Source organism: Poecilia reticulata, linkage group LG2 (assembly GCF_000633615.1).
Source record: "Poecilia reticulata strain Guanapo linkage group LG2, Guppy_female_1.0+MT, whole genome shotgun sequence".
Lineage (NCBI taxonomy): Eukaryota > Metazoa > Chordata > Actinopteri > Cyprinodontiformes > Poeciliidae > Poecilia > Poecilia reticulata.
The window spans coordinates 32,019,763-32,090,105 of record NC_024332.1 but is presented as its reverse complement, the minus strand read 5'-3'; the positions used below and the strand labels follow the sequence as shown (position 1 = coordinate 32,090,105).

Genomic DNA, 70,343 nt, shown 5'->3' with positions numbered 1-70,343 from the left:
TTTTTTCAAATCAGTATTGAATTGCTTTGAATACCTGGGGACATAACAAGGTCACATCATAATAATCTAAGAGTATATGATGCTGGGATCTCTGAAGAGCWAATTGTGATGTTTTTCTTCTTACTACAACAAATAAAAACAGCCCACTTTGTAATCACAAGTGGCTCAGTAGGTCCAATGTCTACCTTTGGCAAGGTGTTGTGTATATTTTTGTTGCACTGATTTGTACTAGAATGTCCCAGGTATATAATGAGGATCAGTCTTGCAATCTTTKATAATGAGACACCGTGGCTCTAATCAACCTTATAAAAGTCTACTGGGGAGGAAAAAAGGGACTGTCACCCCAATAATAGTTTTCAATTAATAAAAGCATCATTTTGCCCAGTCTCTCAGGATTGGGATAACTTAAGGGCCTACCTTCCCTTTTGGCTCCAAAACCATGCGAGACAAATACGTAGCTGATCGCAATTTTCCCCACACACGCGCACGTGCTAACACGCACGCGCGCAGACACACAAGACAAGAATTTATACTTGTCCGTATGGTTTGTTAGCACTCAGGAGATAAAACTTTACATGTTGCTCCCAATTAGCACAGCAGTGACCGTGCACTGTCTCCCGTGCTCAGCGTCCCTTCTGAAGAGGCTCTATTTATGTAAAGACTCACAAGGATGTGAGAATTGAGGCGAGAGAGAGGAGATATGGACTGTGTGAGATAGAGGGTGTGTGAGGGTGTGCGTAAAAAGGGTGAGAAAGAGAGTAGTGAAAGAAAGCGATAGAGAGAGAAAAAAGGGAGAATTGAAATGGCTTAAGCGTTCATTTTGAGTGGAGAGACAGGTCCTATTAACGTTTAACAGCGTTTGTGCAACTTGGTGCCGAGGTTATGATGCAAATGAGGAGGAATTAAAACTGGCCAGAGGTTTGTCATTGATGGATTGCAGTCTGGCAGTGCTCACACTTCCTAGTGTCCATCAGAAGCGATTACTGTGTAATTAAACCTTATTTCTGGACTCTCTAGTGCATAATTACTTTGTGAATGTAACCATCATCTAAAAGCTACAAAAAAATGCTTCACCATTAGTCTAGCAGTCAGTTTTGTGGGGCTTGTGTCAGATATAGCCATCAGACGGCGCAAAAGAACTGTCACTTTTAATAAGAGGCAAAAAATTAAATGAAACAGTATGCTTATTGCAGAAAAATTAGGCTTTCAAGAGTCCTTTCAGTTATTTGCATAATTTATCCCCCTACCCAGCAACCACCCCTGCCTAACCACACATCCACACACTGCAAGCTTTAAGCAATTTCCTTCACATTTAAATAGATTGCACATTTAAGGCTACTTAAGGAAAATTATCACTTTGCATATTTTAATTGTTATGAAGGAAGTGATTTGAGAGAGGTCTGTGGCTCATCCTCTTGAGCCAAGCGTTTGTGGAGCTGTCTGATTCGGCTGCTCAGCGCTGCGGCTCCACAGATAACCTCCGAGTTCACACACATCCACTCCAGTTTCATCAGAATGCAAATGAAGCCCAGAACACTGGGACAAGTGGATCTTTGATATTTACAAAATAGGCCACTAATAACTCAAGTGTAATTTGTTTGACTCAACTTTATTTTTCTCTTATCAGTCCTGATTTTATCTTCAGGTTGCTTTTCCCCCCTGTGTGTGTAGCTGAATGTCTGTTTTCCTGGTTCGCTCGAAAAAGCGAAAGCGTTTTCTCTGCAATATTTTTTAGTCCTGAACGGAGCTAGAATGCTCTGCTGTGGCAAACGATGAAATGTTGTTTTATCTGTTTCGTTTTAATGTGTTTTGATCTTTATATCAGTCATTAGCACGCATCAGCTATTGCTACAGACAAGTTTGCTAAATGAACAGATTTGGTTTTAGTTATATCTCGTTGTCCCTTTCTGTATTTAAGCTTTTATTTAATCTCAAAATGATTAACTGAGATCAAAGATTTGTTTTACAGGAGACTCCTGGCCAAGACAAGCAGCAGAAAAAACTAAACAAAAAAAAAAAACACAGTTTCACTAGTTAAAGATTTTACATCTAACAATCAAAACTCTGCAGACATTAAAAAAAAACATGAAAGATAATGAACAAAGACAAAACAACAACCTGGAATGTGTAATGAATTACATAATGTAGATAATGTAGCAAAAGTGCTTAAAATTAGCTTTAGATGCCAAAGCTTTGAAGAAAACAATATTCACTTCACATTATTATTTCCTTAATTGGTTCTCATTTATTTTACATGTTCATTTTTTAAAGGAAATGAAAAAATGGTCACAATGCATCATATACATTTTATTTATTTATTTATTTTTTACTTTGGGTTGCTTTTACCTTGGCATTTTTCTTGAGAATCAATTTTAAAATTGTTTGAATACAGAAAAAAAAAACTTTTTTGTAAAACTATTTGCAGTAAAATGCTATATTTTTATGAAATTTACCTAAGAAGCTTCACTGGAGTATTGACTTAAAAGCTTTATTACACACATATTATTTAATTTGATCATTAAAACACATTTAGTTGTACACCAGTTTAGGAAAAATTTGAATATTACACAATGCCACTTTTAAAAAAATAATCACAAAACTTTACCACTTACAGCATTGAAAATGTCTCTAGATAGACATTTTCTATCTAGATGGCGTAGCAAAGCTTGTCAATAGAAAGTTGAGAGGAAGTAAAAAGTGTTTGTGAACCAAAGCCATTTTGAATGTTTAGGCCAGAATCACAAGGTGTTAATCTGGATTCTTTCTCGGATTTTTGCCCTTTTTTGTACATGAAGTCACTTGTGCTTTACATATGAGTGGTTCTTTACATATCGACTTACTTCCATTCTACATAACGTGTAGATATGTGCTGTCTTACTTCCATCCATCCATCTTTTTATCCCTATTGTGGGTGCTGGTGCCTATCAAGGGGTGAGAAGCGGGGTACACAACGGACAGGTCGCCAGTCCAGCTGTCTTTATTTCTTTAATTTCATTTTCCAGCAAATAGATTTGTTAAAAATAAATTGTTTTTTTTTAAGTGATGCTGCTCTTAAAGTGGAAAATGATCAGTCCATTTCAGGAATGGGAGTCAAATTTCTTTTTAAAGTACCCAGTTTTTAACTTACCGATTTGCACAATATCTTACATGGACACATAAGTTTTATTTTTTCATATTTGAAAATATATATATTTACCAGCTTTTATAATGACAAACTCTGCCCTTATATAAGGTTGCTCAGAAAGGAAACGAAGTAAGATAGCAGAAAAAAACTCTTTTCTGCTTCATGTTATTTTTAAAAGTATTTCACACACCTACTAACTTGAACCAATTGTGCTTCCCAAAGTATAACTCTTTAGTTTGAACTTAAATCAACTTGCTATAAAAAAACCCAAACTGTGATGAAAACACTTAATTGCTGCCAACTTAATTAGTTTTACTATGTTCATATAAAATTCTAGTGTGAGATCCTGGAGGAAAGTGGATACATTTTCATTCCATTTTAGCTTGTGTACATTGATAAAGATAAGATATAACATCAGAAATTAAATGATGAAGTAAGTCACAAAACAAACCAGAGACCAGGCACAGAAAAAGAGAGAGAAAACAACTTTATTCAGTTTTTCAGTAACCTTTATGTATCGTGAAATTAAAATACAATTAAGTTGACTGTACTGTAAATATGGCAATACATACACACATATAAACAGTTACGTGGTGCTTTTTTGTATGTATGCTGTATATCAGTAGCAAATGTACAATATATATACAGCTATGTGCAAGTTCATTTTCTGTACACATGTATGAAAAGTAAAAATTCAGAATGTTCACATGTTGACCTCGACTCCTCTCACTTGCATGTAGAATTGCCAGTGCACGTACATACACATCAACATGGCACTACACGGTCCACAGAGAACTGAAGCAACTCAATTTTATTTTATTACTTTTTTTTTTTTAGGAACAGAATTTGCGTTGAAAAAACTTGCAGAAAATACTGACAACACCTCAATGAGAAAGTGTTACCATAGATAAACTGTATATGTCAGAATGTGCAGGTAAGGTTCATCTTTGTATTAAAGGTGCAGTTTTTTTTCTTCGTTTTTTTCCTCTGTGACTTGTACTCGACAGTGTAAAGACAGCCTTTTTGAGGTAGACTGCTCAGATTCAAGGGCAATCTTTTGTTTTTTTGTTTTGTTTTTTTTTACAGTTTTTAATTCACAAATGCATGACATTCAAAATGAAACAACATAAGTACTACAAGTACAATATGCAGCAATGAGGTAGAAATGGTTTTAAAGGATGCACAACTATAAAACTAGGATGGGAAATACATTAGAAGCAATTCTCAACATTAAACTAATTACAGGAATACTGAAAGAAAGTGATTCAAGTCACCGAGTCAGTATCGCTTGGAAACTTGATGTGCTTATCAAAGGCTCTGCTCAAGTGCCATCTGTGATCACAGGTCCTTTCATTTTACCACACTCCATAATGTAATGTATCTGGTTTTCTAAATCTTTAAAGATAAAAAAAATAAATAAAATAAAACGTGAAATATATACCACACATTTTGAAATGTTTTTTTTTTTTTTTTTTGCAAAAACACAGTCCTATTGTCAGGATGCCATTATATTTAATTTCATGCAAATGCAATATTAGGTATAAGTTAAACACAAAGCACATTAATGGACATTAAGCCAGATGCCGTAGAGGGAAACACACAACCCTTTTTAACCACCGTTTGGCATTTAATCAAACAAAACTTTTGCTCTTTTGGATAATTTAGGATCACCAAACATTTCTATTTGTTAGATGCCAAAATATTAAGGAAGTCAGCTTATTTTTCAAATAAAGTGGTTTATAAAATAATTGTGCAACTTTAAAATATCTTTCTAGACTGAAAGACAATTCAAAGAGGAATAAACGGTTTGCCACTCCAGGTGTGGAGTACAAGTACATGAGTGGGAGCATCATACTGCGTGGATATTTTGAGGCGGGGGGGTGGCATCCTACAAAAAACTGGTGACATCATGAGTAAAGGATATTATGTATGATTATAAATGGACAATGACATCACCAACTCACGTCCTAAGCACAAGGCCAAATTCCTTACAAAGCGGTTTGAGGACGACAGAATCAAAGTTTTGAAATGTCCGTCACAGAGATGCTTCCTCAGTCCCAGAGAAAAATTGTGAACACAGCTCATTTACCTACAAACCTGACTCAGTTACACCAGTCCTGCCAGAAAGGAATAGGCCAAAATTTCATCATACTGCTGTGAGAAACGTGTGAGTGGAAACCCAAGATGTTAGAACCAAACCATACAGAATAAACAAATCTACGCCGAATAAATCAATGATCTTGTGGAAAAATTTGTTTTCCCCTTCCTGATTTCCAATTTTTTTTTTTGCATGCTTGTCACACTTGCGTGTTTCAGAACATCAAATCAATTTAGATATTAGCCAAAGACAACAGAAGTAAACACAAAACGGTTTTTTTTAAATGATGAATGATGTTTATTAATAAGGTAGAAAAAAATTCTAAGGCTACCTAGCCAGGGGTGAAATATTTTCTTCCTGTAATATTAAAGAACTTAATTTAAAGATCGTCTTTTGTGTTTACTTGACTGATACTTAATTTGGTTTGTTCTGAAACACTTCAAACATGCGAAAAAAAAAAGAAGAAAAAAAACAAAGAAAAGCAGGAAGGGGCCAAACACTTTCACACCACTGTATATAAACATAGGAATTAAAATTTTTTTAAAAGTTAAGAAAATATCTTTAAAAAATGTGTTTATCGCTCTGATTATTCTGACAGGAAATTAGTAATTATTTTTGATAACCCAGTTACCCAAAGAAAAGTTAAGTGTAATTTAATGTCAGACAGTGAGAAATATGTTGTGTCTTTTTATGCAGTGTATGTAAACTTCTGTTTTTTACTGGACGGGACCAGATCTTTTAATATCTATGATATTACCGGTGACTGATATATTTTACCACACATCTGATTCACCACTGAGCTCTTGAACCTGTAAGGTGTATGCTTGTTCATCCAACTCATGGTTTTAATGCCCATTTTTAAATGAAATAACAACCACTATAGTTAGAAGTTTGTATTTTCAGGCATTTTCTGACTTTTGTGCCATTCATGCTTTTCAGTTTGTGCTCAAATACAAAGGTGTAAACTGTTGATTGACTTTGAGTTACATTTTGATAGACATTGCTAAAAATGTTTGCATTTTTTGTAAATACACAAAGGTAACACTGAAAATTCAAGAACACTGATTCATAAATTATTTTGAAAAATGTCAGAGGCTCTGGTCAATTTTCTTCTTTACATTTTCAAGCCTTGGCAAATTTTGGGATAAATTCACCCTATTACTACTGGACTCTTCATAACGATCACGGGTCAATTTGTGACCACCACAACTCTTATTTAGGTAATGCTGTTTTAAAGCTACAAGTGGTAAGCTGTTTTATACAAAACCAATTAGAAATATTTGCATACAGACTACAGTATTGTAGAGTTATCATATGGATAGGATCTGTGTGGTCTACTGTAGGAAAAGGTGAACATATAAATTCAATAAGTAATATTTACCAACAGGCGGTTTCAAAGAGTTGTTGTAGTTTAATCTGGAGTTGCATTCCATCAGGTTTAATAAGAGTCAGCCTGCTCAAATGGTGATTAGAACCAACATGATTGTGAATAGAACATAAAACATCTTTAGATAAAACAATTGAATTTTAATTCTATGCGAGATTTAGGTGTATTCAGTGTTATGATTTATCTTCATAGTTCATGAAAACACAAAGATGCAATCACAAATAAATCCTCGCCATGGTTTCAGTGCATGGGTACAGAATATAGTAGTACTGGTACAAAATGGGATGAAATGGCAAAGAGGGTGCAAGCTGATGAGGAGGCACACGGAAGAAAATAAAGGATTTGACTTTAATTCCAGGTTAAAAAATAAAACAATAAGTGATAAACCAATGTTCATCATCTAACTGGAACCATTGCCATCTGAATGTTTCAGGATGACTGTGTCTACATGATTTCTGAAACAATTTTAACATGTGACTACATGACACACTTGACATAATTTGGGAGATTTATTTCTATGCAGAAAAAAATCGAGAGTATTTATTTGTGAAAATTTTGCAATGTGATTCTAAGCTAAAAAAAAAAAAAGCGACTCAGCAGTAATCAGGACTCAAATAAATGACCCACACCCTTAAGGAAACAGGCACACACTTGTCTCTTCATATACAGACTTATAATCATTTTACAAATGACTAAAACTTGTGCAGTTTTAAAGATAATGCAGCAAAGATATTATAACTGGGAATACAGATAAAGCATTCAACATAATGTAAAAGTAGAGTCAAGTATCACTCTGGACTAAAGAATAACTTTCTCAAACTGTGCTATCGTCGTGAAAATTCTTTAAAAGTCCAGACCTTGAGAAGTTATTGGTTCCAGCCATGTTTCAATAAGAAAATGCTTAGTATTGTATAGAAGATTGAAATACGGTAAAGCATCAAGAAATATCGTATTAAGACCCCTTCTTACACGAAAAAAAAAGTCCGTCAGTGTCTCTGCAGTTTCTGTACAAATACCCAGACAGTGCTCTCTTCTCCTCTGGCATGTTTCAGTGTGAGTGTTTTGCTCGCATTATAATACATTCAGTGCTTTTACTTGCCAATTAAGCTTTCAGACTGACTCATATTGTTGGAAATGTTCTATGGAAATTTAGCAACTATTGGCAGCAAACAGTTTAATAATACAGCAACAGTTTAAAATATGGGAGGAAAAATAAGTGGCATTTTGTACGAAAACTATGTGAGTTTAGAATATAAGGAATGCGACTAAATTAATGAATTTGAGATAAAGAAAAGTGTAAAATCACTTGCGTAAACTTCTTATTGAAAAACTTTACGTATGAACACAGAATCACTAGGATTTCTGTAACATCTCCTTCTGACTTTGCAGGTTCAGGGTTCAAACAATGTACAGCAAAAACTCCAGGCACTGAAAATAAGATGATAAAACCAAATTGTCCTAAGGCAAAGGCAAAGTGTGTCATAAAAAAAACAAACAAAAAAAAAACTAACATGTAAAGCATATAGGTTTTACACAAAAATACTTTTTGTTTTTAGCCAGGTATCATCATGAAACAAGATGGGCAAGTTGTGACATTTTGATGTCACTGTGAATTCGTCCTTCAGAGATAAACATAACAAGGTACAAAGCAACTTACACTGTACATAATCCTTGGGTTTTCATGAACGATAAAAACGACAACAGGAGGGGGAAACGTAGCTTGGATCAGCTGTCTCGCTCAACCTCGAGATGTTTGTCTGCATTTTTAAATTTCTCTCGGCACAAGCTGAACACTTTAATCTCAAAGCTGGGATTTAAATAACGGGATCATTGTATCCGTTGTAAATGAAGGTTTCTGACTTTGCAGCCTGCAGGAAATAAGAAAAAAATAATAATTCAAACATGTAAAATGTATTAGCTCAAGGCTGCAATTTCACCTACACAATGAGGCTGTTATTTCCAAAGGCAAACCCGTAATTGCAATACCAAATTCTATTTAAAAAATAAATAAAAGCTGAGAATCCTAAACAAATTGATTTTTAAGGTTCGCAAATAAACCATAATTATCCCGTTATACATTCACTGCAGGAACCTTCTCGTCTTGAGATTCTTGAGCTACCAAAAAAACCTTTTGTATTTTAAAGATGCAATTTTAAATGTGAGGCAAATGTTCACCTCATGTAGTGTTTTAATACAAGCTTGAGTAGTACATAATACTAACACATTCCTGAGTTTTCAAAAAGAAAACGGAAAATATAGTACAACTTTTCTGTGTGAATTACTCTTAGTAAATAGCTGTAGAAATATTTTTAGTAACGTCACAACAACCTCCAAACTTAAAGATGTGCAAAAAGCCTTAAAATAAATACATCTTGTTCTGTAGTAGCATAATCAGACATTACAAAATGTAGAAAATCCAACTTGAGTAAATTTATTCAGTCACTTTTAAGAAATTATTGATCTTAATAAAGTCCTAACCCTTATAGTGAGTGGGATCCCAAACAACTACTTAAATATAAGCAACTGTTGTAATAAAAGTGTTTAGGAATCTTTAATTAGAAATTAATGAGTTTCTGGGATATTAATAGGTTGTGACAAAGGGGCCCATTCTCCTAAGTCAATCCTCAAAATGTAAAAGTGTGTTCATAAATTAAAACATGGCTACAATAAAAAGCTATAGAGCTAATCATGCCTACTAATACAGCCCGACCACTGACGAAACAAATCCAGATCTTTGACATGTGCTACCGGGACTTTAAACTGACAATGCAAGCTGACACACCTGGTGAAACTAAAACTGAGTAAGAAACTCTTAGGTAGACCCGGCGTAAAGCAAAGGACGAATATGTGGGGAAGCACCACAAGCCAACTGTGCCGTATGGTGGAGAGACTAGGATGCTTTGGACTCGTTTCTTTTCCAAAGGTCTTTGAATCCATGTTAGGGGTAACTTAGTTAGGTACTAAACACCTTAACGGAATATGCTGCTCCAGACGGACAAAAACTTCAAATATGTAAGCTATGCGCCACCGTTTGCCTCCATGCTTACTTCCGCAAACACTGAGCACTTCTTTTTATGGTGGTTGGCAGAGCACCGAGAACGCTGACGCTATTGCGCCCTATACTGCGCATGCGGGACACTTTCAGGCCGTTTGCCTGTTCACACTGCAGAACGCATACAGGTCGCATTTACTGGCAGTGTGAACGGCCCGGCAAAAACATCGGAATTGCCAAAGAAATCGGAATTGGGTCACTTCAGGCTGTAGTGTGAACGCACCCTTAGTGCTCTCCTGTTGGCAAATGAGGTTTAAAAAGTAATATATGAAAGAGCATCAATAGCAGTGGGGTTTTAACACTATTATTTCTTATCATTAAATAAATGTACTCAAAATATAGTTTGGGATCTGCAAAAATATGTAATTGTTATTTCAACCTCCTGCAATAAAAAATATATTAATTTTAAAGCTTTTAACACATCTTCATCACAAATGCTAAAAGTTCTAGAGAGCATTCATTTAAACTGAAATCACATTGAACAATTTATCCTCAAACCTACGAAGGCTACTGCAACCAAATTTAAGTCTTTAATGCAAATAAAATTTTAAAGATATGTGCATGTCCATTTTGCTATGATTAAATAAATCACATGCACACATAAAACCTGTGCAAGGTAATGATGCTCAGGGAAAATTCTGCCAATCAATTTAACTCAGCTGAAATTAACCACAACAGTTCACGGAGAGCACAAAACAGACAAAGCTGAACAACACTTTTGCAGTAAAAAAACAAAGGTTTGTTTCACATTGTAAAGCTCTTTTATATAAGCACACCACCAATGAAGATTGTGAGGCAAAAAGAAACTTAAACAGCACCATCTCAGGCACTTGATAGCAACAAAATCTCAAAATCAGCATTATATCTATATATATTTGTATATTTATATACAAAAAAGTGGGGCATCCTTTTAAATTTACTTTAATAAGCACGTAACACTGTGTGATGTCCAGATTGCTTCCATAACTCTAGATAAAATGCTGATATCACCACTGTTTTCTTATTGTTTGAAAAAAACCAAACACTGTTTATACTTATCATATTTTAAGGAAACTGTGTTTGACTGGTTCCATTCACTGACTACAGCCAAACATTTTATTCCACTCAGTGTACACATCAAGCTCTTTTTGAGATATGCTCGGCTGGAATTTGCAAAATACATTTTCAAAGTCTTGGTACGCGACTGGTCTCATCTGACTGGGATGGATACTGGGAAGGTCAGCCCCAGGAATGCCATGGAGAGAGCCAACGACAGCCTCTTGACACAGCTGGACTACATCCAGTCCAGAAAAACCCTCTGTCCTCTGAACCAATAATGACATTTCTTTGTCACTGAGACAATAGTTGTGCTGCGAGAGAAGTTGGCTGATTATCTGATGGCGTGCGGTTCCATCAGGCAATGGGATGAGCAAACGCTTAGTGAAGTACCTCCGTAAGGTCTCGGGTATCTCTTCTGGCTTACTGGTGGAGCAGACCACAAGAACATGGTCCTCTGCGGAGGTCAGAATACCATCGAGTTGGATGAGGAGCTCAGTCTTGAGGTGATTTATAGGGCTCTCCTCGGTAAGCTGGCCAGACAGCAGTAGATCCACATCGCTGATTAGGACTACTGCTGGTTGGCGACAGCGTGCTACAAGGAAAGAAGCTTGGATAATCTTGCCTCCTTCTCCAAGCCACTTGGTCACCAGTGCTGAACCACTCAGCCGCAAAAAAGCAGCCCCCAGCTGGCTGGCCATGCAGCGCGCCAGTAGCGATTTACCAGTTCCCTGAGGTCCAAACAATAGCAGACTCCGAGGTAATGTGGAAAGTCCGCTAAACATGTCAGGTCTCAAAATAGGCCACAGTATCTCCTCTTTAATAGTTGACTTGGCCATATCCAGACCTGCAATGTCAGTCCAGTCTACCGGAGAGCCCTGCTGAAGGATTTCCGTGTTGATCATTTCCACCAGGTTGGAATCACTGTTCTTTAATTGTTCCTCTGCAGCATGGATGGACGAGGTAGCCGTTCCTAAATCAGGTCCTGAAAGGGAGTGGGAGAGGTGCTGTCTGTGCTCATCAGTTTGCTCGCTCATGATTGGAGACCCAAACTTGCTGTAGGGCTCGCCAGTTCTTAGATCTCCTGCAGAGTTTTTGGTTGATCCGTAAGATGGAGGAGTTAGCGCTCTGCCAGAATGCACATTAAATTTTCTTTGTGGATCAGAGGCCAATTGCTGTTTGGTTGGCTTAAAAGCTAAAGACGATGGCTCGGAGTTTCTTTCAAAGCCGGTGCCCCTGTTTGAGTCTGAGACACTGCTGTCTGCTACTCTGTACATAGGGCTCTGTGAGGAGCGCTGTTGGTTGTAGTTGAAATTACCGTAGCTTGAGTCCACATCTCCATGTCCGCTCATGTAGAAAGCTTTTCGTTTTAATGAGTTGGATGAGCTGCCATTCAAAGGTGTAGGTGTGATTGGTGTGTGATTATGAGACTGGTAGGTGTATCCAGGCAAATTGGAGGGAGGTATTGGAGTGGGAGCTGCAATGCCAGACGGTAGATAAGCAGAAGGTGGTGGTGGTGCTCCCCCAGGGCTATAACCAGGACCCACGGCAGTCTGTGAAGCATACCCTGTTGGAGGATAACTGTAGTTGGGAAGGTTGGGAGACCCAGCATTGTAGCTTGGCACTAAAGCAGGTGGAGGTGGTGGAGGTTGTAGAAGCCCAGCACTCTGGAGAGGAGAGGGGTGAGGGGAAGGGAGGGCAGGGGTGCTCTGGCTGCTGTAGCTGGAATGCAGGTAAGAGCCATTGTAACTGGCAGTATATTCCTGAGAGGGGAGTCCCGAATGAAGAGTGGTGGCTGGATGACTCCCACAGTTACTACTTGAGTAGCTAGGCTCAGACAAGCTGCTTGCCACCCCTGGGGAGCTTCCTATGCTCGCAGACACGTCTGTAGGGGGGAGGGCAGCTGTCATTCCAGCTTTGCTCACAGATATAACATCTGGAGCACAGTTCATTGGGTAAATCCCCTCCTGCCAGGACTCATTCTCCGACTTTCGTCCATTCACGAGTCCACTGGAGCTATCGGAGTAGGCACACAGCAGGGCTCTTTCATTTGGGCCTTCTAGGATCCCAGAGTACTTCTCTGCATATTTCTTGAGCAGATTGGAGGCAGTCAGTGCAGAGATGTCATCGTTTGCCCACGCATACTGGTATGTTCGCTGTAAGTGCCCCCGATAGGCCTCCACTTTGTGTGCTGGGGAGCGGGTAGTGGATGAGATGTCAAAGTGTTGTTCTGCCCATTGTGTGTGCTCCGGGGTCCACTGCATCTTTAGACCTAGACAGTATGCATAAGGAAGAAATATGTCAAAGTAAGCATTCATTTTTTTCCACAATGGGCATGAGTGGGTATGAGATTCTCACAGTATGATAACCTTGAGCAGAAATACCACAATTTATGATATTTTGATATTTAAGCAAAACTATTAAATGGAAATCTATAGATCATCTAATTAATGTTAAACAGAAAAAACAACACTTATACCAACTGATGCATGTATCTATATTTAATAATTGTCATTTTGATGAATTTACCTAATACAGCTCTGGAAAAAAAAAATACAGGCTGCCGTTTTTTTTTTTCTAAAATCAGAATCTCTAACTGTATGATGGCCTTTCCATTCCAGTGTCTGTTGAACTATGCCAAATGCTGATTTCTGAATCTTTCCAATTTAAAGATGAAATTGAAAATGCTTTTGTAAATGTTAGTCAGTAAAACATGAAAAACATTGCAGTGGTCTCTGATTAATAAATACATTAAGTAGTACAATCAAGTAAAATTAGAAACGGTTTATTTTAAATGGTTGTTGAGTATTTTACTATATGGTTAAGGCAGAGAATTAATAGTCCCAGGAGGAGTAATCTTGAATTTGGTTAATACATAAATTACTAACTTGTAAAATTATTAACTGGAATGCAAATAAAGGTTTTCCAATTGATTATAAAAAGTATGAATAATTCTCAATGTGCCATTGTCAAAATAAATGGCTAAATAATAATATAGAAAACAATACTCATTTGACATTGTTTTATTATCTTTTGAGAAATGTGCATCTTATACATTAACCAAAACATGCTGCTTGGTTGTATGAGTATAATTAAAAATTTAAATGTGTATTGGTAATGTTAGTCTCATTCATTGTACCTAAACTGTTTTATTAAACCATTTTAATATTTAAAAGGAAAAAAAAACAGATTGATAATTAGTAGGCTATGTGCTGTAGAACTGTTCTGATAGTTTGTAGTTGCTTTTAGCTTGCAGCCATTGTTTTTGCTTTTTAAGATGAAAAATTACTACAAACAGCCAAACCAGTTGTTTTAGGTAAGCAAGGGGAAATTGTAGCATTCTTTACACAACACCTGCAATACACAGCAACATGTTTAGGAGGGTAGTGTGGTTCTACTCCCAAGCCTATTTAACAATAAGAAAAAAAAAAATTATATATATATATATATATATATATATTATTTTTCCCAAGGTGTTGAGATTAAAACACTAAGAGCTGCTGGAGTGCATTAATTTTAAATATACAGACAGACATACAAAACTAACTTAATGGCCAGCATGAGGATATTGGAGGCAACACCTGGTTACCATGGAATAATCTATCCAATGCAGAGCAGAATGACACAGACATTGCAGGTCAGTCTATAATCCAACTCTCATCTGAGGCATTCTGAGACAGTTTCAAATCTGCTTGGAGGAGAGCAGCAAAGCAATCTTCCTTGGCAGCGCTCTGTTGCTTTCATCACACAAAGCCCTCAGCCCAGCATGAATTACATCCACATCGAGTCTGCCTACTGCTTCCCACCCGACAGAGTGAAGAGGGGAAAAAAAAAAACAAGCTTCACTTGTCTTTTTCTCCGCAGCCTCTATATGAGGCCTAAAAGGGTTTGAATGACATAAATAATTAAGTTAAATCCTGAAGTTGATCTGCAAATAATAATAATAATAAAAAATTCCTTCTAGCTGTGCTTCTTTATTCTGGGATGATGGGGAAATATTCCCTCAGAACATAGTTTGCGGGATATTAATTCTCAAAACAATTTGAAACTGTGAACGGAGTCTTGTGCATCTTTCATCAGCATTAAGCTGAGTGACATACACAGACATATGAGAGAGAATGATCCAAACATGTCCCTCTCTTTGTTCTCTTGACACCATGACGTTATACTTTATACTTCAGCGGGTTAAGCAGATATCAGACGATTCAAACTGAAAAACAGCTAGTGTCCAGAGGCAGATTACAAACGCATGGTTTGTCTGTGAATTCCCTTTTGATTCCCTCCCAGCCATTTGCCAACCAGCCACACTAGACACCAGCAGCTAATTAGCAGGATGATGCTGCACTAATTGTGTTAATTTACAAGGTTTTAGTCAAAGAGATCTGTGCTGTGGCTCACATGGTTGTCAACCATCCAAGCTAATGACTGAAGGGAAATAAGCCTGAGGCAATAAGCTTGTGGGGAAAAATACGGTGATCAAAATACAAAAAAATAAATCCTAATGGATTGCAACTGAATGGAATTATTAAGCAAATATAATATGTTAAACAAATAGATTAATGTTGTAAATGCATTTGTAACAAATTTATGAATTTTCATTAAACCAACAGAGATGCACCAATTAGGATTTCCTGATTTCTGGTTTTCTTTGAGGGATAATCAGCTCATTCCAATTTTGATAGATTCTTATTTTTTTTATTCTGAAGAACATAACACACAAAAGAGAGAAAAAAAGAATGCACAAAATAATGCTTACTGCTATGTATACATTGAAGTATATGTCAACTATTTCTAAGGTAAATCTGATTAATTTAATATTAAAAATGTTTCTTATGAAATGGATAAAAAGAACAATAAAAAAAAAAACGATCTTCCAATTAAGGCAGAATCGAGGAAACAGCAATGAGTGCTGTATTGTCTGCCAAGAATCTAAAGCGGTGGTGACACTGCAGCGAGAGTAGCGGGATAATGGATTTTGTAAAAATCATTCAGTTGAGTTCCTTAACACTCAAGGCCCATTTTGTCAATAGCAAAATTGCACACAGCTCACACCGAGAGAGATTCTTCTATTACTGCAAATCCTCTCTGAACAATTTGCCACTTTGGACAAATCAAAGAGGAGCTACTCACAAAGTGTACTTGAGCTCACTGAGCATGAGGTGTTTTATATAAAACGGAGAAAATCCAAGACAGTCAAAACAGACCTTCCAGCTGAAAACAGATTTGCACTTTTTGTTAGCTTAACAAAATATACTAATCAAAGTAACCCACTTAATGCAAAATGTTACTGACATTTTGTAAATACTCCACGCACTCGTAGTGCACACATTTTAATTTTTTGCAGGAAAAATAAATTTTCAAATAAGATATTCTGCATGGAAAGCACAAACTGTATATTACCTTACACATATTTTCCATCAAACCAGATGATATAAACTCTAAAAGAATTCCCCCCACAAAAAATTACTGATAAATACTCCACATGCTGAAAAGTATTCGACACACACAACAATCCGGTGCTTTGGATACTAGAGTAAAATGTTGCCCTTTATTCTACCTGCACCTCAAAAAGGGGAAAAAGCATCTACAGTTTCCTTTGTTGTTCTCAAATAGTATAATTAGAGATCATTCAACAAGAGGAATGTTCTCACTGCCTTAGGACATGAGCTCAAGTTCCACTGATCAGTCAAAAAAAAAAAAAAGGGTCTTTGTTTTCCCGTTTTGAATTTGTCAATTCTTGGGTGAATTGACAAAACTCCCCCCCCCCCCCNATTTTTGGTCATGTTTTGTCGGTGACCAAAGTCAAATAAACTGTCTTCTACTTTATGTGAAATCTAATTAAGAACCACACATTTCTGATAGGCATACAGACTTATTATTGCTATGAGATTCTCACTCACTCTGTACAAAAACTTTTAACTGAAATGTGATTTTAATCATAAGAAAAACATACAATTATTCCTGCTTCTTCTAAAATATTGACATGTTGATTATTGCAGTTCTGATACATATTTATATGAGTGATTCACCATATTTATTATATACATATGCTTAAAGAAGAGTAAATAATATAAAAAAAAAAAAAACTGTAAACCTGGCTATTGCATGGAGTATTTCACCCCTTTTCCACTCTTTTTTTTATAATGGAACATTGTAAGTCTACCAAACCTACCAAATGGATGTAAACTAGTTAATTAGTAGGACTATCTGCTCTGGTAGTTGACCATCCAGTCAGCTGCTCAACACACAGGCTGTTAGTAGAAGGCTTGCATAATCTATTACAAATTTAGTCATAAATTATAAATACTCTATAAGTATAGTTATAGTTGGTGATGCTGTAAGCAAGCATCACCAACTACGTTGGCTATGTTTGGTAGGTACCAAAGTATTTGGTGATGCTTGCTTTATAGTGCTGCAGAAAATGTCTATAGGGTAGAAATGCTGATAAATTCAATATGAGGATGTGTTGACATGGGAAAAAATTGCTTTATTGACAAAACAGTGATGCAGATGGAACTTTCTTGATAAACTATGTCTGGTTTGGAAAAAAGGAATTAATTTATTCCAGTGTGTAAATAACCAACTAACTGAGGTTCACATTTACAAATAACCCAAAGCAATATGATATTTAAACTCCACCTTAAATTATATCGTCATGGCAACATTTGCCATCATTATTATTGAATGTTTCCTAATATTTTGAACTTCTTCCTCCATATTTTTTAAAACTACAATTTAAAAATATTTCCCAATGGGGTAATTTGCAACTGGAAATATTTATAAAGTGGTGAACTTGCTTTTTTGTAAAAAAAAAAAAAAAAAATGGATTAGAGAAGATTCAGAACTCTCCACCACTCTTCCAGGCATCTCAATAAGAAGCCTAAACTGTAGGAGCAGAATGACAGAAAATTTTAGGAGATTTGAAAATAATGATTGTACACTTTAAAATCTCATCTTTACACTCATCTCTATGACCAAAGTGTTATGTATTAATTACTGCACATAAATGTCCCGCTCTTCAACAAAAAAAAAAAAAGAAAGCATTGATGGAAGGCATCTGGCAAGTGGTAATGCAATGGTGTCATTTGGTGCCGTGCTGTTTAATTTCTGGTTGAGTGATCGTTGTCGATGAAACAGGGACGCTGACCTTTTTGGTAACTATTAATTTGGTAAGCCCTATAGGCCGTTTTTAAGCAAACAAGGCTGGGGCCTCCACTCTGTCCATCCAATTTCCTAGTGCGTAAATTGGACCACCGCTTGCACAATTCTCTATTCATTACAGTGCTGCTGAAAGGAAGCACAGAGGTGGCAGAGTGGTTTTCTTTTCCCCTTTCTGTGCATGTGTGCACAGTTTGTGTGTACGAGCAATCGGGTGAGGAAGAGAGAAGCAGAATGGAAGCGAAATGCCTTCCAGGAGGTTCCCAAGCATAAAGAGCTGGACCTTCCTTTCGTTCTGTTGCTCTGGACGGGGGGCGGAGAGGGAGAGGGGGGGTAGAGTGGGCGGGTTGAGGATTGTGGTGGGGGAAGTAAAAGCTGTCGTAATTGAAACGCAGCCTAATCAGACTCATTACCATTTTTACCAATTTGCACCACCAAAGATGCTTATTAGGTAACTGTGTTTAATAAGCTGCTCTTTAGAAAACTCACTGTAATGAGCTCTTTAAAGTCAGACTTGAGCGTGATTACACACTGAAAGTGTTTTTGCAAAGCTGAAGCAGACTGGTGCATTAAACCATGTAGGATGTCACAATTAAGCAACACAATCTCAATGCATCACACCAACAATAGTCGATGCTAAAAAGTATTCGTCGCTACCAATCATTACAATTCAAGGATTTTTTTTTATTTTTTATCACTGGATATAAACTTAATTATGGAGCTGTTTGCTTTTATTCTGCATAGACAGAGCTTTTTACTCGACGAGCACGCAAACACAGCCGACAGCCAGCAATTATGTTTAGAAATAAAAACACTCTCGTGCTTACATTCACATTCACTAGAGATAGTCAGAGTAGGGATGGGACGAAACACTAATGCAATGTGAAATGGTAATCGGCACAGCTACGGACAGTCATTCATCTTACATATCAAGTTAAGACAATTTAAACTCAATTTAGATCTCTGTGTGGCAGTAATTCTCATCTTTGGATAGCAGGGTGCCATTTAACCCCTCATTTGGAAAATACACGTCTTCCTCTGTCACTGTCTTTTCCAGGGCTACTGTCCGCACATTTCACAGCTTGGCCACCCATGGCAGCAAATTACTGCTCTTCTCTAAATTCTTTAGAGTCCACTGATCCAAGCCGATGATATTCTCATCAAAGGTGGAAAATGACTGTAAAAGAATGTGTTTTGGGATTTTAGGTACCACATTGAGAAAGCACATTTCAGTGACGAGAGCTTTTGTTTGCAATCAATGACAAATGCAGAACGTGGATAGCTACAGAGTCACTCTAGGTATAGCTAGTAATTTAAATCAGCTGTTCTAAAGGGACAAATCTTCTTGAGTGATTTTTAGTGAAAATCAAAAATGATGGCCAATGGATTGAAAATTCCTGTTAATTAATAGTTAATGATTACTCAAATTCCATAAATTTATTGGACGATAGGTACCAAGTTATATATATATAATCTGATGTAGCTAAAAGTGATTGAAGACATCAATCCCATATCCATGAATCTAAATTAAATGTACACAATTTTAAGATTTCATATATGACACATTTATAAAGGCATTTATGAGTATTTTACAGAGATTAAACCATTCACTCCCAAAAACATTTTAAATTGTCTATTTTTCAGATGGACTTGTATTTAAGGTATTTCTAGTGCTGCTCCTTTGAATTTTATATTCATTGCATAAAAGACTCTATATAATCTGATAGACGTTTCTTAAATAGAAAACATTTTAACCAGTTTGAATAATAAACTTAACTCGACGGCATTGTTTGATAATTACGACACATTTTGAATGCATGTTATGTGCTTGGAATATATTTGCTGGATCCAGCTTCAATTCACCTCTTCTTTTGTAAAGTATCTTGAGATGTTAAGTGTTATAAAGCCAACTGCAATATATATGGAAAAAACTTTAGTTACAAAGAAGATTTAAAAAGACGAATGACAGCTGGCACTAATGCAGGCCATGAAGACAATGTCTAAACGTGGAAACAAGAATATCATTCCTTTTTTTTCTTAATACTAAAAAAGTAACAGAATAAATTATTACCCACATCTGTTTGCAGACGTTTGCATTAATAAAAGATGAAGACCTTCATTTTTTTTTATAGTCTGCTGTATGGATGACAAATCAAAACTTCTGTCATTTTCCTCAGCGAGATTTCCATTTACTCTGTAGGACAACCTGCTTGCACAATGGACCATGTCACTGCTGACTGCACCCGTTAAAGCAAACAGATGCATACGATGATTATGTTAGATACATAATCACAAAGTCAACAGATTCTTCCACTCCTTAAACAGAACGTAGAATGCTCAGTATGGTAGCATTAAACCCCTTCCAGACTCAGTCCTGTTTAAAGTTTAATATCACATCAAAAGTTGTAATTTTATAGTATCTAAAATCAGTGTAACTTGGATCACAATTTAGACACAGACTTGGTTCTTAAAGTAAACTAGCTCCATGAGAAGCAAACTCACTTTTTCCTCTCTACACAAATCTACATATTCCTTGGCCAAGAGAATTCAATTTATACACTGTGTAGTCTGAAGATTCATAACTGAAGTCACAGCCTCATTACTTATAATATATAATCATTACTTAAAATGATTCCTAAAGTTTTGTCAAAACAGTAATTTAACTTCAAACGCATTTTATATCTTGCTTTTATCAAATCAATTAGCCAACAACAACCATAGTGGTTTAGCTGGAGTTATGTGAAGTTCAGGTTAGTGAGTGCTCCCCCATAAGTTCACTAATAATGTTAATAACCAGAGAAAGGTATATTGGAAATCTTCTCTTTTAGCAAGGGTTATATTTGCTATCTCACTTAACTAAGTCAATAAATAGTTCAGTAGAAAACATATCTGGATGCAAAGATCTTAAATCATTGCACCAAACTCATAAGAGAATGGGTTCTGCAGGTTTTTATTCCAGTCATATTTCTCCAGGTAGATGGAGGCTTTGTATTTCTTATTGCTTAATTTAATTAAAGTGGTCATCTTATGGCTTTAACAGATTTTTCATGTTCTATGTGTGGTAGGCCTGTGCTTGTATTCACACAATTTATTTCATTTTATTTTCACAGTACAGCTCTAAGCTTAGGTCTACAGTGTTCAGTCCAGCCAAATAAAATAAGAGGGGGCAATTAGCTTTTTGTCAATTTCCTACTGGGGGGGGGGGGGGCTTAAGGCTTAAATTACCTAGAATTTAAGCCTTGGTTAAAGCTTTTCCCAGCACAAAATGCTAGGAGCAAAAGAAAAGCTTTTTCTGTAAAAAAGGATAAATAGATTTTTTTTTTCTGTACAGAATTTTCTAGAACAGCATTAAATTATGGTGAGTACTGGGATGTGAGTCAATCAAAACAGGGGGAATTGATAATGTTGGCCTCATGCAAAAGCAAACTGCACAACAAGAAAACATTGTTAGCAGAAGCAAGATGTGAGCTGATTTAAGATTGTAGGTGTCAATTTGTGAAAGAAATGATACAGCAAAACACATTTTAGGTGAAGAGTTGTCAGAACATAAACCAAGTTATCTGTTGGAGCAGAATACTGAAGGGACACTATTATGTAATATCAACTTTTTTGAGCTTTACATCATGTTATAATGTTATTCTGTCATCAAAAAACATACCTGGAGGGTTGCCTCAATTTTTTCATGCATGTTTGAGAAATACTTTCATCTCCTGTGGCAACCACTCAGCTGTGCAAAACGCCTGGGTGCACCAAGCACCACTTTCAAGATGCAGCTCTTCCTCTGAGCTGCAGTTGCCAAGCTTTCGTACTTCCGCCTCACAAACCACACCTTCCTCAAGACTCCCCCACTCACAGCTCCCAAAGATTAGCTTGGTGCAATTAGCAAGCACCTGGTGGAACTGTGCATCATCTGAGCACATTGTATGAGCTACTTCTCAGCAATTCTGGTGAAAAAATATTTAAAGGAGGACTACTGTTGTGATAACTTCCTGAAGGTGAAGTTTCAGAAAGAGCAGGAGTTTGTAAAGAGACAAATGCCCAGTTTCAAGGTGTTCTGTATCTTAAAGAGACTCTGGGTTTGGGATAAAACGTCTTATAGCAACTGCTTAAATCTTCATAATTAGCATCATTTATTTTCTTATGATTCCAAAAACGGAATTTTGTATTTGACAATTCTAAATCATTCCTGCTATATTAAATGTTCTGTTTTAATTGAGAGGTGACTAACAGCAATGCTGTTTTTTTTTTCTTACAATGTGAAAGTGGTTTTGAGTGTAAGGACAGAAGACCTCTAAAGTCTTTGCAGCGCCATTTTTCAAGGCTGCCTGTCACATAATTTCCCCTCTGAAAATACCCTGTCAAATCTTATGGGATGTGTTTCATTTATAGTAATAAGACATTCAATAAAACAAGCTGATATTTTACTGCTGTTGACTTACATTAATAAAGAAAAACATTGAAAGAGATGATGTATTTTTTTATATAATCTGTACATAAAACTGCTTGATTAATTTGGAAAATAAGTTTGGCAACTACAAAGCTGCTAAAATCTTGAATCTTCAAGCTTAGAAACCATTTTAAAAGACACTGGCCAACTGTACCCAGTGATCTTATTTCACTGAAAAATTAAATGCATTAAATGTAAAAACTCAATATTTTGGTTCTTTGAACACATTAACCAATAGCTTGTATTTTGATGGTGCTGAGCTGAATAAAAATTGGAAAATATTTTAAATGATAATAAAATAAATATGTTTTGATGTTTTTGTATTTAATATTTTTCAATATAATTTTTAAAACTTGAATATTTACAACATTATTTACATTTTGTGTCCAGGATAACTTCAAAACATACAAAAAAACTAAACATGATACATTTCAAATAGAATACAGTAATGGTGTTAGTAATAAACTTGACAGTAAAATGATTATCCTTCTTGGAGATTAAGAACGGTCTCTGAATAAATCCAGAGTTACATTTTTGATGCTCCATTTTTATGCCAACATTGATTTTTTTTTTTTTTTAAACAAACCTGCAATAAACTCCACTGGCTTTCCATGAGTCTCATTTTCCCCACTAATTCAGTAAATTGTGAGGTTGAGCTGTCATTTCTTTTTCTCTGCCAAGCTCATTAAACTATGACTCTTCAGGCCAAAAGGCCCCAAAGGTAACATCTTCCATTACTGCCCTAAGTACAGCAAAATCTACACACGTACTGAAAGAATGGACCCAGCACAGTCCAGTGGAACGTAAACACTGGTTTAATCCAAGTCAACTCCTGGAGACAGCCTTCAAAGTGTTACTGCTGTGCATAATACTCAAATGACTTGTTAGCTAGAAGAACACAGCGATTTAATGGAAGAACTGGCTAAAACATGTTTAACCTTGCAGCACAAACATAGTAAAAGCTGTAATTTTATAAGCCTCTGTGTGCATAGTTACTTCACTTCTTGAGGGATTACACACTTCAAGAGAGAGCAGAGGCAGATTGTAACCCTACTCCGAGGGATCATTGACCAAAAGCTACTCACCAACATCTTTATAACGCATAAGTTTAGCTGCCCCCAAGGAAGAGAAAAACAAGTCCAACTCCTCGACTTCTACTTTAAAGCTGCACAGAGAGTCATGTGACTTTCACACCAGCAGGCCCGCTGGACATTCACAAATTATCCTGTTCACTGGACCAGGTTACAACTGTGATTAATTCCAACCATTAGACTTTATAACTGTAATAACCTGATTAAGAGAACACGGTGACATTATAAAGAATGTCATAATTCACAGTATTGGGAAGCTCAGTTTTTTACAAGAAAAAGAGCCACTCAAAAATGAACCATAGTCCTTCTCCAACTAATGACATTTGCTATTCGGATTTAAATACAAACAACTTGATTGCTATTAATTTTTGTTAAGAATTTTCGTAATTCTATGACACCATGAGAATCACAAGCTTGCTATGTATTAAGGAAAAGGGCAACTTGTAGTTATATTTTGAAGTTACTGCTTAAGTTTCTGACTTTTAGTGAGTCTATAATGCAAGCATTGGGCTCTAGCTTCCACTTCAAGTCAATACTTCCAGACAATGTCATGTATTGTATCTATTAATGACCAACAATGAGAAAGTTTCTGATGGTCAAAGAAAATTTAAGCTTCTTATCCTTATGTCAGAAACTCATTACACAGAAGGACCTCTAAGGTGATTTCCTAAATTCATTTCCACATCTGACCTTCAATAGCTAATTTTATTTAAACACCATCAAGGTTATTTTATTGCCTCAGTAACAGCCTTCTATAGTATAAAATTCAAACAAAATTCAAACTAAACCCTAATTGAAAATACCCGAGCGAGCAGAAATAGGTTGCTTGTCTGCAATCGCTGTCAGAGACATTGTGAAGCTTTCTGTGGTTTCAACTGCACAGTCTCAAAGAAGGTCACTTTTCCAACACAGGCCAGACAAAAGGTGAAATGAGACAACTGAAGCAATCTTAGGTCAATATGAAATAGAAATCTCTCAGCTATACTGTAATAAAGTTACTGAAGTGAAGTAGTGAAGCCATAAAGGGGAACTTTTACAAGGAAAGAGCTGTTGAGAAGATTGGTTCGCCTACTGGCAAACAATGCCTTCAAAGAGCTAAGCTGGCATGGCGAACACGGCACCCAGGAACTGAAGAAAACATTTTCACTTTTAACAAAAGATTTGGGTTTAAAACGAATGCTAATTTATTTATTTTTTTAACTAAGAAAAGCCTGTGAAAATAAATGCTTAATACTGTATTGATGTGGTGTTTAACAGGTTAAACATAAATAAAACAAATCTTTGTGATAGTGTGACTTTTCCTGACTCTGCTTTGGATGTTTTGAGGACAGAATTTTTGGTAATTTATAATGTTTCTATTTTTATTTCAAAGTTCATCGTCCTGGTTGTGTTTTGGATAAAGAGCATCACAATATTTGTAAGAAAAGGCACTGAAGATTTCAGGTTTCATTTAACAAATGTGACAGTGTTGTATGCTTGGTAGTTTTGACTTGAATTCCAAAGATAAAGAGAAAAAAGTGAAAACTAATGGTAAAAACATCTATCCAAATAAATAAATACAATCTCTGACATGATTGTGTTTGTGCAATCCTGATACTAGATATCTGTTTACTCATCAGCCACTTCTACTGTACGTCTCTTTGGCGCCATGCTGCCAGACACCAACACACAAGCTAAACAGGAATGGGAAGTGACTGAGCTTACAAAGATCCAGTTTGACAAAGACAAAAAACTGTACACTCCTATTCTGTTGCCCAACAGACTCAGTCAAGTGCCCTCAAGCACCTTATGATGCACGTGTGCACTTAGAGAAAGAGCCAGAAAATCATAAATTTCCCAAAACTTTTACCCATTGAATTCTAATTAAAGGAAATTAATTAGCATTGTGCTTAAAAAGGGTCAGCGCAACAATTTGCCCTTTCCGTCATTACGATATGCAAAACATGAAAAAAAAAAAACCCGAGTGTAACATCCATACAATGAGGACACTGTTCGTTTTAGAAAGTTTTACTGAATATAGAAATTTTAAAGTTAGCCATTTTCAGTATTAATGAGGTGTAGAAAAGTGAAGTTAGAGGAACAAGAAATGGTTTAGAGTTATTTAAAGGGGACAAGATTTTCATTTGAAATTTGTTGGCCATTTTCATTCAGTCGGTGGACCCTGGTCATTTTGCCCACTTTGTTTGTTTGCAGTTTGGCTTGTTTTGTACCAATTGAGGATGTCTTATTAAACCTGAAAAAAGGGCAACATGTCCCTGAGCAGTCATCAGTAGCTATATGGCAGCAAAGTTTTTTTTTGCTTTATGCTTTGTCCCACTAATTTTTAAAACAATATGCTAAAGGTAGTATAAAATGTCAGTAATGAAACCCTGATTTACAGACTGCTCTCTCAAACATTTGGTGTGATGTTACCTCAACTTCTATTACCAAAAAGAAAGAATAAACCGTGCTAGAAAAAGTTCAAAGTGGATATTTTGGGTACATTTAAGAATAATTATTGTGTGTTACACCATGACAATAGCTTATTTTCAATTTGTTGCAAACACAAGATCAAAGAAAAACTATTGCTGGAAAACCGAATTACCTATTCCTGCCACAGCTCTGAAAACTCATGTGGTGGATACAGAGGGTGTCAAAGTCGTGATCCAGAGAAAACCATTGAACAAAAGTTGCATAAGTCATTGTGGTGACTGATGCAAGGAATAGTCACTTCACTCATTCAGCATTAGCTTCTGCCAGCCATACGAGCAGATAATGGTCTCAGAAATAATTTCAATGTGAATAGAAATATTCAGACACAGGACAAAGTTTCAACATTTGTAGTGCTTACTTAAGAAAAAACTGGATCACCGTCCTAGATCAAACGCAAAACTGAGGCACAGTTAGGACTCTTTTTAGTTTGTGTAATTCATCTCAAAGAATTATCTTATATGGAAAAATGAATTGGAAGGTGAAGCAGAAAGATAACTGACATCATAACAGGCGTAATGCGCACATGACATGCAATAATAACTACGGATGACCTAATTCAGTCCCAAGAACCTGCTCATGCTCTTGAGCAATTTCTAAATTATTGATATTGGAGTAGCTGGCTGCAGTCATCTTTCTATGGTTTCTTGTTAGCGGCACCACATACTCTTGAGGCCTAGACACACTGGCTGTGTGTGACTCTGCACATGCCAATCAGATTTTTTATTTTATTTTATTTTTTCCTGACATAGGCTCCAACTCAATTGCTTCTCTACTGACCACTGGACCTGTGACATCAGGTATTCATGTGAGAGTATACAATGGAAATCCCTCAAGAATAAAAACACAAGTAGGTCAGAGAGTTAACTCAAAGCTGCAATTGCTGCTCACCAAACACAAACAAGATCAAGATTTCAGTTTTGTCTAACATCTTCCAGCTCTATTGTGTTGATTGTTGTAACTGCAGGGCAAATCAAGTGCAAATCTTCTGGGACGTGTGACTATTAAGTCTATAATAAATACACACAACTTAAATTACACATTCTCATTTGGCTGTATGCGTTGCATGTATTGTAGGCCCTACACACGCGTCACAGAAGCCCAAACTTGACCTGACCATCAAGCAAATACTTTTGGCCTGACCCAGCCCCAATTTTAGGTCGAGCCCAGGCCACAAATCTAAACTCTAGCTGTGAGAGGAATAATGTTTTCCTCTGCCTACATCCCCCAGAATGCCGGACAATTCTGGATCAGACTTCAGAGAAATTCTAAGAATTGTATTTCTATTGATACTGTCAACATATGTTATGAATCGTTAGCTGTAAAAATGTAGAGAATGAGTAAAGACCTAAGACTGTGACTCATGAGAGCTGTGTAACTGCTGCTATGATTTTTAAAAGCTGATCAAGATTAAATCACTAAGTTTTCTCTGCATGGTGAAATACTTCCAGAACAATGACCAAGCATTATGATGACAAAAACTTTCCAAAGCAAAAAGAGTCAGACTGAACCAACGTAAGGTGGAAGAAAATGGGAATAGATAATGTGAAATTTTTTTTGTTTGTTTTTTTTGTTTTATAATAATAAAAAAAAAACAAAAAAAAAATAAATATATCTTTCACAACAATTGGTTAAGCAATCTGACCCGTTTCCGTTAAAAACAGAACATTTTTAAATTATCCACCAAGAAATGGAAATGATTCATGTGCAATTTCACTTACAGATGGAAATTGTACAAAGAGAAAAAAATATATAAAACCTCAATACAGAAAGATCCCAAAGCTGAGAATAAAACCAAGCCCCCTTTCACTGTAAAACATCAGTGAAAACAGCTGGGCCACCATGTTACTATTGGTTGGACTATGTTGAAAAAAAATCCAAAAACAATTCAAAGCTAGGCTAGCAGAACACATACGTTGCAATTGACCTAAGTCTTGTAGCAGTACATTGTAAGGAGGCAAATCGTCCAGCCTTCTCACTGAGGTCTGTTGGAATTGAACATATCTAAACGCTTGGAAGAAGATGAAAAATAAAGAAATTGTTGCTTTAAACAAAAGCAACAATTGTTTCATATTTTCACACAGCAGACCCCATTTCCAATCAAGAAGACAACAGTTTTTTAATCAATAAAGTCTGATGTGAATTTGAGTACATTTGTTCAACTTGTACACAAATTAAATGTTGTTTTATTAGTGGTAAGTGATATGTACAAATTAATGCATTAGCAATAAAAATATATTTTTTAAATCTCTCAGTAAAATCTTAACAAATGTTACTAATTCGTTGTTCTGAATTGGTCTTGGGTTTTTTTTTTCTCTAATTTTCCTGTTTCAGATTTTTCTGTTGCTTTTTGTGTGCAATTAATTTTGCCATTCAAGGAAACCACACTTTTTAAAAATTCAATTTAAATATTTATGCAATTAGTACTCTGTCCTGTTGTATAAAAAGGAAGATGCATCTATTTCAATTTTAATCCAGATTGTTGACTGTTGCGGCTCCACACCTAAAACGTATCACCACTACGGAGTGCGTCTGTGTGAGTTTGTCTCACTGTTTTGACCCGACAAAGATCCAGGTAGGCTTGAAACGTTAGCAATGAATGCTGCACAGTTTCAATGTGCAGGCTCCTCTTTGTTCACATTATGTTACCATTTCATTAAGATTATCATTATACAAAAAAACAAATATGTAGTTTCACCTTTAATTTTTGCTTTTAGTGGCTACTTCAACTTTTCCTCACAGTGCAGACCTGGCTGTTTGCAGCATATTTAGTTATTAGCAAAAGGTATATTCCTAGAGCTCATTAGCATAATTGTTGTCTACTTGCAGCATTATTTACCAACATGTTGGAGTCTGCAGTGCAAAACTAAATAAAATGATAATCTATTTAATTTAACATAATTCTGGAAATTTCAGAAAATGTAAAAAAAAATTTGAAAAACAAAAAAATATATGCAGCACTTATTTAAACTGTGTTGCAAAATGTATTTATATATACTGTAGAGCTGAATAAAACTGTACAAAGAGGACAATGAAAACTGTAAATCACTGTGAGGCGGCCAGAAAAGAGACCAGCGTCTTCAGAGAGTTCAGAGCCTTCACACAAATGAGAGATGTGCAAAGAAAATTATTCCGCAGCATTCCTTAATAGATTATGAAATGAAGGAAAGAAAAAGGGTCAATTTGTGTCACAAAGCAATTGTGAAAAATAAATGAGATAATTAACAGAAATCAAGAGGAGCACATTTCAAATATGTCTCTGTTTTCTTTGTTCAACACAGCCTTTTTGTAATATCCATCCATTTCTCAGGTAAGACTCAAAGTCCTGCACAATAAATTACAAGTAAGAGAACGGATTTCCTCCTTTTCATTATGTGCAGTTCTTTATGTGGTTTTAAAAACATGACAGTTCCACAATGTGCTACATTTGCATGTTCAGAATTCAACCAATTAAAAGCTAATTAATTAGACACAATTCTATTAAGAAACAAATCCCAGTCATCAATATACACAACCAAGGGTCACCCATTGCTTAAATGCGAATTGGCTCCTTGCACCACGTGGACTAAAGAATAGCACAATAGCACTATTGGAAGTCACAATAAACAGTGTGGCACGCATATATTTGTTGGAGCATGAACTCATCAGTGCTGATTGATTTTACTTCCATGGATAGAAAGCTGAGCCGTTGCTTCGACATACAGATCTCTATCAAGTGGCTGCTTCTAGGAAAGATCTTAATTCCCCCTGGTGATTGTCATGTTATGGTAAACACTCTTGCGAATTCTTCCTGAAAATCGTCCTATTGTGTAAGAAAGAGAAGGCGCACACACACGCACACACACACACACACGCACACACAAATCCTGACAAAATTAGCCTGATACATTAGTTTTCAGCCAAAAACGTGCACTTAACTGTGCATTGTGTATTTGATGTTTGTATATTGGCAGAGATGAACCCATCACTTGTCAGTGCTGAATCTCACAAAAAAAAAAAAAGCAATTTGAGAACCTCTGTTCTTACTGAATGTCTAATACATTGTTGAACAATTTATTTTCATATGGAATATTTATGAATATTTTCCTTAATAAACATTGACAATAAAAATATATTATGTATATTTATTTTATTTATACATATATATACATATATATATATATATAATTAGGTTAGAAATGTAAAGTCTGTTTTAGGGCTGGTAGAAAGGAGGAAGACAAGAAAGTAATGTCTCAATGAGCACATTTGGTCCTTCCACAACTTTAGTAATAAGAATAAGCGTAAACAATTGGAATGATCCCCAGATAAGTTGAGAGTTACAAGCTGGGCTGAGGTCTCAACCACTTATAAATTGTTTGACACAGAAAAACAAAACAAAGGAACAGGGAAAGTATGAACAATTTATAACTGCAGAAATAGCTAGTGATTACAGTGACAGCAGATCTCAAAGTTATCATCTGATTTGATGCTCCTTGTTGGTGCCAAAGTAAATTTTGCAGTCTCATGTGCATTTGATCAGCAGAAGTTAAACATTTTAAATTCTTATATTGATTAAAACTGAACTTGTTAATTCTACATCAGAGAGTCTATGGAGTACAAAGTGAGCTTTCTGAGATATTTTTCATTTGTGAAAAAAATAAATAAATCTAAAAATCTTAGAATTACACAAACATAAAAATGACAATATAAAATATTCAAACTAGACTGAACTCTTTCTTTAAAATTAAGACCAAAATTATTAATACCCTTGGCAGATTTAGGCTTAATTGTTTTGTTTGACCAATTTGTCTTTTTCTGATTTTAAGCAATATCTTTGGAGTGGCCAAGCCACGGTGCTAAATTGAATCCGTGAATCCTAAAGATTGACATGACGAAAAGAAAACCGTTCAACCTCAAAGACTGGGAGCTCACCACTAAGGAAATAAATCTTTGGTAGATACCAGTAGAAACATGCATGTTTTAAGGTTTTGATTGATGTAATGCTAACAGATATGTTTACTGATCATTGAAAAGAGGCACAAATAACATTTGAAATCCCAAATTGGTACAAAGCCAAAGGTTAAATAAAAACAGATCAACTATTGTTACGCTGATTTCTAATAAGAAACAAACCTCGTCTTTAAAGCAATTTTCATTTTAAAGCAGAGGAATTTTTAGTTTCCAAATAATACTGAAATATTTTCAGAATCTTTAACCCGACATCATGAATCATCTCATGTCATGAGCAACATGCATTGTCACAATCCTAATGCTTCATGGCGTCTCATCGCACGACTTGTATGTTTTCCTTACTACAGCCTTGTGTCTGCCTTGCACTTGGCAGCTTTCCCTGTGATACGCTGAATGTTTATAAAGGAAAGTGGGCAAACGGCCTCCTGGCAGAAAAACGGCATTATAAAAAAAAAAAAAAAAAAAAAATCATTTACTCCTCTGTTTATTTCTTAGGTTTTTGCCTTTGTTACGAGTTTGGTGCTTACCGTTAAATAAACTGTTAAATAAATCTGCCTGTGGGTAGTGCATGCTCCCTTGATGAGTTGTGAACAGCCAAACGGTGAACTGAAAGGATACTCATCCACTTTGTACAAGGCAATTCATGCAGCCTTGTTCATTTGGGTATGCATGAAGAAACAATATCCTACTGGGAGCACTCCGAGTTTCAAACACTCGGGGTCAACTACACGAGCAGATTCCACATGTGTAGCCTGTGGCCGCTGAGGTTTGGAATCTACCTCCCTCCTGGCTGGGTGACGTTGCATGTTCTATTTCCAGACCAAGGGTTGAAGTGAGGCTGCAGGGAGTGTAACACTGACCTACATGACCTGTGGCCTAGAAAAGCAGCCTGAAGCACTGCACGCTAAAAACTCCTCACTCCTTCTTATGCAGTCTTACAAAGGATTCAAAACCTTTTTTTTTTCCCTCTTTGCGCATAGCATATGGCTTTTGATGCCAAATGATTTGCATCCTTTTTTTTATTCACATCTTTGACTTGTCACCGCACACAGCCCAGTTGTCGGAACCCGATGCCCACTTGCTGAAGTCTCAAGTGGGAAGACGGAAAAGAAAGCCGAAGAGGAAAAACTGTTTTACTTGCAGGCCCAGTGTCTACAGGCCACATGTCTCCAGTCATCTGTCACTAGTTTACATACATACTATGACACTTCCCCTCTCAGTGGGAACCCGTTGTCACCACTCGCCCGCCAGCGAGGGCTTACTGGGTGCTAGATGGGTCTCCCCCAGGTACCTCTGGGGAGCCGCATTAGGCCTAACTGACAGACTGACAGCAGCACGCAGACACACATGCACACAGTCCATCCCTTTTTTCCAAACGGCGCTCCCTCCTCCTACAGCGCAACAGCTCACATTCTCCCAAGGCACACCACACTTTGCATAAAGCAGTGACTTTGCTTTACATCAATTTTTTTTTTTTTTTTTCCAGACACAAAATTATTTTTCACCCCTCTAGCCTCTTCGTGCTACGTGGAAGTTTTGAAATGAATAATGGAAACAACAGAGCTGAAGACTCATGGGATCCATTTAAAGATGTGGGAGAGGCGATGCAGTCAGAGTTTGGGCTGCAAAAATATCACGCTCCACGTAAATGAGTCTGCTATTGTTCTGCACTTTATAGAACGGCTGCTTTAAACCATGTGCAGAGCAAATACTGCCGAGAATGATGTAGTATAAACACATTTTCCCCTGATAAAAGGGAATATTAGCGAGGGAAAAAAACTAAATAAAAAAAAAACAAGCTAAATTGTAGTTAAATTGTTTGACAGAGTGAAAAAATAAATAAAATAAAAATATGTGACTTAACTGGCCAAGATGCGCTGCACAGCTCTATTACTCTGCAGATTTAATGTTACATGCTGGAGAACAAACAACATGCAGGACCGGTCAAAAGGACAAATGGATTTATTTCCTCCATGAACGCGAGAGTTTAAGCCATGTTTAGCTCTTCTCAGCAAAAGCCACAACTTGGTATTTCCACCCCGACTTCCCAGGTCCTTACATTGGAAGTCCTCAGTAGCAGCTACGACGAGTCAACACAACTCCCTGAGGTGATTTCCTGATAATGAACACAAAAGAAGTGTCAACCCTCACAAAGCACACCGACAACTGAAAACCCTCCAGTGCTCATTTTTTTTCCCCCTCAATTGAATTAATTAAATATGGGGTGGACGCTAAAAGGGATCATCAAAAAAATACATGTTCAGAAATGATTCAAATACACAAAAGACTACAGTACATCACTGGAGCTGCAATAGTCCGGACCTGGAAAACACTATATTTCTCAGATCAGTCAACACAAGTTATCTAACAACAATCAGACCTCAGAAACACTCTTCACTTTAAATGTCGTTACTGATAGAAGACATTTAAACATTGATTATTTTTTTTTAGTTTCTGTTGAGGTGATTCAAAATCAAGCCAGAGGAAACATGAACAGCGGAACAAGTTATTTAAAGCAAAATACTATTGTATGATACTCTGACTTATTTAGCCTGTGAGCAAGAGAACAAAACTTTAAAGGGGCATTTTATAGCACAGTCAAGTAACAATGTCAACATCAGTTGTTATACGACTCAAAAGAAATTTAACGTTGTATTTTAACACATTGAGATGGTCCCTTTGTCTCTATAAAAACTCCTGCTCTTTCTGAAATTCCATCTTTAGGAAGTCATCACAACAGCATTCCTCTATTAACCCTTTAACATACAAACTTACTAGCATTGCATTAAGAAGCAGCTCCGATAATGAGCTCAGCAGATGCGCAGTTCCACCAGGTGTTTGTTAATTGCTGCTGGCTGGCTAGTCTGAAGGAACTGAACAGGGGAATCGCGGGGCAGGGGAAGGGGAAGGGCTGCTCTGTGAGGCAGAAGCTTGGAAGCTTGGAAAGTGTAGCGCTGCGTCTCAAAGGCGGCGCTGGTTCCACCCAGGCATTTTGCACATCTAAATGGCTGCCAAGGGAAACTGAAGGATTTCTCAAACATGCATTAAAGGATCCAAGGCAACACTTCAGATATGTTTTCGATAAGGGAATAACAATGTAACATGATGTAAAGCTCAAAAAAGTCAATTTAAGCAGATAATAGGAAGGCTGAATGGAGGACAGCAAAGTTGCTCCATATCATTTTTAAGCTCGATTTGTAGATGTTGCCAGATTTTTGGTAATATCAGTGCGTTCGTAAAGTAAAACACAATGAGGTTTTTAAACAAACTCTTAGGTGTATGCTGCAAGTTTAGGCCAAATGTCTTTCTGTAGCCAGGTTTGTGTTTAATTAAGGGATCTGAGAAAGAAAGCAAATAAAAAAAACAAAACAAAACAAAAAACAATGTTGGACAATTATCAAGAGGTCTTATCAAAATAATACAGTTTAAACCTCAGATATTTCTGCGTTCAGCTGTACAGAAATCACAAAAATTACATAATTTTAACCTCTACTGGTTTAGAACATCACATCATCTTGTCGCATTTACATTTGGTACTCCCGACCCAGTCACATTGACCAATAAACAGACTGAAAGCTGTGTATTGGTCAATGTGACTGGTGCCATATAGGGTTTGTATTGTACGATTTTGGTTTGCTTGGAGATTTCCGTCTGAAAAGGAACTGAAGCCACCCAAGAAAGTTACGTTTAACAAACTTATGAACTGATTCGGACCAGTGTAAACAAACTATTAACTAGATGTTAATGCAAGCATCTGCAGTCTTTAGGGAATCCACAGGGAACCTGCTCTTTTGACTATGATAGGCCACACTAACAGCAACGTTTGCTTCTCTTTTACTTTTGTTTTAAATTAATAGTGAAAGCCTGTTTTCTATCTTACATAGCGACAAGATGTGATTTAATATCACTGCAGGAAAGCAAGAAAAAAAAATTAACACTAATTGTATTTCCCCTTGTAGCTCTGAAAGAGAAATCGGAATTAGTGTAAATTGCTACTGGCATGTCAAAGTTTTAAAGTAACCTGAAATCGGCGAAAAAAAAAAAAAAAAAAAAAAAAAAAATTAAAATTCTTAGTGGGTCATCTTGATTTCTGAAACCGACATGGGTATACCTAACAAGCAAATAAATATTTTTCCTTTCTTTATCTACATGCCCTACCGCCCAGCCTTTCTTCAGCACAGACTGGCATGGTCATGTCACCATGCCACTGTAGACACCAGCTGCCTCGCCATAGCCTGACACCTTAAACCTCCATGACGGCACACAGAAACACACACACACACACACACACACACACACACACACACACACACACCCATCTATCCCTCCCTCTATTCCCTCCAGGCATCCTCGTCCCCCTCCTCTCTACACCATCAGGCAAACCCCAACCCGTCCTCTCGTCGCTGGCACTCGAGGCTCCCTCTGCTCGCGCCTGGCATGGTGCCAACCTGTCAGCCACCCAACACCACAGAGGATGAATGGATCACTAAGAACTTTGAGAAAAGCACTGATCGCTCACATCTCATCTGATCAGCGCTTCAGCTAATTGTCTCAAATTGATATTTAAGACAATTAGCGGTGGAGGGGGGTAGCAGGGGAAGGGGGGGTTATAAATCGGAGGAAGATAACGAGTCAAAAGATGAGCTTTTATATTCACACGCATGCTTTTGAATGTCGATGTTAAAGTTAATCCAAGCATGTATTTTAATACATGAATTATAAGAGTATAATAGACCATTACTAGAACCGCAAAGTGATTCGGTGTAATGTACAAACAGTACTTTCAAAGCGAGTCATTATTCCTGTCTAAACCTTAAAGGAATCAAAAGACAGCTCTCTCAAGTGTCCTCATAAATAAAGGAGATACTTTGAAATAGATTAATTTAAATTAGTACAAAAGAACAGGTAAGTTCAAAGAGTCCACATTAAAGCTAACTGGTGATGTTATGCAAGTCAAATTCCCTACAAGTTTCCGCAATGTCGATGTTCATTTTCAACTCCCACATCTCCTTTACAACCTCTGAACTGTGGCTGCACACTGCCGGTCAGCAAGCTGAAAGAAGGTTTCTATATTTTTTTTCCCTCATGCAAAGCAAACAAATTTGGATGCTGGGGACTATCGATGGTCATGCAGGTGAAAAACTTAAACACCCCTCATCAATCTCATCAAGTAGATAATGTTTTAAAAATATAGTTGGCAATCTATGACTAAATTTGGAATGTGGTTATCCAATGTTTCCTAATAAAAAAATAGTAGAACAGTAATATGTTGCATTTTTCTGCTGAAAGCTGCCAGTTCATGTTACACATTTTTGGTTTTGATGTTTTCTGTATTAACTGTGATATCATGAAACTGTGGTAGTTTTATCTGACGTTATAAAAAAAAAAAATCATCTGCCTACAGCTAACAAATAAATTTCAATTCATATTTTTTTTTACTCATTAATTGCACACACTTTTTTTTATTTCTCTGCAATGATGTATTCAGTTACCACATTAATCAGACAAAGAAGAGCAAATTATTTTTTATAATCCTATGAAAGGCTTGCTTTTTCACAATAACAGTTTTTTACAAAAAAAAAAAAAAAAAAAAAAGAACACCTTGAAAGAAGGACAGGAACAGTGGCCTCTCCTCACCAAGGTTATTCAGTGATAAGCAACAGTACTCAGGCAGACAATGACAGCCCAAAGTGGGAGCTATTTTCAAAAGTCGCTAAATTGTAGAATTTGTTAATCATACTCAAGAGTGTTGGGTCCTCGCACCCTAAGAGTGACAAGACGTCATCTGTTTAAAAATGAAAATTGTAGGTGTGGAATCAGATTTGGACATGTAGTCATTTCATACAGGTGAATAAAATGCTCACGCTGTCATCCGGAGCCGTCGACAGCTCCTGCATTCAGTCCATGCGAGTGCAACAACATACGAACGATGCTAACTGCCAGAATGTACAAACATGGATTATAAAACTATTTGAATAGGATGTTAAAAAAAAAGACTGCCATTGCAAATTATGAAGCATCTAAAATAATCAGTCTTAATTATACATTGAATACACATTTGAACTGCAGTTTTTAGCTAAATAAGTACTTATAAATGCCCATTTATTTTGGTCACTTGACAAGAAAAAAAAAAAATCTAGAACTTTGCATCACTAATTAAAATGTAAACAGTGTAATGAGGACATCAGTGATTTAGGCAAACGTCTCTCTGGCTGCCACAGGGGATATGATAATTACAGAGGCGAATCTATGAATGCACATGAATCTCCTACAAGTCCAGATTAAAAGCCTTAGTGCTAAACCTAGTTTGGTACACCTGGGGATTGTCTATTCTAGCCAATCCCCAGCAGGCTCTGAGCTGCCTCGTCTTCTTATGAGTGCAGAAACACCTCATGTGAGGGAGATGAAACAAAGCCTCCGTTTCAGCATGTTGGAAAGGGGAAGGAACAAGGCTTTTGAGGCAACAAATGCAGCACTTTGAGTAAATAATACGCCAGCCAGTGGCCTGAATAAAGCAGGCCTGCCCATGCAACACACTTTGTGGGACTGTTATAATCACAATGAACCCTGCATTCTGTAAGGATGCCGTTTTCTTTTAAATATGGAAAATATATTATCACATGTGTGGACTATTTGTTTTAAGCAAAGGAAAGCAATGGTGACCAGAGCTGAACTAGCTCAGGTCGGATGTTGTACATAAAAGGTAATGGAAGTTTAAAACAGTTAAACTTTTCCAAGACCTTTTAATGAGATGCCAGAAAAAGTGCCACAGTGATTAGAATGTCACCATCCACATCCTTTCCTGTGTACTGCAGTTCAGCTGGCTTAGAAAAGGACTCGTATGCTTTTTCCTCACTTGCAAAGACCAATTGGGCTGTTTGGCCAACGTGGAAATCTCTTAAATCTCTTAAAATATATAAAAGATAAATTAAAAATTTGAATTGCATGATATCAGTAACATATTTCTTGAGGAATACCTGGAATATTAAGTGATGAAAACTTTTCATTACAAAGATATTGCAAAAAGATGACCTCACCGAGTCCAAAAGGACCCAGTTATGCATCAGAGGGTTAAGGAAAATGTCTACTTCCTCTCAGGAATACACCAGAGGACTGCTGTCCGCCAAGTATGGTAACTGCTAAAATAACATGCTAAACACAGCTTAAAATGTCAACTCTGCAAAAACTTAACATTAACTGCTCTCACACACATTCACACAGAACCGTCGCCGAATCATCTGCTGCTGTGCACTGCCGATAAGCTGGGCGAAAGCCTGCTAATGCAAATTGCCCCGTTTTGAAATATTCTGGAATAAAGCAACGCTACATAAAAACTACAGCTGATAAGCCACAAACACTATTGGGTTATGCAGCTGCCTGCAGGCAGACAACTCAAACAGATAGCCCAGTAGTTTATCAGCTAATTTCAGATTGTCATATTTGTGTTATTTTATAAAAAAAAAAAAATACCTATCTTAAAAACTACTAGTAAATCTTGCAACATTTTAGTTAAAGCCTGTTTGTACAAATAGCTTGCAAATTACAGCATTATACATTTATAAAAAATATATATTTTTACAACTTTATGAAAGTTTCCTTTTTAAAACAAATGCAATAAGGCTGTTATACTTTTCTCTCTTTTTTTGTTTTTACATTTCTGTGTTTTTACCATGATACTTTGGAATTTACACACGCTTATCCCAACTTAAAAATCTCACATTTACCCCGTTTCTACTATATAATACAGCTCTAAAAATAAATAACGGCTTTAATTTAAAATTTCTGGTTTCCCCTATTTTTTTATTTATTTTTTTTTAGGTATGCGTTTCGGTGAGAATCATTTTTTACCTTTCATATAAAAATATAAGAATTTCTGGCTTTCATTTGCAGAAAATGGGAAAAATGATGAAAAAAAAGTGCAATGTTTCCAGAGGATCAAATAACGCAAAGGAGACTAGTTCATATGAATTTCTAAAAACAGAAGACATATTTTCACTTTGACAGAGATAAGAAATCAGTATTCAGTGGAACAGCACAGATTTTCAGTCATAGTTTCAATGCATTTTGGCAAGCCGTCCATTTATCTTTAGCATTGCTGCTGGTTTCAGGTGACCACCTAAACAGTGTGTCATTAAACAGAAAGACATGTTCTTGTAATGGAATTCAACAGATACTGGAACGGAAAGGCTTTCATACATGTACTGTTGCTAAGTTCAGAAAAATTTGCAGTGTTCTCCTACTACATTTCTTTTTTTTGCTGGACTCTATAAAATTCTATTAAAAGCAGACAGGACAGATTTTAGTGTTTTATTATCCAACCTACAATTATTTACCCTGTAAAATCAATTAAAATTAATTCGTAATTTGCTTTTACTATAAGGGATGAATTACACGACAGGCTGGTAGCTACAAGTAGTCAAATGTAGGCACATGCATTTCTAAATGTCTATGCCATATGCTGTCACTCAGAGGAAAAAAAAAAAAAAAAACAAGTCTGAGCAGACAGTCACTGTGTCTAAATGAGATGGTGGTAGGAGGAGGAGGGGAAGGAAAAGGGAGGATGTCAAGGATTCATGGTCCTTCATCTTTGCAGTAGAGCAAACACGTCCCTCAGTATAGCAACAGACAGCTGCCTCCACCTTCTAATGCAGTCCAACTTAAATCACTGCGAGAATTGTCAGTGTAGAGAGAAAACGCACAAAGATAACATAGCAGGCTGCCATGAGGGAAACGACAGAGATGTGGAAACAAGAAAAGGAGAGACATAGACAAAGAGAGAGGAGGGAGGGGAAACGTGTTGAAATACTGGAGTTTTTTTTTTTTTTTTTTAGTCTGACTCCTATGAGGACTCTTTTTATATATATAACAAAAACAGCAAAGACACCCACTTAACATATTTCCTTAAAGCTGACAATCCTGCTCTGATCAGATTTAATATAGTCACTCACTACGAGGAGATTTTTTTTTTGTAGTTACGGTTTTATGGATCCATGTGAAAAGATTTAACATTTCATCAATTTACAAAGCTTCTGCAGTCAGCGGCGTCAGTGTTAGCCTTTAATTGTCATTGTTGAAGTGTCACGCCTGTTGTGTACATTTTTTCCCTTTATTTTTAGGGACCTGAGATGCTGCACACTTTAGAATATAGACAGAACACTTAGAGACGCTAAATTGCTTAGCAAGGGCATGTCAAGTTATTAATTCAAAGATTTATTTAGGATGCACATTGCTGACTTTTTCTGTTTGTGCTTTGTTGCATCTGGAAACAATAGACTAATGTAATGTTCCTGGTAGATAAATAAGCAAGCACTTACTTGATTAAAGTCACTTTAATATTTTACTTCCAATCTGACTATATAACACTGAACCAGAAAATCGTCTTTCAACAAGATTTTCTTTTGTTACTTCAACTTCCTAAAAGTAAAACAAATATCTTTACCTTGTTAATAATAGCTATCACTCTTTACAAGAAAATGTGAAACATTGAAAAGGGTGACGAAAACATGGGGGGGTTCAGCATCTGTTGCCGACGTTTTTTTTTTTCTTTTTTTTTTTTTTTCCCCCCTCTAAGGTTCATGTCAAGCAGAAGCTGGAATTGTTAACGCAGATGTTGTCTTTTCAGAAATAAACATCGCTGCCAGCGTTCTTTCTATGCACATCCGAGGTGTCTGGGGTTAAGTAAGGATCTGCAAGAATCGCCTAACGCTCTGCAGGAGCTCAGGCGTGGAGCCCTTCAGAAGACTGAACTCTGAAATATATGCTCAGGCACTTCTTAATTATTAGGGGTCAAATACTGAGAAGTGTGAGAAATGCCAGATTATTTTTAACATGCAGACATTTTTAAAAAGTTGCTTTTTTGTGGCTTTTTTTCCCCTCTGAAAACAGTACTTGTCTCAGGATTTGATGAGAGACTGGAAAGTTGAAATACATCTGTTTTAATTAACCCACTAAAAATCAAAAACAGTAAATTTGCAGAGAACAGGAGGACAAACTAAAACATAAACAGGAACACATATGTTCCTACAGTCTTAGGAGCCAATATCAAAATTCAGTTCAATAAAAATACCCATCACACATGCATGGCAAAATACAAATAGGACGATACATTCAAAATACAAGCAACCAAATTTAATATCCACTTTACAAAAAACAAATTACAACAAAACACTTACACATAATGAATGTGATGGTAATGTACTTTTTTTTTTAAACCACTGAATGACAGATGCTGGAATCCAGCTTTTTTTTTTTGAAGAGGAGTGAAAACACACTTCAGCTCACTGATGGCAATGTTTAATTTCCTCTCAGAGCAAAACATGCAAATGAACTGCAAGAACACAATTAAGTGAGTTGTTCATAACTGGGAGGTGGAGAAAAGGTTCACACAGGACAAAGTGTTTGCAGGGGGAGAGAATTCGCACAACTTGTTACGTACCTCTCTCTTCCCCCACACACGCATACACACGCACACACACACACACACACCCACTACCAGACTTTGTGTCCATTTACTGGCTTGTCACAAATAATTACCGCTGGAACAAAGAATGAGAACTATTCCTGACATATGAAGCGATATGTGTGAGCAGATCTGATTTTATTTCGACTTGTGTTTGAAAGACAACTGAAAACAGTCGTCCCTTGTTTAAAAGTCAACTTAAATGGGACTTTATTGTTAATTTGGTTTACTGTCATTTTTCTGTGTGTATCACAACTAATTAAACTGAAGCGCAATTATTACACATTGATAACTGTGAACATGCAACAGTAAGTCTACACTCTAAATAACTAGCTTAAATATTCAAATAGATTCTGAGCTTTTCTGTATCATTAAACTGGTAAAATGTATAACAGGAACTAGGGTGAGCAATATATGATATTTAAAACAAAGATGTTTTAGTAGCAATCTGCTACTAAAGGCATAAAAATAATTTGGATTTAATGTGTGTTTCTTAATGCAAATTTAAATGCATCCATGTTTTTAGATTTCTGCATGGACGACGGTTTGAAAAGTTGCACAGCACTTTTAGAAACGACAAGCAAAATTAAAATGAAGGCAACTGCTTCTGTGAACTCAAATTGAAATAACTGAAAATGCTATTTGCCTGAAATCAATAACACACCATCCTCTCATATCTCTGATCATTAAGATACCAACACTGTGTTAAAGAAACTTATGAGGATGAACCATGCACACAAAAAAGACAATAAAAATACTGCAATGACAGCTTTTCTCCTCCCAAAATATAACAAATAACAAAAAAATAGAACAATGAAGATAATTGCAAATTGAACATAGGCCTACCATAAATACTGCTGCTAGTGATCATGTCTTCAAGCCTAAAAACAAAAGGAGAGGGGGGAAAAAACAGCAGAATCGGAATTTTCACGAGGTGGAATTCCAAAGGTCGCTTCTCATTACAGCCACTTTCTTCCTTAAGCTATCAGATTTCACAACTTAAAAAAAGGCTCCGTTGTTCTTTTCCTAAGGCGCTCATTTTAGCCGAATAATCAAGGAAAAGCTAAAAGAAAAAAAAATGAAATTAATTAAAAATATATATATAAAATCCCGTGGACAGAGACGCGAGTGTAGGGGCTGTCACTTCTTGCGCCGAGTTGAAACTAGAGAATAGGAAGCATGCGAGGCACTGTAGATGACATAAAACACACATTCTTCAAGCCGCCCATTAAGAGGAAGAGGCTAAAGCAGCGTGAAGCCCCCCTCCTCCCTTTACGTTTAAAATAGATTACTTGCCAGCAGTTGTCCCACTAAGAGCGCAATGACAGCCCATCTTTCTATTAACCTCCCGCCTGCAGCTCCAGCGGCCACTTTTATTCAGGCTGACATGCAAAAACTTCCCAATGCAGGAAAGTTATTTAGTAAAAGAAAGCCTGGATCCAGCCCTCAAACTACGCAGAGTGCCGCGGCAATAAAGTAGGTTCTAACTTCAAAAATCATGTGCCTCGCTTTTTCTTTTTTTTTTCTTTTTTTCTAATGCGTGCCATTTCGTGTGGGAAATAATAGTACAAATATATGAAACACGCAGGATTGCGCGTCCGCAGACGGACAGCGCTGCAGCCCTCTGATGCGCGGCACGGTCTCTCAGCGCTTCCACGGAGCTGCTCAGTTTCTCTTTCTATAATTTGTTCGCATCACTGGCAGACGGAGCGGGACTCACCTGTGTGAGGTGACAGGGCAGTCACAGCTTACGGGACCATCGATCCGCGGAACGCAGGGACGAACACGGGAATCGCCGCGATCAAGCGAAGCTGCTCTCGATTTGAAACCATTCCAAGTTAGTCAGGGAAAGACTGACCACAGCCTCTGCCATGTTGGAATTCCAAATCCTGGACAGCTGCTCCACTGACTGAAGGCAGCACGCCGCGCCACTGCGCATGTTCCGTCCGGTGAGAGCCAAATTCAAAGAAAGTCACCCCCAATGGGCAGCAGTTAAATATGTTCAACAGCCCGTGAGTGTTTTAGTAATTTGATTTTGTGCGTCAGAAACCCAAAAAGGACTTATTAGATTTTTCTAATAATATATATCTTTAAAACTATATATATTTTTTTCATATGATTCAATTTTTTGAGTCAAAAATCAAAGTGCATGATTTTGAACTTACATTTGTTTGGATTTTATTTTAAAATTTAAACAAATAAAAGCACCATCAAAACGTTTTCTTCTCATGTCTTGCCATCCTCCACATTTTACATACTATTTTTTTTTTTTTTTTGTACGTTTGTAAAAATTGCTCACAAACTGTAATGCAGGGGTGTCAAACTCCAGTCCTCAACGGCCACTGTCCTGCAGTTTTTAGATGTGCCACAGGTACAAAAAACTTGAATGAAATGGATTAATTAGTTCTTGTGTAGATAAGTTCTCCAGAGCCTTGCTAATGACCTAATTATCCTATCCAGGTGTGGTGCAGCAGAGGCACATCTAAAAGTTACAGGGCAGTGGCCCTCCAGGACTGGAGTTTGACACACATGCTTTGAACAAGTGTTGTAATTTCACACATGTGGAGTCAATGGGAATTTGCCACTGTTGTGTTGAGGTGGTGGTGCCCACTGATAGATGTCGAGAACATGGTGAATGGGTGTTCTTTGTGTGGAGCAGCACTCCATTTTAACAAACCCAAAAATCGCAGATATCTTCGTGTGTCAAGAATTGCCATTGTCAGCGGCTGTCCGTATTTTGAAGGAGGGTTTTCAACATTGACCTCACAATTTGATTTATGATGTTACAGGAGACCTCTTTGTCCGCATTCATCAAAATTACTCATTTGCATGATAAGAAAATTATGTAAGCGGGACAATGAATTGAGGTTCATATATATAACAATGTGTCCTACATTCAAAACAATTGTCATTCACAGAATATAAAAGTGTTTTTCATTTTTCATTGCTAAAAAAAAAAATAATCAAAAATGATGTGGTGTGTAGCAACAGGGAAACACCAAAACATGCTGGACTGCAGTAGCCCATGGGGACCAGGGTGGGGGACCCATGTGCTGCAAGATCAGATACACAGCAGATTTATACAGGAACATTATTTAACAAAAGCTAAAGAAAAGCAAGACATCCAAGAAATTATATGTTCAGGCAAAACACTAACTCGTGAAAAGTATGCTTTTTGACCTGGTGTTGGTTAATTAAAACCCAGTTACAGAGTGAGATATATTTTTATTATACTCATGCCTTAATAATGATCATTATTGTGATGGATCTCTTTATTTTACTGAATACCTTGAAAGAGACAGTTGGTCCCTTTAATACACTAGGGAGACCAAAGAGACCCTGGTTTGACACATTATGTGAGGTTTGGCCCCAAAAGTTGCATTATGCTCCTTCATCTCCATACCCAAGGCCCTGGAAAAGATTCATTGATTCAGCCTTCAGCGCTCCCTTGGCTGCAACATGCTAATTCCATCTCTCCTAACTCTTTGGAGAAATCATAAGACAGGACAGGGAGCAGCCACTGAACTGCACCTGGAAATGACACTTTCAGCACATCCACTCAAGCTGTATTTTAAAGTACCATGCATTTCATATTAGTGAGCTATACAACAAAGAGACAGGAAGAGTGAGGGAACAGAGATTCTGCTGCTGGGCATTAGAAGACGCCAACATTCATCAGATAATTCATATGCTCACATGGCTCAAGTAGAAGCGAGCGTCCGAGCTTGCAGAGGAACAGCCTGTGAAAATTTCTGTGTGCTGCGAAGGTCACGGTGAAAACAACAGCAGTGCATTTCCAGGTGTAGCCACGTCCATTGTCTCCTTCCTCATATGGGCATGTTCAGTCTGTGCCTTTGTCCTTGTGTCAGCAGGCAGGACATTCTAAATTATTTTGCTCAGCTGCCTCCCTGAACTCTTGCTACAGCCCGTCAATACACACATCATGCAGACCCCCGCACACACACACACACACACACACACACACACACACACACGCACGCACACAGCCATAGGGAGCACAGTTCATGTCCATCACATTCTGGAATTTTTGACACATGCCAAAACCTTCAGAAAAAAATGACATATTTCTACTTTTTGTTCTGTTGTCTTTATGATTTAAGATCAACATTTTTTACTTTTGGACTTTGGTAATAAAAATTAACAGAATTAAAATTCAGCCCTTGAATGACAGAAAGAAAACAACTGAATATATCCGCTTTCCTGTTGCTCACCCAGCAAAACTGTTCATTTCCCCCGGAAAGAAGCTAGGGGCCTACAAGGCATGTGACTTACTTTTTCCTTTTTTTTTTTTTGACCCTCTGCCTACTGAATCCTATTTCACGTGGGATCACTTCAGCAGCGTTGCCGGGCAGTGAAGCACTGACGCCGGAGAAACCATCAGCAGCCAGCGGAGCATGCATCTTCACGTAACCGTTTTTATTCCCCTGATCAGTGGTTTGTCAAGGTATTGACTGATCCTCAGCGTAATCACAGCAGCTACACTTGCATCATGTTTCATAACAAATAAAAACATGTTGAGTTCTCGGCCTGGCCCTGAAACCTATAATGCTTTTTCATCTTTGGGTCTGTGTTTATATTCTCCATCATTACACAAGTTAATCAAATTCGATTTGGGGACTTTTCATGGAGTGATGCTGTAAACAATATAATTTGCTGAGGTGCTGTACTGCATCTCTGGGCCATCAGAGTCAATGATTTCTCATCAGGAATAAAGATCTTTGAGCTCAAATGCACACTCGCTCTAGTCGAGTCACAACCATAAAACAATTTGCCTGAAGAGTACCAGATATTATGGTGAGTAAAAGATAATCAAAATGCAATAATTTTCAGACCAGATGTCGTTGATAGTTCTTCAAATGCTTATTTGAGTCGTTGCACTAGTAAAATAATTTTTATGTGAAACATTAGTTATTCACTACCTCTTTGTAAATGTAATGTGGGATAGTAGATTAATTTAAGCAATAGTAGACTAACTCTGGAATCAATCCTGCTTGCAAGTTGAGTTTCTTCAGTAGTTGGTGCCAATGAAAGGTACACCTTAACTGTGGTGATTACAGAAAAGAATTAACATGACCTCTGTTAGAACACATGTAAGATGTTTATATCAGCAAGCTTGACAAGTTTAGCAGCAGTGCTAATGCTAAATTCATATTTTCTAGCTAAATTTCTCAACCAATGCCCACGCATATCTCATCTGTGCCTGAGATGTGCTGCATGGAAAAGTGAGTTTTCCTCTCCACCATCACCACATGCATGCTCAGAATGAGGAATTGCTTCAAAATCAATTAGCTAATGTAGGCATATGTTCCCTGTTGCTACATGATCTGGACAATATGTAGCAACTAAAGGTAGCCTCTGTGAAACTCTGTCTTTTTTATTTTGAAGTATTTGTTATTGATAAATTTGCGGTGATTTTGAATGCATGTTAAAGAATTTTTTTCTGCAATATGTAATGTTACATACTGTAATCCTTTGCTGAAGTCAATATACAACATAATTGTAAGACAATTTATTTTATTTAATTCATTGTGAATTTACGTTTAAGTGAATAATTATGATCCAAAAATATCAATAGACATCGGTGTAAATAAAATGCTTGCCAACTGTCAGATCATTATTATGGGATAAACTCGAACTATTTTGTTAAATCAGCGTGTATATACTCTAGCTGAAATTCTAATAGGGAGCATCTTGAAGTGAATAGAGCCCACAAGAGGATAAGCTACTAAATCTTGCAATAAAGGCAATGTGATTTACAGTAAATTCCACAAGGCTGACAGTGCCACAGCTGAGGGCATAAACACTCCTTTCAGCTCTGTGCCTTAGTTCTGTCCGTTGTGAACTACAATCACGCAGGCATGCTGCTCAGTGGCAGTGACTTTGATAAATCACCAGGAAGTCCTGCTGTTGGCTTAAAACTAGCACTTGTTCAGTTGCAATTCTGCATTTGTCCCTCTTTAATGTTTATGGAAGTAGCTTTAGCAGTAATCTGTCAGTGATTGATTAGGTGGGGCTAAATCCCTTCTCCGTTCTCCTCCACCGGCTCGCTGTTCTGCTCCGGCTGTGTATTTACAGAAAAATGACTGTGTTGAGAAGGAGGCTGCTTATGTACCTGCAACGTAAACATAGTTACTTCCACTTGGGTGACTACAGGCTCAAGGATGACCACCAGTAAAACTAGAAACAAGGAGTGACATGTTTTGTTGTTGCCAAATTCATGCCCCAGTGGATAAAGAAATAGGCTTATAGACCTATGACAGAGTTGCTTTGGGAATAAATCTTGTTTAAAGCTGTCATCCATGTTCGGCACAGCAGAAAAAGATCTGCTGATGTCTGAATGCAACGCAATCACCGCTTTGCCTGTGACACATCTAAAAAAGCAGAATTGTAACAGACTTATATGTAAGCATTAGAACATATTTATTTTCTATGTGACTCAAGAGGTTGAAAAAGCAATTTAGAAAGGGTGTTGAGTATTGATCACACTTACCAGCAATCCATTTTAATTAAATATTAAGAGTGTGCTGTATTGATAACAACCGAACAGCAGCTGCTTTTCTTGTTCAAAAGTGGACAAACTGGGAAAAAAGAAGAGACGCTTTAATACATGTAATTATACTTGAAGTATGAACGCAAGCCTGTGTTATAGCTGATGCATTTTCTATTCATTCAATACTTTAGTTATTTTTAAAAGACGGTCTGAGTATGAACATGAATTTTAATGGAGATACTTAAATGGTAATTATTCCACTCAGGCTCAAACGTAGGTAACAAATGGAATTCAATCAGTGTCCGTGCATAATGATGGTCATTAGGAGAAAGAAAATAATAATGACATCCTTTCTGCATTAAACCTGCAGACACTTTACACAATGATCCCGCAGCCATTATTGATCTCCATGGAGATAAGCAATTGTCACTTTTCAACATTGTGCCTGGATGTTAAATACAGCTCATTTTGTTTTTCTGCAAACTATTTCAGCCAACACCAAATTTTCATTTAATTTACTTCACTGAGTGAAATCCTTGTCTTGTATGACATGATTGAAATTTAGGTTCATTGTCAGAGCTGCCTCTCCCCCTGCTTTTCTGCTTGGTTTTCATAAAGCTTGTATAAAATGAACATTATACTTAAATGTGGCTAGACCGGTACTGTGAATGTGACTGTAAATATGTAAATATGTGCTTGCAGATACTAAGCTGCAGTAAATCCAAAATGTAAACCACTAAAAGCAACAGTTAATTTTTTTTCCCTTTCTCTGCTAGATGTTTGCTATATGCTCGATACAATGCTCCTCATAAAACACAATTAGTTTTCATATTAGATAAAGATTGTAACAGTTGTGTACACATATTGTACAGTAGGCAGCATGTATTGAGTTGTATCCAAGACGACCACTTGGTTGAATAATTAAATAAGATCTCCAATCAAATGATCCATGATTTGCATGCCTTCTGTTGCCAACAAGCTCCATCTGTTTGGTTTTTGAGAGCTCTGACACAGTGGCTCGAGTGAGTGAAACAGCAATAATGTAATTGTGGATGTGACAGATACACCAGATGATGCCGGGACTGTTTGGAAGTCTGCTCCAAGGCATACTGTACAGCATGGTGTCATATGGTCGGCAAGAAAGCATGACAAAAACACTTTTGTGAAGACTCAGATTTGTCTTCTGATTGTGAATAACTTTGAGAAGCTGCCACTGTAATACAGTCCAAATAACACATAAATCGCTTGTATTTAAAGCCCGCACCTGACGTGGGCGTTATTACAAAGTTGCATTTTAATTGAGTAGAAAACTTGAGATTTGGATTGTGAAGGACAATAGTAGCATGCATAGTTTGGCTGAGTGCCAGTGGACAGTGCAGAGCTGCAGTCAGCAGCAGGTTGAGTCCAAGTCCACATCAGGAGAGACAGACTCTGCTGCTTTGACGGGTCCGTCATAGCAGCCACGGTGTGTCCTCTGCAGGAATTCAGATGTTTTCCACTATTAAAACATTTATTCCACCACGTATGCCTTATGTTTGTCTTCGCTTATTTCTCTTCGGTTCTGATGTGTTCAGAAGTCACATAAAATCACATTAACATCAAAACAGCTTGTTAGCAGTCTGTTTAAAAAGTAAATCAGTGTGATTTTAACCCTAAAGAATTCCCCAGCAAGAGTTAATTTAAATCTAAAGACTTTCAGTGCGTTGCAGATGACCTACACTGTAAGGTCACTTACATTATGTGTATAATTTTACTGAGGCTGATTAGTTAACAGTTAAACAACATTTTAAAAATGGTCCAAGACGAAGACATTAAAAGCCAGTAAGACACAATTTTCTACAGTTGTGTGCCTTTGATATTGAAGCACATCTGCTTATTTAAACAAGTGATGCCAGGGTCATTCAATTAATGCCTCTCCCTTTTTATCAGCTTCACTGGCTCCACAGTAACTGAGTGCCTCTTCGCCCATCACACTTAAGTGCTTTTGTGTTTGTGTAAAAGCCAACTGCCATCACACTGTGGAATTTTTTTAACAAGTTGATGAACATGGATTTAAATAATTGTATGTCTTAAAAAAATCATGTTCATTTTTGTTTCCTACTTTTGTGCAATACATTTGGTATGTGTATATATTTTTTTATCAATTTTATCAAAAACAAAAACAATAATAATAACATTATATATAGTTATCAGAAATTTGTGACTGTATTTCCTCTGCTTATCTATTTTTTTCTCTCTTTGCTTGAACAGGTTTCCAATGTTAATGATACATTTAATGTCCCTTCTGATTTTTCTGGTTGTTATCTGGCAATAATTTAAATTTGGAAAACATGTTTTTTTTTATCTTTTATTCCATCATATGTTATGTCATCTGCCTTGCATTACATCCCCTATAAATTCAATACTGTACATGAGTACAGTATTGCCTTTCTGTCCTTCTGATGCTTCAGTGCAAGTCATTTGATCTCCACCTAAGCCAGGTTGTCACTGAGTTTTTTTCTACATGATTTTTTTCCCTTAATCTAACATTATGTTGTGCAGAAATTGTCTACTACGATAAAGATTCAATTCTCTCTGCATGTCGAATACTTACAAAGGCAGTATTATGGAAAATCAGCTTTACATAATGTTATGAGTGTTGCCTTGATTCTTTCATGCAGCTTTGACAAATCATTTAATCTCCTGTGGCAACTATTCAGCTGAGCAAAATGCCTGAGTAGTCCTAGAGCCACCTTCAAGACATAGCTCCTCCTTGGAGCTCCAGTTTCTGAGCTTCCAACCTTATGCCTCACACAGCAGCCCTTCCCCATTACGCCATCACTCAGCTCCTTCAGACTAGTCAGCAGCAATCAGCAAGCACCTGACAGAACTGCACATTCACTGAGCTCATTATATGAGCTACCAGTGCAACACTGGTGAAAACTTTGCTATAGAGTTAATAGAGGAGTGATGTTGTGAAGACTTCCCTGAAGGTGGAGTTTCAGAAAAAGCAGGAGTTTTAAAAGAGGCAGGCAATGAGTTACATTGCAAAGTCAAATGTCTTATAAGTCATATTTGACATATATAGCATTTTTATCACACATAAAGATAACATAGCTTCTTGATTGTGCCTAGAAATCACATAGTACTGCATCTTTAAAGTCGCTGACATGGCAGGGAAGTTATCTCTCTGTTCTGATAAATATTAAGATATAATATCGGTTTGAACCAATAAACGTGGCACATTCAGGCTTGAGGAAATGATTAAAAAAAGCATCTTTTGAAGTGACAGTTGAGTTCCAGTACAAACTTTACTAAAATCACAGTTTCAATTTAGCTAATAATACTTAAATAAATGTACATCTTACAACAATATCATCGTATTCAGGATTACTCACTACCTAAGCTGGTCTTTTGACATTATGAAGCCTCATAGAGTTTTGTTCTGCTATAATCACATGGAAAATAAGTGACAAGTAAGTACATATTTTCTTCATTAGCATATTCTCATCAACACAGAAATAGACAGGTGTATGGCACTGAAAAGAAAAATTATAAAATACAAATTTTCACGCCGAGTAGTTCTGTTGACAGAAACTTCGGCCATGAGGATTAACAATGAGGATTATATTTTTCTGCAAGTGGTCAGATATTTCAAATTAGTTGTAGTTAGAGAATGAGTTTGACGACTCTGAGGCAAAGGTCAAGGGTCTGACAAAAAGAAAAGAAAAACGCACTCTTAATTAAGGACCAGCTGCTGAGTCCAACACAAAGCAATATGTGTTTTACCATCCAAAGGAAAAATCCATATGATTTTTTTAGTATTTAAAGAAAGAAACAGAACAAAAAAAATGCTGTTTTATTTCAGTTTAAGGCAAAACTTTACATCTTTCTGAAATAGAAAAAAGCTGTGAAGGAACAATAATTTTGTACATTATAAGCTGTTGACTTAAATAAAATAAATTGTTAGAAAATTAAATTCAAAAATCATATTTCTTTATTAGTTTTCTTCGGACGTATTAGTGAATTAAAACAAAATGCTGTCAGTCTTCATCAGTTTGACCCATTTGATTCCCTGAAGTCCCATGCAGCCAAAACAAGAGAGAGAAAAGCAGATGCTTTTGCGAAACACAGTGCCCGGAGTTTGATTCATTTTGCAAGGCAATTCCTCTCCAAACAGCTCCAAGACTTCCTGATCGCCTGTAATCCCCAGCTTTCACACATAAGTCATTGAGAGCGATGGAGTCCCCTCTGTTTACTCACTCCAACCCAAATGATCTTTCACAAGTAGACCACTTCAGTTGTGAAATGGAATTTGCCAGGGTGTTCTGTCCCAAGTCTATTTCTCTGTACGCTTTACCAATTCCCAAACAGGGTTCAGCCACTCGCAGATAATGTCTGTGTGGATTGAGCCTGGCTTCTCTGCTGTTTTAATGGCCCTCGGGAAAAGGTATTTGATGGAAGTAAAGGAGGGGGGATCTTGAGCACATACGCAACCCTCAATTACATTTTGTTTAGTAATGCGCATGGTTAATGGCAGTTAGAGAGAAATATAAAGATATATTGTGTGTGTAAAAATGCATTTGCTGCCAGAATTAATAAAGAGTAGAGCGGTAAAGGAAAATAATAGGAGGATGATACTCATCTTACAGTCAGTGGCTTTAATATTTAATACRATTTTATACAGGATGTAGTTTGTTTGTTTTTTGTTTGTTTTCCAGTTCGTTTTGACAGATATACGCTTACACATTAGAGTTTGAAGAGCGTAACTGATGGCTCTATTTTTGCAGTAGTTGACAGTATTATTGCTGTGGTATGTAGTTATGATAAATGGTTGTTTAGGAGGGCCGCATTTACTTTGTGGAGTCATTATGAGAATATTATGTATGAGAAAACAGTCATTAATATTCATTATAATTGCAAACAACTGAGCTGAATGCTGATCGAGTGTGTTGCCAACATGGACCTGACTCTCCTAATGCACCTCTCACCGATTTTGTTCAGCAATCAATGTAGGTGTTTAGGATGATCTCTAACTTGAGCTGACTTTTGGTTAGAAAGCCCAGAAATCCCTTTTGGGAAGCATAAATTAATATACCGCACAGCATATTGCTATTTTAATAGGATAAATACAGACGGTTTATATCATTCATAGAGGAGCACTGTGCTGTCTGGAAAAGTGTGGAGTTTTATTTAAAACATCCGTCTATCTGTTTTTGTCACCAACATATTTCCCATTTATATGTAAAGCTTGATCATTGTAAAAAATATTAGACTCAGTGTTGTGTGTTTTAAACATAAATGTAAGCATTGGTCATAAAGCGCAGATAATTTTGGGAACTTGAGTCTAGAAAAGTATGCAATTGTGTCATCTGAAATGTGGAGGAACCATGATTACAAAATCTTAAAATGCAAAATTTTTGGACCCACTTTTTTGCCAAACGGTGCATTGCCTGCCTCATGGCCTCTGGATGCAATGTTTCTATTCCGTTTGATAAGGGCTCAGATTTTGTTTGTATCTGGTAATTGGAGCAGTGTTGTAGTGCGAAGCACTGATACATTTCCTAGTCTACACGTGAATGAGGCTGGCAATGGAAGGGAAAGGTCAGGCCCTGGACTTGCCTTTCTCCCTCAGGGCCCTGAGCTGTAGGGGCCGGAGAACACCACAAACAATTAAACATGTTGCTTCTCAGGGCTGAGCGGCTGGACTCCTGTTGGTTAGAGAAGGTTTTTTTTTTTTCAACCTCAGTGGGTTGTTGTTGGTCACTCTTCAGAGCAATAATCTGCAGGTCTGAGCAATCAATACCACCACGACAGCTTCAGCTTCCATTAGCGCAGGCGTCTCTTGAGTGCCTGCGCATGAGGAGAGGAGCACAGACCAGGCATCAACAAACACATCAACAGGTGCAAGCACACAGATACAGACAAACACACACTGACATATATTCAAGCTCATGCTCAGAATCACCCACTCACACATGTACATGCATTAACACATGGGCACCAACACAGTTGGCCACAGCAGATAACAGATACATTGTTACATATTGAATTTAACTCAGTTAATTTATTCAGTCATATAGGTCAGATTTCGCAAAGACTCACACATATGTTTAATTTGTAATTGGTGGAATTATCTTTTACACTTAATGACGGGTAAAAAAAAAAAAAAAGAAAAAAAAAGAGCACTCTACCTCAAACATTAAAATAGTTTGTTGGCATATTGGACCATTCCTTCTGACATAACTGATTTCAGGATTGCTTGTTCTTGCACACAACATTTTCTATGAAACTGAGATTAGGGGTTTCTTTTGATAACTTAGTTAGTCATAAAGTCAATTAGTAATTAATATGGCAATATAGAGCAATGGTCCATTTTGAAGAACTTAAGCTTTACTTCCTGGTTGATGTCTTAAGGTGTTGCTTCAGCATTTCTACATTATGCTCTTTCCCCATGATAACGTCGACCAGCCACAGAGTAGCATTTGTTTTCATGGTTCTTAAGGTACATGAGGAACTTAGAGGGATCACTACATAGGACCACAGACTCTACTTTCATTGTTGTTAGCTGAAACGCAAATAAAGGGTGTGACTTCATCATACCTGCTATTTGTTTGCCATCTCATAAGTCCATGTATGTTTTAGTTCATAAGTTATTTCTTATATTCTTATTTTTACTTTGTAGTTTAACTGAATGCTGCCTAGTTACTTCCTGACTAAAGTATTTTAACTGGACATTGAAGTGCAAAGTATACCCTAGTATGAATTCTATACCTACGGACATCAAAATGGCTGAAAGAAACCGGATACTTGCACTTGTTACAGTTTGTTTCACTGTAAGAAACATAGGGCACACGTTGTAACTTTAACTTTATATTAGTGTTTGTGTATATGGAGCTTAAACAGATTGAATGGAAAGAAATATGTTGTTGAAGATTGCATTATGTCACACACAGTTTGACATATTGCATATGCTTACCAAAATTCTGTGAGCTGAAAACCTGCCATGTAACAGATGATCAACTGACGCCTTAAAGACGTGACGTTCAGAGCTTTGGGACAATTTCTTTTAATATTCTTTCATTATACTTTTTTTTTTAGTTTTTTTCAAGAGATATCATTTGTAAAAATTAAGTGAACTACAGTTTGGCATCGTGAAGATACAAGAGCATTTAGCATACACTTCTGAATGAGATTCATAATAAAATAACATAATGTATACCTTTTCTTTTATACTACACAGTATTGATGTGTGTAGTGCAACAGCTGCCAATCCAAGACAGGTAGAGCTGCAGCTATAACTGTTTACCAGAAGTCAAAGGCATGATGACTGAACCATTCTCAACAACGCAGGGGTACTGAGACACATCTTGCTGAGAGCTACAGAGTAGTCATCTGTTGTTCCTGAATTGCACATAATAACAATGCAGTCATCTAAGCCTGTGAGGGAGTGCTGTGTGCACTCGTGCAGGTCCATCTGTGTGCTCCTGTTGGCTTTTGGAGGAAGTGATGGACTCAACAAGTGGAACACATTTGGCACGTCTCCAGCAAGATGTGGCCTCGAGGTAGGCAGAGTAACAAAGGCGCTATGTCTATTCAAAAAAAGAAACATATTGATAAAAAAAGGAGGGCCTGAGGGAAAATTGCAACATTTAGCTGGATTTTCTTATACCAGGAATTTTCCAAAGTGAAAATATTAAGTTGGATTCCAGGTTTTGCTTTAAAATATATGTAATATTTAATATTTTCAGTAGTTTTTATTTGTTGTTGCAGGAGCCAAATGCGTAGCTTGTGCATTGTTGTGAATGTGTTGGGAAATGGAGAGATCTGCATTCAGCCACCATTTTCTGCAGGTTGAAGTTCTCTTAATTGTTCTGTAACCTTTCTATATACCCTTAGCAATTAGTTGATGAGTTAGTCTGCACTTGTCAGTATCATCAGGTTGTAATCAACACAAACAAAAACAACCTGGGGATTAAGAACCATTTCCTTCACAATTTTTTATTAATTGCAAAACAATAATCAAGCAGCAAATGACTAAAGAAATGCACCCAACTAATATGCGCCTACTTAGAGTATAAATTAAGCACAAGTAGAATAATCAGAGTTAAAGCTAGTTTTTATATTGCCGTCCCGTAACTATTTTCTACATAAAACATGCGAAATGATGCTTTAGCTGATAACAATATGTGGTAACATTTGTTTCAGGTGTTTAGGTTTAGAAAAAATATCCAGATTTTCATTTTTTCCTAACCCAGACATTTGACTCATAATGTAACTAAAGACATGTGGTATCCAAGTAAAATACAAAAAATACAAAGTCAAGAAAATACAAGTGGGGAACTAATATATGTTAAATACAATACCTATAAAAATATATAATTTTATTTATTTATTTATTTATTTTTTGCAGAATCTTATAATCATTTCACTTTGGATTGCAGAGTTTATGGGTGCCTGCAGTTTTTTAAGAGTTACCATAGACCTATTGACTGTTTCTTTAATTAATGCTCTCCTTTTCTTGCTTTCTGCTGTGTCATTTTGAGATGATGGATGAAACAGTCTTCTGTAAAATGCTCAAAGCTGCGGACATTGTTTTATAATCTAACACTGCTTTAAACCGATCTACAACTTAATCCCTGCCCTTTTGGTTGCACTGAGTTTTAAATCAGACATGCATCAGAATAAAGGGTATTTGTAAAAAAAAAAAAAAAATGCAATTTTGTTTGGCTCTTTTATCTTTTCTTTTCATTCACATGTAAGTATCTGGTTATGTCTCATTTTAAAAGATGTCCGAAATATTGTTTACTGAAATGAAAACTCTGGCCTGCTGTCGGTTCTCAGATCTGAGTTTTGATATTCCTTTTAAAGCCTCAATTATCAGAAGATTAACAAGTTCATGCTGCTTCGAAAGGATGCTGTGAGAATGAATTTTGGTTCCAAGAGCAGCTGGCAGATTGCCACATATGAAGGTGACAGAAATCTTGCCGATCTTGCACGACATTGAAGGAGGGTGGACGGAGCTTGCTGGGTGGGGCTTAGAAACTGAAAGTCACTGCTGCCTGGGCTTCCAACCTGCCCTCCCTGCCCCAGTCTCCCAGATCGGCTTTACTCAGCAGAATTCTCTCCTGTGGGAAACAGAGCAGAGGCAGCAAGCAGCTGAAACCTGGCGCACATAACACATGGCTGAAGGCTTTGCTGTTCTAATGCTAATTATTGATCAGATGATTAGGGCAGATGAAGAGATGTTTTTGAAAGTGTAAGCTGCTAGTGTGCATCTCCGAGTTGTCTGGGTGGACCTGCCACAAGATCAATACTTCCAATCAAGCTGGAGAGCTCTTTTGTCTGTCACGCTGAGTAAGGTGATTACAACCGAGTCTTAAGACAATGACGAACCTTACAGGACTTCCTTTGTCACACTTGGACTGCTTGACGCATTTCAAAATGTCCAATTGATGTCAGTAATGGTACCAAATTCCCTATCTGTGAGTTGACAAGTGAGCAGAATAAACAAGATGCAAAAGGTTTTATCCATAAATCAGCCGAGCGGGTTACCCACAGGCACCTGAGCACCTTATTGTAAAGCTCCAACTTTGATCATACACTGTTTACAGTGAAGGTAACATTAAAGAGAGGTGATCAATCATTTACTGACCAGTTAAAAGTTAGTTTGAAAGCAACTCAGGATTTTTGGGAACGTATTCAGTGGGTTGATAAAAGTGAAGCTTTTTGGAAGATGAGGCTCCTGTTACACAAAATTAACAACGAATTTCAGGGAAATACAAAATAGCGATAAACATAATGGTGCTAGTGTAACGGTGTGAGGCCACTTTGCTCCTTCAGAACCAGCTCAGCTTGTTATCATTGATTGATTTGTTAACTGATTGAACCCTGAATTCTGATCTCTACCAGAAAAAGGGGCTGAAAAAATGACTGCCTATGTGAATAGCTGGACATTTAGGAATTCATTTCTGTGGAAATTACTGTTCCCAAATGCAAACACAAGCTAAACTTTAGCTTGTGAAAGCTAAAGAAATGATTCAGCAAAAGCAATATACCTCAAAATACAGCTTACACCTTGATGGTGCCATCACGTTGAGTAAAATCCCACACAACTGGGAAACGATGTGTTTTTCTTTGTTGAAGATTTTTTTTTTCTGTCTTTAACAGGCAGCATGTAACAGCATTCCTGTCTTCATGGCTGACACCAGCCTTTCAGGGAGCAGGTGACTTGTTAGTACTCTAAGCAACACCGGGAACAGATGTGTCCCTGACAGTGGATGGATGGTCAGGGTCCATCTGGTCAGTGCAGCCCTGGACAGGAATGATGAATACAGCTTCATCAGTGAATAGCTGTCATCAATCGCATGGCATGGCGATGGCCAGTGACAGCCACACGCCAGCTACGGGCCCCAGGTGTGGCGGGCAGGGAGCCGGCTGGCTTTGCAATGCAGGTCAGTCAGACGATTCTGGGCAAGTGGTGTGTGTATCGCAATGTAAAATGCATAAATTACAAAGAAGTCGCTTCGATGGGGCTGAAGGAATCTGCTAAGTCTTTGATAAATAAGCAGACTGGGTCACAGATTTATTTCAGCACAAGGCTGTTAGGAGGCCGTTCTGCTAAGGATGAGTAGCAGGCGTCTAGACAAGTCATGGCTCTGCATTGTCCCTTCCAGTGGTCCTCGATGAAATGTGTTGCATCCTTGTCTCCCTCTCTGCAGATACACGGAGATATACTTAAACACTGACCTTGCTCTGGATCGTTCTGAATATCTTACTGCACTCGGTCACTTTGAACTGCCACAACTTTAAAGCAACCACTTTAAAATGATTTCATACATTGTAGGTCTGATCATTGGTCTATATGTAGTAAAATAGTTTAACCAGAATTTTGTTGTGAATCACTGAAGGTCATAATTACTTTACAGTGCTGTTTGAAGTTTACATCTTATCTGTATCTTGTTAAATTTAATTTCACATTTACTTTGTTTTATAAATTATATATGTTAATCATTCTTTTACCTGGGTGGGAAAAGAACTGTTTTTATCAATTAAAAATAAAGAATTTGATGGACAACTTTTATTTTTTATATACGGTAGATTTGTCTAAAGTGTTCACTTTAAAACATATACTGAATATACAGGCTCAAGGAATTAATCCACTTTGTGCAGGTAATATCCAGTCAAATATTTGAGAGTAAGTTACACCCTTTTGTACTTAGCATCAAACKTTTGTCATAACTCTRCTTGGGTACTTGACAAATCTCACCAACATTGGTAGAGTTCACCTAGTTTACAGGTTTTCTGGCAGAGACTTGGCTTTTAGGTATATTCTATAATTCTCAAAAGAATAAAGACCGAGGTCATTTTAGGAGGTAAATGTTAGCTTGCTTTATATTGCTTTATGTTTGATGTGCATTTTTTAAACATTCCATTTGGACCTCAAATTATGTTAAGATCCGATGCATATTTGTGGATATATTTCATCTTCTCCATTGCTGAACACACGTCTCAGCCACTTCTAATCATGGTAAAACAAGTTTAATCAAACATCTATCTATTTATTTGTCTTTAATTTGTGTTCAGTGACAAACAATAAATTCTAATTATTTTAAAAGTGAATTGACAGTAATGATGTTTTTGTGTTCTGTAAAATATACTGAATGCCTAATGTTTCAAATTAGTCCATTTATTTCAAATAMAAGTTTACATGAAAACACATACTGCCCCAGCTTTGGGCTTGGTGAAACACAGTTGTACATCTTCACTCTTCCTTCAGACTGCAGAACCTTGATAATCAAATAAAACAGCACAATTCTGAAAAGAGGACTTTGTACCACCATGTAACAGTGCAGGCCTTTTTTCTCCTTGGTCATTTTCTACCACCTTTTTTTCTTCCACTAAACTTTCCTTTGACATTTTTGGATGCAGCACCCTGTGAACAGTCAGCTTCTTTTGTGTCTTGGCCTGCTGGTTCAGTGACTCAATGACTGTCAACAGGAAAATTGTCAAGTCAGCACTCTTCCCCATAATTATGGAGGCCACAACATTTCAGCATCAAGAATCAGATGCAAAATGAATAACATAAATAGGAATTCTTAAAAAATGAACAACCTGGGTACAAAAAATCTATAAGCTAGCTTCTCATTTTTATTTAAACTACTAAAATAATACATTTTCCAAATTTGTTTTAATTAAGTAAACACATACATTGCAAATTACATTCTAAAAAGATCCTAATTTCATAATTTACAATGAGACAAATGTGTACATTTACAGACCTTTAATTAAAACACAGCGTACGATTTGTGGCAGTGATCAGAACTTGTTGCTATTTTTATTTGTTATTTTATCTCTTTTGGCTTACGTCAAGCATTAAATCCATAAGCAGAGAATGGAGGCAAAAGCCTGCTGTGAGCTGGTTTTGTACATTTTAGCAGCCCTGTCGTTTCCTCAGCGGGGTATCCCTCGGGAAAATCAATGGGAGGAGAAGGCCATGGGGGAGGGTCCAGCAGAAAACATACACACAAGCATTACATTTCCAGAACACATTCAGGTGTCGCTATTTGAAGCTGGTTAGGTGTGAATAAACCTCAGGCTGGTTTAGATAATCCCTCTGGTGTGTGCAGTCAGTGTGTTTTACAGCTGCATGTCTTCCTCCCCCTCTGACAGATGACAAAGATGACCATCTTAATAAGAATCCCTTTCATGTTTGAAGTCAGGATTTGCTTTGTGAGACTCCTTGAAAATGACATTAATCCACTTTTTCTCCAACRAACTGACAAGATCATGAAATGGAGGTGTCACAGCTGTACACTGTAGCAGTTTGGCTTCGTCTGTCCTGCTAAAGCATATTGCTGCTCCCTTGTAGCAGTCAGAGCTCTGCAAATTGGAAATCCAGAGGAGATCATCTGTAAGGACCACGTTTACCCATGGCGTGGGATACAACAGAGTCAAAGAGCAAGGGGAGATGAGAAAACGCCAGAAAGCAAACAGCTCTGTATGAAACAAATAAATGCTTGGTCGTGATTCCAAAAAAATACAGAGAATATGTTTTAAGGAATTCCCTCATAAAACGGTGAGAACAAAAAGCTGAAAGTCATTTTACTGCTTTTCAGCATTTTTTGTTTTTTGATCACTTATTGCTCATCGTCATTTTATTTCATTTCTTTNTATATATACTCATGGAAAGACTTACACTGAAATTATAGTTCTTTTCCATAGAGAAAGTACATCTGTTGGTATCTTACCAGGCATAGTCATCATGAGGTCATTCTATCACTGACTGATATTGCAGATTTCTTGGACTTCACTCCTTTTTTCATATGGAGTACAGCTTGTTAGGATTATAAAAAAACATCACATGCACTGGTTATCTGCTCTGTAACATTCAATCATTCAGTGCTGTCCGAAAGTATTCACAGTGCTACACTTTTCTCACGTTTTGTTATGTTACAGCCTTATTCCAAATTGTATTAAATTAAAGTCTACACACAGATACCCCAATATGACAATGTAGAACATTTGTCGAGCTTAGAAGAACACAGTAACTTACCAATAAGAATCAAAGTCATAAGGTAGAAGAAGAAAGGACTGATAGGGATATCAATTCCATCTTTTGATTTTTGCTCTACTTTTGGTTCGGCTTAAAACATATTTATGTTCTCCAGACAGTTAAAAAGTGCTAAATTTGAAACCTATTGTTCAACAGAGATACAAAGTTTAGGGTACACTCTTGCCTTTGTTTTGAGTGGAACGCAGTGACAGGTTTTTGTTGCCATCCAGGCCGGGGATCGTTGCTGTTGTGTGGAATCAGTTGAGTCATTTGGATGCTTGCTTATCTTTGGTGATGGCAGAAGCCTTCAGCAAGCATTAAAGTACACATCAGCCTACAAGAGAGAGTGGCCTGGGAGAGAGAACTACAGTACAAACTAACAATGGCAGCTCCAGTTTTTTTTATATTTATAGCGCCCAGCAGGTGTCAGCCACAGCAGTCTCTCTGCCCCCTTTGACACCCCGTGGTTGCTGCGCTCCACTGTATGAAAGAAAAGCAAGGGGGAGGGTGGGCAGCTGCCGCCTGGGATTAGGTACCTGAATCCAATCTTGAGGAGCAGTGGGCTCCAGTGGCGTTAAAGTGTTTTCTGGAGAATTTCTCATGTACCCCCACTAGCTGATTATTTCCAGATTTTAGTTCTGCCTCAGTGGAGATGAGCTCCACACAGTTTCGCCAGTTGTTGTTAAGATGTGGCTTGACACTCACAGGCCACACTCAGACGAGTTGTGTAATCCCATTTAAGGAGGCATATCTCACAGGGAAATAAAATTACTTGCACATATTTTTTTTTTCTTCCCGAATGTCTAAATGCACAAAACTTTAACATTACATTTAAGAATTAGAAACAGAAAAATTATTAATGTTTTTGGCCTTTTTTTTTATTGCTTTACCAAAAGACAAAGGCATTCCTTTTCACCTCGCTTTGCTTTGCCTTTCTGTGTCAGCGCTGCTCTGTCTTCTCTTGCTCATTAACCTTGCTTGTTCTTCCACTTCATGGGTCTGCTAATATGACCCCCCTTCACCTCCCGACTTTTAAAAAATCTCAAACCCTCTGAGTAACCAAAAAGAAGACTAGAGGTTTTGGCATATGAAAGCATCATATCTAGCCTCCAAATTAAAATGCTTTGGAAATGGAAGCTGAAGCTTGTTTGGGTAGTCTTGCCTGCAAACATGCACAGATATGTGTATGCATTTATTTATTTTTTAAACCAGAGTATTGCATCGTGATCTGTGCAGAAGATGTTTAGTGGTATTTATGTGTCATTTATTTTACTAATCATTTAACTTAATTAGGGTTAAAAATTAAAAGCTGTAATCTTCTTGGAAAATTATGCACCTTCACTTTTTCAGGTTTTAACATACAGTCACAAACTTGTATCCATTATGTTGGTTTAATATTTTATATAATAAAATGAACTTATTGGTTTTCACCAGGCCAAAGAAACACACCAACTAAACAAAGGCAATATTAGTACTACTTCAATAGATTTAATTCAGTCCACAAAAAAAGTTTAAGTTCAGTGTGACTGATCAGAATGTCTGAGTTAAAATATATATATAAAAAAATACTTAATCAGAAAGGCAAATTTTGTGCAAATTCTGGTATTTCAAAGACTAAAAAACAAATAACGTAATTGCAAAATAACAAATATAGTATTTTTAAAATAAAACTCATGGTGCTAATGCTTAGCAGAGAATATGTGACAGTACTTGCAGATGGATGTTCACAGATGATATCCAATCATTAGAGCCATTTTGCCATTAAGAATGGGCAAAAACCTCAATCTTGATTCAGGCAAAACTGGAAGTGACAATGATTACAGTTCAATTTAATATGACAACATTCTTTATGAAGTAATTGCTAAAACCAACAATATGAACTCTTTATTAGCTGGCAGTTAACTGGTAACACAAATGAAGGCACATGTAGGACAGTAGAAGCCTCCATTTCCTTACTAATGATGACAGAGGAGGCCACTCTGGCAACACCATCCAGATGAAAGTAACAAAATCATCATTACAAGGTCCAATAATTAAAATATTGATTAATTAGTCTTACATTGGTTAACAGTCACACTATATCAAACCGCGAGTCTCTAATTACTGTGCCCATTATGCCACTGGTTGACCTCCTCATTTTTTGTCACATGTAATGAAAAAGAACATTTCTTTAACGGCCTTTTAAATTTTTGACCTGTAAAATTTTAATGAAGAGTACTGTGGGAGTCAAATTTGGATTGGAAGTAAAGTCATGGGTGCCTAATGTCTGTAAGTCTGGTTAAGTGGCTGTACACAACAGGAACGGAAACACCTCTCTAGAGGGACTGGTCAGGGTTACTCTGCACTCACCAGTCTTTGCGAAGGCGAAATGAATAATTACACTAAACTTGACTTTTCTAGTGTTCCCAGTGCACTTTTTACAAAGCGTTAAAACATCTGTGCAGTGCTCCCCCAAATGAATTTAGGAGCATGGGAATGTGGTTATCATGTTCTTTGGTATAAGCACTTTTTTGAGGCTGGCATCTGGTGGTTAGTTAATGAAGAGGTGTTGAACAGAACATTTTCCACTTCAGAGAGAGAAAATGGTACTTCACATACTCAGGTATCCCCATTTGTTCTCATAAAATAGGATTAAGTATGCAAGAGAAAAATGTACAAATTGTCAATAAAATTTTGGCTGACCAGTAACAAAATGTTGCTGTACTTAGTAAGGAGGTCTTATAAGTTATGTGTAAAATAAACTCTAGTAAAGCTCTGGAGACCAATTGTAGTACAGGTTAGATTGTTTTAAAGGGCAACATTTTGTAAAGTTGACCGAACTAAAAACACACCTCACCAGGTTTCTTTGCATCTTTTTGTAGTGCATATTTAGGATGGACATAAAAATTGCTTTGTTGGAAAACATAAAATGGTTGTGGTTCTTATATGAATGGCCACCTTTGCTTTTGCCTTTTCATTGCAACAAATCAAGTTTGACATTTTTCTTTGATTAGTGCCAGGAGATGATTGAGGATGAAGAACTGTGACACCAATGTCCAATTCTCCTGATATGCGTTCTGATATCAGACAATCCCACTGTGCACCACTGAAAGCATTCACCAGTCACTCAGTCAATTTTAAAAACATACCTTGTACTCCTCCTCACTGAAGTCACTACTAGAGTCACCTAACCAAACCTTTCAAGAAATAACCACCCGGGAGTCGTCCTTCAGGACTGGCAGCCCTCACCATCCTCAAATTTAACCTCCTCCTTGCAACCTGTCCACCCTTCAACACTGGTCCTTCACCCTCAACCTACCCACCTTTGACGTCCTCATCACCTCATCGCAGACGACACACTCCCCAAATTCCAGTCGCCTTCCCCCGGCGTTCCTCTTTCACTCTGCTAAGTAAGACTACCTCTCATTTCTATTTACAGATCTTCATCACTGACGTTCCTGTTAAAATTCCCATCTCCTTTCCAACCAGTACCACCAAGAACCCGGATTCCAGACATTGTTACATTCCTTATCATTGTTCTTTAATACCAGTTTAAAATTTTCTCCTGAGAGTTATTGTGCATGTGGGTCAGTTATGTGGTGAGTTGTTGTCCTAAACTGTAGGCATTTAAATAGAACCAGTACAATGTGGTGTATCAGATGGACATTTGCAAAATGTCCATCTGATGTTGAAAGCAGTGTGTTGTGTGGTATTTGTCTCTAGGCAACCATGACAGCAACGTTGCCAATGACAATTTTGGTGGCCTTAATATTTTCTGTTTTTATTTTGTTCATTTAGCATTGCTGTTTGTGTGTGATAGAAATATGTATTGTGAAAATAGAGAACAATTTGTGTGCTGTATCGGTTCAATACAACACTTTACTGTCAAAGGACGATTCTTTTTTTTTTTTTTTTTTTTTTACAGGACAGGTTACAACCTTACCACTGGATGAACGGGACAACACTTGGAAATGGGGCATCTCTGGGGAAAACTGGACTTTTGATCACCCTATGCAGTCAGTTTTTTAAGAAAATTGTATATTTCTGAAATGGATGGTGCTGAAGACCTGCATGTGTGGCGCAGGGCAGCCATTTTCTGTGTGCAAGGTTAAGTTGTAGATACTGCGGGGAGAGCTGAGATATTGCTGAGGAATGTAAGCGTTTATCAAATAATTTATGTAACACTTCCACATGCTTTAAATAAGTATTGCGTAATTTAGCTCTTTGTATTTTGCTTGTGCAGCTAGAGGCCACAGCCATATTTCTTTCAATTAATCTCTTGCATTTCTTTAGTGCATTTTCAGATGTTATATATTTTCTTATTCTGGAAAGATGCCATATTTCATCTTCAGTTGCTAAAAATTAGTAATAATCCATGCTCTTGTTGAACAAAAGTAAGGTGACATTTTTGTTTATGTTGTCTGCACTAAAAACAAAGCAAATAAATACTGCTTTGTGTCCTATGAAGTTACACTAGTATGGAAATGGTCCCTTGGTATTGTGTGCAAAACACAAACTGAAGTTTGGATTTCACCTTCATTCAAGCTAGTTATTTTAGATTTTGAATTTTAAATAATACATTTTGTTATTGTGAAACCTGAAATTGAGTTTTCGCTTAGTACCAAATCAGAAGCTGCAAATCGGAAACCAGCAGAGAGTGGAAACACAGTGGGGTACTTTCAGCATGTACAGGTCATCCAGGTTCAGTACCGAACTGGATTAGGCCAGAACTTTTGATTTTTATATTTCTTCCCAAATGCTTGTGTCTCTTCTGATGTAATGGTACCCTGGGTTGTGAGCCATATTGCCTGTATTTTTGGGTTTCCTTGTAGATTTAACTTTTATCATTTCTTCTGATCTCCAAGGTGCACAGCAACCAACTTTTTTTGAAATATAATGCTCTTATAGGTCTGAGATGTTTATAGCAACTTTTAGGTTAATTGAGTAAAGCAGAAATGAGGAGCTGGCCAGTCAGCACCAATAAACTAATTGTGAATTCCAGTGTCTCCGATGGGATTTTAGCTTTATCTTTTGACCTGTAAAACTGTAAAGAATAACTCACTTATTAAATTAACCACAACAGAGATACACCAGAGTTGTTTTATATTGCATTTCGAGTCATTATGTCTGTGGAAATACAGGATGGGACAAGATTTAAAAAATGGAAGCTAACATTTGTGACTTTTTGAGTTAAGTGTATAATCTTGGATCCAAATTTACTAAAATCTGGAAATAAAAGTATCATTTTGCAAAAATTGTTGGCTAGTCTCTCAAAGGCATAATCTTTGTGACTGACATTGTTAATGGACTCTGCCTTTCAAAGTAAAAAGTATTAGGCATAATATTTAAATGAATAATACAAGCTAAGTTACAAAGTTTTTCAATGTGCAATTCACCACTGATTTTGGCTTATCACCAAGGACACCATGATGTGATTTTTTTTTTTTTTTTTCGCTGATACTGCAGTCAGGATGTAGAAGTTATATTCATAACTTTGAGGGTTATGCATATCTGTGAAAAAAAGATCTTCTTAATGACTCTGGAACAACAGAAGAAATAGTTCTTGGATATTGATTTTTACCAAAATGTAGAAAATTCCCTTTACCTAAACTTTTTCTTTCAATTTTTTTTGTTATTTTACCACTGATACAGCAATGTTGTTTAAAAAGAGGTAAGGAGGAGTCTTCCAGCCCACAAAGCACCCGTGCCCTGCACCTTCTGTACTCAGCTCCACCAGACTGGCAGGAACATAATTTCCAAACACCTGGTGGGACTGCATGTCTGCTGAGTTCATCATGTACTTCTCAGTCCAATGCCTGGTTGTAAACGGGATAATGAGAAGCACTGTTGTGACGACGTTCTGAAGGTGGACTGTCAGAAAAAGTAAGAGCTTCTTAAAGAGACAGGAGCCACTTTCAAGGTATCAAATTAGAAAGTCAAAAGAAGTCAGAGGCGTTAGGCAGTCATGTTTGATGTATACAGCATTTTTATCACTGAAGGTCAAATGGTTAAGCAGTATGTACCAGAAAAATACAGAACACCGCCCCTTTAAGTTGCTAGTGCAACCAGCACAGGGGGATTTGGAGGTGGCTGTTTTGGTTGCTGTCCATTAGGTAACATGAAAAGATATAATAACAAATTAGCATGTATTTAAGATGAATTGTTAAGTCTTAGTTAGATTAATTTACAATGGTTTGCAAAACTATTGACATCTCTTCAACTTTTCATATTTTGCAGCTTTTGGTGTAATTTAATGGGAAGAAATTTGTACACAAATTTCACAATTGTGAAATTTATGTAAACATTGATGCATGATTTTACTGTTGTTTTACTGTTTTACAGTAAAAAAAAAAAAACCTACAGTAAAAAAATGTAGTTTTTTTGCTGTAGCTTTTTGCTGTAAAAAATGCTACAGCAAAAAGTCTGATTACTTTAGTGCTTTATACTTATACCTTTGTAGGAAATAGAGTTCACCTGTGTGTAATTCAAATTAAGACTATATACAGCTCTTCCGTGCCGGTGCCATTGGTTTGCAACAGTATGCGAGTGGAAGAAGACAATAGACAGGACAGCTTTGCAAAAATAAACTGTATTAGCTACTTTTAATCTTACATGTGGTTGTTCACCAAGAACCCACCATTTTTACAGTGGTGACAGCATCATGACTATCGGAGAGACGGGAAAGCACGTCAGAGCAGATGTAAACATTGAATGGAGCTAAATTTGAAAACTGCATCAGCTTTCTTTCACTTTACAATTGTATATTTTATGTTAGTTTTTCATCCCAGCAAAACTCATTGACTTGTGATGGTAATGCAATAAAATGTGAAAAAAAAAAAAAAAGTTTAAGGTGTGGGCATTTTTACAATGCTGTGTGAACACAACCACAGGAGGAGTCAAACATTTAAAATGCTTCGGGGAAAAGATATTCCCAAGCCTAATATATTTAGGCTTTAGAGAGCTACAGAGCTGGGTCTATATTACCTTAATTTGACCTATATACACGTCTTTGCATAGGAAAGTTATTCAGACAATTATAGATTGATTTAATGCATTACACATGCAAGCGCACTTCACAATTTTATCTTTCATAATCCACTACACTTAAGGCCTCCTACTATACTCCCACCTGATTTCAAATGCTTCACAGTAGCACATTTATAAGGTCTGTTAAAACATAAATCAGTTTAACATTTGGCATCAGAAAGATCAACAAGGGAAACAAAGAAAAGGAGAGGTGGAAAACCATCTTTTTAAGTAACCAAACAATCTTGAAAAGCTTTTTTGTTTGATATGAGAATTTAAATTTATAAATGTCAAATCACAGCATTTCCATTAAAAAAGGTTGCTGTTACATAGCTAATCTCTTTCATATTTTAATGAGATAAGAACAGTAATATACCTTTGTGATTTTGCTGCATCAGAACCTATATTCACCCCACCTTTACTTGCACCCTGTATTAGCATTTCAATGGAGGCCCATGGGAAGCTGTTTTGCATATTTATATCTGATTAACAAGTTTTGATTGAACGCGTCAAAATCTGAAATTTGTTCTTCACTGATACGCAGTGGACCATGCTGAATCTGTCTGTGTCATTTGGTGTAATCTAATATAACAAAACATTGAACACAAAATGTGATTAGAATGAAGTGGATTGACTATTGCAGAGTTAAAATACAGTATGACCTGATTACCCTGTTGCATGGGACATGTTGTTTTTCTTATTTTGTACAAGGTACAAGGTATTTAAATCATTTATAGTCTTCCTGTAATTCACCATTGGAAGCTCTCCACGCAGAGACCTTATGAATCCCTTTTTAGTCTTAAATTGAAATTTTGCTGTGCTTGTTCCATGAGTTCCATGACTTCAGTCCAAATATATAATTTATCCTTTAACTTTCAGTTAATTAAGTACTTTTTCTTTACATCTCATGTGGTGGATGAAAATGTATATAACTGGTTGGCACAACAAGCTTTAATATGACTGAAGAAAAGTTAAAAAAAAATCTTAAATGTTTCTTTTTTTGTCAATGGCAAATGTGTATTATAAAATGTAAAATTAAATAAAGGTAACTTTTTCTGAGCAGCTGAAAAGTTTGTTTATACCAAAAAAAGCTAATCCGTTACTGTTCTAATCCCAAAATTTAAGCTGCTAACTAAACTATTACAACTTTGTGAAATGTCTTAATTGGTCCAAAGTAATGCCTTATATATAGCAGCTATATGTTTTATTTCATGCTGCATTCCTCCAACACTCATTCAAATTTCATGGCTATCCCTCTGCAGTCCCATTATTATGTATTTTTAACACATCTGCCCATAATGGTGAATTGAAAAGAGGGTGAAAGAATGGTCAAGCTACCACATCATTAAAAATATCCCAAATTCAAACATTCCAAGGAAAAGAAAACGCAAAGTTCATGGTGTTAAGGTAAAGCTTTGCCATGGTTAGAAGAAAACTCACATTGATGATTTCTAATAGAGACTTTGTTACTCTGAATCTTGTACGAGTGTATAAAATATGAAATAACTATGTGATTATTAATTGGGCCCATTGTAATTTGAGGATTCTGGGCTGCATATTGTTGGCAGCTCTCCACGGGGTCTGTCTGTGCAGGAACGTGTCGAGGGGGTACCAGCCAGAATGCCTCAGCCATTTAGAGAGCAGCTTGCCTCTCGCGCATCGGCATACAAATGAGTGGGGTTAAAAAGGCACAGCTCCTCTCAGAGACAGGCCTCCTTCTCCAGCTCAGCTCCAAAGGGTCTCCACGGACTAATTTCCAAAACCACCTCTTAATGTGGGCTTGTGTCAATCACCTGAACAGACAGCTTCATCCCCTGATATGGTGTAGGCACAGAGTAGAGCTAAGCAGACCAAAGGAAATACAGCAGCACTTTACAGTAGTTGGGCTAAAGAAAATTATAAAGAAAACTCTTTCATGCCAAACAGAATATTTGGAAAAGCACAGTGAAAACAGTTGCTTTAAAATAAAACCTCAACAAAAAGTCATGCTGTTGTTGAAGTTTTAAAAAAAAAAAGATAAGAT

At 36.9% G+C, this 70,343-nt stretch overlaps 1 protein-coding gene across 2 annotated transcripts; it reads right to left on the bottom strand.

The window, feature by feature from the left end:
* Positions 1–9,744: 9,744 nt before the first annotated feature.
* fign (fidgetin) lies at positions 9,745–43,404 on the bottom strand. Of its 2 annotated transcripts, XM_008404025.2 has the most exons (3): positions 42,991–43,404; positions 42,117–42,151; positions 9,745–12,968 (listed from the first exon to the last, which is right to left on the bottom strand). In XM_008404025.2, the coding sequence occupies exons 2-3, from the start codon at positions 42,139–42,141 to the stop codon at positions 10,735–10,737; spliced, it is 2,259 nt and encodes a 752-aa protein (XP_008402247.1). In that variant the 5' UTR covers positions 42,142–42,151; positions 42,991–43,404; the 3' UTR covers positions 9,745–10,734. The 2 variants fall into 2 exon arrangements, with proteins under 2 accessions (XP_008402247.1, XP_008402248.1); XM_008404026.2 differs by lacking the exon at positions 42,117–42,151.
* Between the last annotated feature and the right edge of the window lie 26,939 nt (positions 43,405–70,343).

What these genes read in the sequence shown, in the direction of transcription:
- fign (XM_008404025.2), bottom strand. Translation starts at nt 42,141, where the DNA reads ATGATCACTAGCAGCAGTATTTATG. An exon ending in CACTAGCAGCAGTATTTATG is followed by an intron (nt 12,969 to 42,116) that starts GTAGGCCTATGT and finishes CATACTGTCTAG; the next exon opens with GTCTAAAGATGCAGTGGACC.